This window comes from Schistocerca americana, chromosome X (assembly GCF_021461395.2).
Source record: "Schistocerca americana isolate TAMUIC-IGC-003095 chromosome X, iqSchAmer2.1, whole genome shotgun sequence".
In the NCBI taxonomy this organism is placed as follows: domain Eukaryota; kingdom Metazoa; phylum Arthropoda; class Insecta; order Orthoptera; family Acrididae; genus Schistocerca; species Schistocerca americana.
In genome coordinates this window covers 752,824,967-752,897,055 of record NC_060130.1, presented here as the reverse complement: position 1 = coordinate 752,897,055, position 72,089 = coordinate 752,824,967, and positions in this window count along the sequence as shown.

Here is a 72,089-nt window from a genome sequence, read left to right as displayed (position 1 = left end):
AAGTAGTATCTCCAGATACTGAGTTGAAATGTGTAAGAGTTAGATTTGTTCGAGATACCGGTAGTCACTCTGATGTGTGGCACTGATAATCACGATGTACCAACTATTTTAGTCAGGGAATGGAGTTAATTTCGTTAGTATTCACTTTATTCGATGAGATCCTTTGTGCAACTGAAACTTAGCGTGGACGAGCGGTGCCACCACGTGATGCACAGCTATAGTTAGCTTCGTGTATCATGTACTAATGTGTCGTGTGCTTTGTGGAATACTTGTGTTACATTTTATTTAATTTACCGTCCAGTTTGTCTTTCCTTCCCACGGACTTACTCGCCTGTACTCTGGCACAGCGCGCGTTTCTTTGTAAACCGTGGGGCTTGAATTCGATGTAGACACCTCACTGAATCCTCAGTTTCGGCGTGGAGTAGATGTAGATGTGCTCACGTTTGGTATATTTATTTACAAAATTACTGAGTTGTACGGAATTCAGTAAGTGGGCTTCATTCTCTGAAACTGAACGTTTCAGTCAGTCGCGTTCTGAGTCAGTGAGCTTTCGTGTGGAGTTTGGAAGCTTCCATCTAAATTCTATCTTTTGTTGTGTGAGGGATCAGTGTGAACGTGGTGTGTGTGATCTTGATAAATCGTAACCAGTAATTTAGCAGACTTGCTCTCACACATGTCAGCTCTGTTGTTACGTTGTATAATGTACCACGTGCCGAGATTCAAGCGCCAGCATTCAAGCATTCCAAGTAACTGTGTTTTAACTTAATATCTGTGTGTGTGTGTTACTTTTAAAGAGGAAATAAACGTTAATTATTGCTATATTCGTTGCTATTACATCTCACAGCGCCATTCCGCTTCCTAGTCAGGATCCTTAAAGTCAGTCAATTTGCATCTCCCCTTAATAATGTTTCAACGAAATTTATCATGATGGTTGTATATGCAATATATGGTTTGGTATTTTATTAAATCGTCAAATGATCTATGAGGTGGCGCCTTTTTATCAGTTTAATTAATTAACATTTAAATAAATTTGGCCGACTAACCTGAAATTTTGTGTCTGGTTCTTGTTCCAGGGAAGCGAACGTAAGCCCTACTTGCATAACAATTTTTGGGATTTAGGATATCGGAAAAGAGATATTTCCCAAAGCTGATCCTACCAGTATCTTGCAGCAGTAAGAGACGATAGGTATCATTCACAATTTCAAACGTAACTAACACTCACGATCGTTACAACCTGTATTTGAAGAAAATATAATTTGCTACTAGCGCTACTCTTATGCGACTTGCGGGTAATTTGAACAGACACCATCTTTCAGATGTGGAAACATTCCTACCATCTTTCGTCCATGTAGCACAACTCGTTCTCGGTACTGCGATTTTTTTTCCGTCAGTGTATTTCGTCCTCTTCCACCACGTCCATCTGTCGGCCATTGTCATGCGAAACGATAACAAATCTTCCTATTGGCGCTTCGGATCTACCCTCACATAGATCTCTTACTTCATTTCGTTTATCATCATTTTCCTCAAGCTCCAATTGGTTATCCTTCGAGTCAACTGGTTCTTGTGCGACCAATTCTGTACTTACATGTATAGTGGAACAACTATGTACTTGTGATACTGGTATAAATTTGTAAACATTTTTCAAGTATTATTTTGTGAGAAAGATCGGTATGAGCGAGCCAAGTTAGGTTTGTCTTCGAGTCGAGTATAAGAAGTTTGAATCTTAAATGGTAAAGAGATAGTATTTAGTAAAGTAAACGAGTAGTTTAGGTTATTATTGAATGTAATGACTTATGAGCTACACCAAGCCTTTAAAAATTAATTAGAATTAGAATCAAAACTGTATAGAAGCTGAGTACGAGTTCTGATTGGACGAGAAGAGTGGCGTCCATTGGTGACGCGTGCAACCCTAGCGGAAAGGCAGACGTACTACACGCGCAAACAAAGTTGACACTCGGTGCGATGGCTGATGGGAGCGACCGTAAAGGCATTTCCCATTTACAGCCGCCCCCAGCACGCACCGCGTAGTGTGTCAACTTTGTTTGCGCGAACAATAGCAGGAGCCTTGAAGTGAGGGGACCTGTTGCTCATGGCTGTGCAGGTGAGTGCAATTAGATGTAGAGCAGGGAGTAAGAGATAAGAGTTGGATAGAGGGATTACTGGAATTCCCCTCTAGAAAAGAGAAGAATGTTGAAGATAAGAAAAGGTTGCTTAAAGAAAGAATGAGCAAACAAGCAGAAGCTAGGATAAGGAGACATGATGAAAAGATTAATAACCCAAAATTAAAAATTGGGTCAAAATGCATGAAAAGTTAAGTGAAATTGACCATGAGATTAGCAAGTTCAGATTCATTTATAAGGGATATTTTAAGATAGTGAATATTCCAAGTACCAATACTTACTATTTGAAGTTTCCTGTATGAGGAAAACCTTTAGGGATCAGAAACATTGCAGACATTAGAAAGTATGAGTAAAGAATTCTAAATATGATGAAAAAAGTGGTATGTAGTAACAAGGAAATGAAATGAAAATATTTAATAAGCTTGGTGCATACATTGTAAAAAATGTTCTACTGAACATGGACAAGCAAATAATTCAAAAGTTGGAAGTTTCTTTAAAGTAGTTTCATGCTGAAGTATGTGAAAATTAATTGGTGAAATTGATAACAGTTATAAGTCAAGTGTTGTTATTATGAAAGATACATGAGAAGGGACTAAAAAAGTATCTGAAATGAAAACAAAAAAATAAGAATAGGAAATAAGGTGGATAGTACAATCACAAGCAGTATCTGAGTGAAAATTCTTTTAATTCTTGTGAAACATTGGTTTTTACAAGATTAAAGAATGATAATATGTCTCTTTCAAATATAATTGTTCGCAATATAAATAAAGCATTACAGTGTAATTTATATGAAAATTTAAAGTAAGACATCTTTTTGAATAAGTGAAACAATACACTTTTATTAAACACGGAATATATACAGTAATCGAGATGAAATAGTTGAAAACAATATATTAATAAACATTGTATATATGTGTTCAGACTTTGTTTTCGTTTTTTTTTTGTTTTCGAGACTATGAGTACAATAATACACTTGCATACACTTGTTGTAATGAAACATTTCCTTGTGAGTATCCTTCTTGAAGGATATCTCAAGGAAATGTTGGGCACGTATAACGGAACAACTTTTTACTTGTGATGCTGGTACAAATCTGTAACAATTTTCCGAGTATCACATTGTAAGAATGATCGGTAATAGCGAGCCAGACTGTGTTTCTCTCCACTACTTTCGAGTCTAGTATAAGAAGTTTGAATCTTAAATGATAAACAGATAATATTTTGTAAAATAAAAGGTTAGTTTATGTTATTATTGAATGTAATGACCGATGAGCTATTCCTTGCTTTAAAAAGTTAACAGAATTAGAATCAAAATTGTAGAGAAGTAGAGGGCAACTTCTGATTGGACGAGAAGGGTGGCGTCCATTGGTGACGTGTGCAACCCTAGCCGATGGGAGAAGTAGCTGGAGCCTTGAAGTGAAAGGACCTGTTGCACATGGCTGTGCAGGTGAACAGTAATACTGTGCAATAAGTGCTCTAAGGCGTGTGGTGTCGTTTATGTGCACTGTGGAAAGTCGTCTCGTAAAGTAATTCTATTTTTTTCAAATTTCTATATTAAGAAAAAGTGAAATTTCAGTAAAGTTTCGTAATGTTTTTATAGATGGCTCAATGAAATCGTCGCCATATTTTTTTCAAAATAGCTAGAGAAAATTACTCGTAACAGATAATTCAAAATTAATTGCTACAAAGCACATAATATTTCAATAAAGCAATTAAAGTAATTAGCTCATTTAGAGCTTGGTGACAACAAACAATAGCACATAAAATTTATATCAAACGGGTAATCAAGGTCAGTTTCATCGCAGAACAACCCCTGGTAAATAGTTTGCTGTTTGATGGGTGGATACAGTCCAATGCAGGCAGTGATACTTGTGAAAAGTGAATTGTAAGAGGGAATGTTTGTTAGAGGATCGAACCCCCTAGATCCATTCATTGCTTGGGTAAAGAATAAAATAGGTCATATCCAAAATAACAGGTAATACTGAGAGTTGGCAATACTCTCTTAGGATTTAAAGGTTGGCTACAGCGCGCATACACAAGCTGTGGAATCTAAGATATTGTTGTCGCGCTTCGCAGCGTATGGATTAACTAGTGGCAGTTTTAAAGTCAGAGTAGGAGCCCGCCTGCTGTGGTGCGCGCGTGTGTTGGGCGAGGGGTCGTCGCCGAGCTACCGTACTGCTGTGTCCGCCAGCAGCAACAAAGGATTTGGTATTGAGTTGATATTTTTTATAATTTGCAGCGCGCTTATTAATTTAAAGAAAAGGGTTTGTGTATGTGTGTAGCAGCAGACGGTAATTTTGGTAATGATAGGAGTTGAATTCTTAATGGAAACCATTGTTAGGCGAATAGATTAAGTATTGATTTTTGTTATTGATTTCTTTTGTAATTGTCAGGGAATTGTTTCACTATGTATTTAATTGAGAAGTATTTCAGTCTGTCTCAAGACTTTGATTAATTTGTAATATTGCTTTAATGCCACTGGAGGCAGATCTACATACGAAGCGATTATTCAAAGAGCTTCTAGCGTTTTGTTAATTGAATGAGAAAGATTCGCTTTCAGAATATAGTTTTAAAAAAAATGGAATTAATTGCTTGGGTTATCATTTATCGCGTTTAGATTTGACCAAACCCTTTCTCTTGAATTATATGTAGTTGTAGTAAGCAGCAGCAACTGCAGCAACAGCAGGAGCCGCCATACAGAACATGCATTGCACTCAGCATGAATAATAGGTTTTTTATGTTTTTGTTAAATAATGGAATGCAGCAGATCAAACAGTGGCAGCAGAAAGACCAAGTAAGTTATCTGTTGCGCACAGGACCAATTAAAAAAATTAAATAAAGTTTAGGCGATCTCTGTAATAGTAAAGTTAACAAGAGTACAAACACGAGATTTTCAGTAGAAAACACGAGATAGAGCTCGCGACTTTCAACACACAGATTAAACAAAAGTCAATCACATAACATTTTACAGGTAAGCTTGCTAACTGAGTAGATATGGTACTCCAGAGAGTAAGAAAAGGGAACAGTGATTTTGTCTGTGCTGAGAGACAGTTTTAAACGCAAGCTAGAGAATAGCGAAAGTGGCAGCAGCCGGGGGTTGCTGGGGTTCTGTTGGCGCAGTGTCGCAACTTTTGTGTGTGTGTTGAGTGGTCGAGCTATGGGACGACCCGAGCAGACAGCGCGGCGCGGCGCGGAAACGCTCTTAGCGGAGTTTCGCGCTAAACACGTAATGTAAAGCAAAGTTATTTAACGAAGGAACATGTTCTAAAGTGTTGCAAAGAGAAGTGTCAGCTATTACACAAACGAATAGGGGGGAGGGGGTTTATATAATTGTCCAAATTTAATATGATGACCAGACGGACATTTAGGTCACGGCATTTGCTCAATTAAAGATTAATTTTAAAATCGTGAGGGTTTAGCTGCACGTGCAATGTCTGCTCTCCTATTGTATTCCTGTTATAATTAATTTTCCAACAATAATACTTTAATGTCCTGCCTCTCATATCACCTCGAAAACACATGTTTCCTGACGTTTTTTGGCAACTGCTTTTATCCACAGCCATTAGGTTCTGGACCTGTGTGGAAACTAGTTCTCCTCATCATTCTTCGTTTTGTTATTTTGGAAGTTATCTTGTTCACAGTTGGCAAAACTACCTGCAACGTTTCCTCTCATGTTAATTTGTGATCTCTTCCAGCCGTCCCTTTCAGGTATATTGATCTCCATTCTCTACTTTTTCCAAAAAATTGTCAATCATTTTCCGATCCCTATCATTGTATCTTTTTTATAGAATTTAAACTTGCTTTCGGCTGTTCGAATTTTATTTTCAGATTGCAATTTCACCATTAAGTCATTTTCAAGCATAAGGTTTTGACGTACAGGCAGAGATATTATCTGCAGTGATTGACAACGCATCTGCACACTTTAAAGCACCGCTACATTCTGCCTCCGGCAACTGTTGCAGATGACACCACTGAGCACACCAAGCCAGTCGTCAAATCAATATCCTTGCCTTTTGTTGGAATATTTTTCGTTTTAACTGATTTATTATTTAACCTCTTGGAGTTGTGTAACCATTTATAATTATAAAAACAATCGTTACATAGTTTTGTCTTTTCAAGGTAATATACATATAAAATCTTCATTTTATGAATTATAGAGATATCTACATTTCCACCATACACATATTGATATCAATCTCTCGACAATTGCATCAAAAATTATTTTAAAAAATGTATTATTTAATGTGCTTGGTATAGTTGTTCCATTAGACTGTGCCCGTTTACATTCTGTATTAGAACGACACCAGCAGCGTGGGATGAGGCGTCTGAGAAAACCACTAGTGGGGTACTGGCAGTGGCATGCGCAATGAAAGTAGTTTGCTTGAGGCTTGTCTGGTAGGCTACAAATGCTGCCTGTGGTTCGTCAGTCCAAGTGACAGGTGTGGCAACACGCGCTTTGGGGCCAGGGAGGATGGCAAGTAGTGGCTCCTGGGCTTTAGCAGCTCAGGGTAAAAAACGACCGTAAAAATTTATTATCTCCAAGCAGTGACGCACTTATGCACTGTTTTCAGGATCGGATTACATGCAAGTACGGTGCTGCACTCAGCTGGCGAATAGGTAGTGGTAGTGGAAACCCTAAATCTTAGGAATGTCATTTCATTAGTACCAATGACACATTTAGGCGGAATTATGAGAATTCAGTAGTTTGCAAACTTTTGGAAAACACTTTCAGACAAAGACCACCTTACGACCCCGGCAGAAGTCCAGCAGATCCCCCAGCAGAAGTGCAGGCAGCCAGCTACAGGTTTGAATGACGTCTTAAACGAAAACCTCTGTCGGCTTCCACGCAAACCACTGCTCTTATTTACCAGTGTCCTGAACTGCTGTCTCACACAACCAGCCTTAGCCCCCCCCCCCCCTTGCACTCTGAAAGCAGGCCAAACTGATTGTCATCCCCAAGCTCTCTAAGGATCCTACAGTCCCTAATAACAACAGGCCCATTAGTCTTCTGAATACTGTGGCTAAGGACCTAGAATCTTTGATCCTCCACCACATTTCCTAGCCTCTGGCGGCGGCTGAGACAATCCGTCCGGTACAGTACAGATTTGCTTCCCACGTGACGGCCGAACTCCAAGTTCTTAGGATCACGGGACGTGTTAGCAAGGGCTCTAACTCCACCATGTCGATGCCAGCGGTTTTCCTGGACCTGCAAAACGCGTACGACAAGATTTGGCAGGACAATCTTGCGTACAAATTGCTGACACAGACGACCATACCAGACATCCGTATCAAGATCGTGGATGATTTCCTCCTCAATAGAAACTTCTTGGTTACTCAGCAAGGAAAACGCTTGAGCTTACGTCACATGTCAATGGGTACCCCTCAAAGCTCCTTGTTGTCTCCCATCCTCTTTAACATTTACCTAAATGATACTCCAGTCACGCCACACTGCCACATAGCGCAATACGCCGATGATACGGTGCTCTATACGACCGACCGCAACATGGACCATCTCATTGCACGTACCCAGAGGCCGGTGGTCGTGACAGTCACCTGCTGGTGTTCAAGCAAGATTGCCCTCAATGCCGCCAAAAGTACGGCAGTCTACTTCACCAAACAGCGCCCAATCCTTCACGACAGCCGGCCGGTGTTGCCGAGCGGTTCTAGGCGCTACAGTCTGGAACCGCGAGACCGCTACGGTCGCAGGTTCGAATCCTGCCTCGGGCATGGATGTGTGTGATGTCCTTAGGTTAGTTAGGTTTAAGTAGTTCTAAGTTCTAGGGGACTGATGTCCTCAGAAGTTAAGTCCCATAGTGCTCAGAGCCATTTTGTGAACCTCCACCACAGCATCACTATTGCGGGCGTCCAGGACCCATTGTCCATGAATACCAAATATCTAGGTGCCCAGATGGATAAGAGCTGCTATTCCATCGCCGTGCAGAATACGTCACCCGAAAAGGACAAAATCTGATAAAAGCGTAGTACTCACTTTTCAACAGCAGGGAACTGAACTTAGAAACCAAGCTCCGACTGTACCGTACGGGTGTCCACCCTTCCCTCACCTATGGCTCCTCCGTGTGGGCCATGATTAAAGCCTTCCTGCTGCAGACCCCCCAGCGCCTGCAGAATAAGGTGCTTCGGTGGAGCCTGCATGTCCCTCCCCTTATGACTGTTGTTACCGTCCACGAGCAAACAAACATGGTAACGTCCATTCGAGAGAAGGCAAGGCATCTCTATGACAAAGTGGATTGGTTCCCCTTCGTCGAACTGTGTTCGAATCTGCTCCTCGTGTCACTTTTCGTGGCCATCTCGTCCAAATTCTTCCGTTACTGATCGCACAGTAGCTGCTACTGCTGTTGTATCTGTTGTTACTGGCACCGTAATTGTTGCTGCAGCTGTTCCGTTTCTGCTTGTTGCTATTGCAACAGTTCCATCATACTTTCATTGGGGTCACCACTTTGTAGGTACGTAAGAAACGGTACACTTCACTTCAAGATAACGACATATTATTAGTGTGCTCGACAACAGGATAAACAACTGCTGTTACTTGTATTATTATAATCCTGTTCGCTACTTTATGTAACACACGTCTGGCAACCATACACTCCTCAGCGCCGGTACTGTGGCAGGCTAAGGTGTACTGACTTTTGGAGATCGCAGTCTTCCCAGCATTGGTCGTTCGCGACGTTGCCGACGGATAGATGTGGAGTCACCTGAGAGTTGAGGTGGCTACCGATGTATTTGCAGGTCATATGGAGCTGAACACTTCATAAATAACCTTTTGGGATAAAACTGTTTTAACAATCAGAAACATTCTGTACGTGCTTGAGCATTGTCCTGCAAAATGATGGTCAGGTCCTGCAGAAAGTTTCATCACTTCTGTCTCTATGCTGTTCATTTTTGGAACACAACCTACTATCAGCTTAGAGACAGAATTGATGAAACTTTCTGCAGGACCTGACCATCATTTTGCAGGGCAATGCTCAATCACGTACAGGCAAGCTGTTACTGATTTGTTTTACTGGTGGGCTGCTAAGTGCTATATCACCTACTGCACTCCCCTGACTTAAACCCTCGTGAGTTCAACTCGATTTCTACACTGAATGAAACACTTCACGGTATTCGCGTCAGAACTGGTACAAATTCGTCGGGCAATAGACCGCGCCGCTCGAACTGTCAACACAACTGGCACTGCTAAGAGTATCCTACGACTTCCACATCATTGGCAACGGGTAATACACAATGCTGGTGACTACTTTGAAGGTCAGTAAAACTTTGAAACCCATATCTATTTTGTACGAGCTGTAAATAAATAGTTGACACTATTAAAGTTCCAACCCTCGTATAAAGGGTATTAAAAGACTGAACTGGATGGTAATCACCATGCTTAAGAGCATATAGTTTGGCTCCTGCATTATCTGTTGATATATACGATGCTGAGATAATTCAATCACTGCATTGCTGTGGGGCCAGTGGCGGATACAGAAAATCCTCAAGGAGGGGACGCTGAAGATATCTTGAGCTACCTTTACTTTTACTGTAATAAAAAATAATCAGATCACATGCAAAGTTTAAGAAAGTTTTATTTAAACTGATTATACACATATACAAGACAATGCCATCTTTTGAAATAAAGAAGTTACAATTGTGGTTCTCTTCCTTAAACGATGAATTCTATGCGCCTACTCTTCCTTGCAAATTGATTGGTTACATCGTCAATAGGACAATCAATGTCAGCGTGAGTGTTCAACAGAGCTAAGCTATTAAGTCGATTTCCTTCATTGTCGACCTCAGAGAAATCTTTATACGCCGCAGTGTTGAAAAACTTCTTTCTACTATAGCAATAGATGCAGGTAGACAAGCAAATATTTTGTACAGCGTTGCAAAGTAGGATAGTCAGATCTAGTACAAACAGACAACGCTTGCACAACAGAATCGTGATCGTTAAGGGCGTTTATGCTCGTTTGCTTGTATTAGAGAATCCCTCCCATTAGTCTCTTTTTAATCACAAAGAGTGATTCTTCTTCAAAGAACGGTAGTTTAGCTAAGCACTGACTCAATTTATGTGTCAGATCATTACCGTCATGTTTCAATAGTTGTGAGGGCAAAAGTATGTTGAATTTTAAAAGATAAATATTTTCTTCAGCAAAAAGTACTCTCATGTCAGTCGTAACATGGTCCAGTGTTGGAATAGAAACAGTTCTTTTCCAATATGTCATAGCATCAACATTATGACCGCAGTTTTCCCTGTGTCTTTGTCTGCCTGTAAGACGAGGAACACTCATCTCCACGTCTAACTCTTCCACAATCGCCTTCGCCTCTCCGACAATACGAGCAAAGTGGCTATCAGCATTAGCTCTCATGCCGTCGTACACCTTGAGCGTCGAATCTAATTTTTCTTTTGCCATCACGACGTCCAAGCTAGGGTCTTGCAAGATTTTGCTGACTGGATATGTTATGCTCATAATGTCACTCGGTGTAAACACAGTGATAATAAACTCACAATTAGAGAGAGCTCGAAGGAGAATATTGGCTTTGGCAGCCGTTGTTCTAACCCTCCAACACTGTATTTGTTTAAGAACTTTGCAAACTCTTCCGAGATCAGCTGCGAATTGAATAACAGCGTCATGTCGCTCAACCCGTCTCGTTTGACACTGTGACTCCAGCGAATGTTTAGGTGTCTCTTCCATGTTGCGAACCGCTTGCCAGACGCTGTAAAGAACGATACTACTTCTTTAATAGTACTAAGTAAGTTTCTCACACTTGTAACTTTGCAACTGCGAGAGACAGCGAAGTGGAGCTGATGACTTCGACACGGTGCTACTTGCGCGTTGATAGCTTTCTTTCTTATTGTAGCCACAGCTCTTTTAAATGTTGACATATTAACTGAGCAACCATCACAGCTTGTACCCACACAGTTCTCCAGTCACAGAGAAAGGCTATCTATTCTCCTGAGACTCGTAGTATCGGTACCTAATACTTTTCATCTTGACTCTCTCGAGTTTCATCGTCAATGTTTCCACTACAATCAATGTCTTTATGGATGTCAACGAAACCCAAAAATCTTTCGTGTAATTTGCCGTCACCATCAACTTAGCTTGCAGCTAAACTCAGTTGGACGTAGTGCGCTATGTCCGTAGTCTCATCGAAGATTACGCTGTAATAACGAGAAGGTTTGATTTCCTCCAGTATTCTCGATAACATCAATGTTTGACAGCATGAAATAAGTTCGTTACAAGTTTTTTTACTTATGTAAGTGGCGTTCGCTTTAGTGGTCTCAAGGTGATGTTTTAGTTGCAAGTCTCCAAATCTTAGAAGACTTCTAAAGTTTCCCTTGTTACTCATTATGCTTTCACGACCATTTTCGTTTTCTAATAGACTTCCATCATCTCTATGCCCCCGCAGGGGAATATTTTGCTTTCCGTGAAATATGATTGTTTTTATTATAGGTACAAGACGGTCTCTGTTTCCCCTAATGCTTTCCATTCTCTGTTTTCACAACTGATTTATGACCTCAAGTTTGCGGTTGTCTCGTGTCGCCAAAAATAATTTTGCATTTGCTGACGCTTCAGCGTGGTACTTGAATTGAGAGTGGGTCTCAATGTCACCATCTTTACCAGTAGGTCTGGCAAACTTTGTTAGTGGTTCAGTCACAAGTTTCTTGGCGATAACGGTTTTCTTTCCTCCAACCATTTTATTATTCACAAAAATTGAACAGTTAGTGCAAAGAAGCCCCTTTTAGACTTGTGAGGACACCAGCCATGGATACTGTTCAAAGTGATTATCGTGCACTTGTCTGGGTTCAACTCGTTCCCTCTTGTTGTGCTCGGAAATAGGAAAGATAAAACCTTTTTCAGGTTTCCTTGGAGCTGTGAGAAGCTTGTGTTTTATATCATTTTTAATATTTCCTGACGCTAATATATACAAATAATTGCCAATATCCGTGGGATTAAAGGAATCAATCGATGAGCTTTGTTGTGGAAGTTTCGACGAAGTGCTGGGCTCTGCCTGTACATCTGGTGATGTTTTTGCGGCTGAATGGTGACCGGAATCTTCAGATGTTCCTACTTGTCTTTTTATTATTACATAACGATCCATTTTATTATATTGTTACGACGTAGGTAAATTAGATGCCCATTATTCTCGAATAAACACTTTATTCGCACTGAAAAATGCAACACTAGTACACTTAGCACTAAAACACACACCACGTATTTCTAATATCACTAAGTACAACACTGACTGAAGTTCGTGGTAATAGCCAGACTTCCAAGTTATTGCGACGATTATAGCTTTCAAACTGACTACCTGGCAGCGACTCTGCTTCCCTTATGTATGTGGCTCGGTTGTTTCGAGAACATTCGCTGCAAGAATGTTCGCTTCCAGACTTTTATGGAGTGTGAACAAATACCCACTGTGGAAGCGACAAACCAATACGTACCTTGCGACGTATAATATAAGAGCGAGTTTCCAATGATGACGTCATCGGACAAATTATATGTGTGAACTTTTACTGTCGATTCCGTTCCTTTCTAGTGCATTCGATAGAGGGCCTATATAGTAATAATGCGTTTTCAGGAATCTTCTCGAAAGTCACTATTACCGGAGATACAAGCATCAGTAGTTTCCCATACCTAACTCGTATTACGAGTTAGGAATGGGAAATTATTGTTACGTTATTAGTAAAAATATTGTTATGAGTCTCGTAACAGTATTTTTACTGAGAAATTACAATGAATTACTATTATTAATACTTCAAAATCAACTGATCACTCTCACTCTTGACTAATCTTCACACTTTATTCAGTCGAGTCGACTGAAGAAAGAAACGAACGAATAGCATGCGAGCTGACTGGCGAGGGCGGCGCGGGTGGCAGTGCGGGTCGGCGCCCCCCCCCCCCCCTCCTTATTTATCCGCCACTAAGTAGGCCACAAGGTGACACTTGGTATTGCAACCCAGATATAACAATATAAGTTGGTAAATACTGAGAACAGAATGTCAGCAAGCATGTCTGAGGTCCGGTAACAGGTTGACAGCAGGCTCATCCTGTTGTACACTGAATTTACTTTTTTCAACGTTTATGCTTTCACCGGCTTTCTGGAGATTCGCTGCATATAAATCAAGTGCACATTTAAACGATTTTCTTGCCTTACGATTGCATTTACTTACACTTTAGTTCATACGACTGATTAAAATTCTATGAGCATACTCCTCCTTCCAGTGTTGTAACAATACCTTGGGTGGCCACTTTGAGCCATGAAGTAGTTTCCCGATAATTATTTATTTATTTACACGTCAAGTTTCGTAGGAAAAAATTGAGGAGCAAACCTCCAAGGTCATGGAACGTGTCAGTACATGAAATTGCAACATAAAAGTAATAACAGATAAAAATAAAAATTTTATGAACCCAAAAAAGTCAAGCTATAAGTTTAAGTAAACGCAATCAACAATATAACATAGGAATCAGCTTAATTTTCCAGGGAACTCCTGAACATCATAGAAGTGACCCACGAGGAAACTCTTCACTTTCGACTTGAAAGCGCGTGGATTTCTGCTAAGATTTTTGAATTCTTGTGGTAGCTTATAGAAAATGGATGCAGCAGTAAACTGCTCACCTTCTGCACAAGAGTTAAGGAAGCCGATCCAAATGCAGGTTGGATTTTTGCCCAGTATTAAATGAGTGAAAGCTGCTTATTCTTGGGAATAAGCTTAAACTGTTAACAAGAAACGATAGTAAAGAATGTATGTATTGATAGGCCAATGTCAAAATACCCAGACTAGTGAACAGCGGTCGGCAAGAGGTTCGCGAACTTACACCACTTATTGCCCGAACCGCCCGTTTCTGAGCCAAAAATTTTTTTTTCAGAATGGGAAGGGTTACCGCAAAATATAATATCATACGAAATACGCGAATGAAAATAAACAAAGTAGACTAATTTTCGTGTCGAACGGTCACTTACTTCAGATACTACCCGAATAGTGAAAATGGCAGCAATTGAACAAGATCCTGAAAGTGATCTTTCCACGACAGTTTACTATCTATCTGAACACCTAGAAATGTGAACTGTTCAGTTTCACTAATCACATGCCCATTCTGTGAAATTAAAATATCGGGTTTTGTTGGATTGTGTGTTGGAAACTGCAAAAACTGAGTCTTACTGGGATTTATCGTTAGTTTATTTTCCACAAGCCATGAACTTAGGTCATGTACTGCGCTATTTGAAACCAAGCCAATGTTGGACACAACAGCTTGGAAGCTTGGTAGTAAAGGTACTACCAAGCTAGTGCAATTAGCAAACAGAAATATTTTAGAGTTACCCATAATACTGGAGGGGATGTCATTGCCCGCATCTCGTGGTCGTGCGGTAGCGTTCTCGCTTCCCACGCCCGGGTTCCCGGGTTCGATCCCCGGCGGGGTCAGGGATTTTCTCTGCCTCATGATGGCTGGGTGTTGTGTGCTGTCCTTAGGTTAGTTAGGTTTAAGTAGTTCTACGTTCTAGGGGACTGATGACCATAGATGTTAAGTCCCATAGTGCTCAGAGCCATTTGAACCATTGGGATGTCATTTATATAAATAAGGAACGGGAGTGGCCCCAACACTGACACCTGGGGCACCCCCCATTTGACCGTACCCCACTCAGACCCCACACCACAGGCGTTCTCAACACTGTGAACAATGACTTTTTTGCTGTTTGTTGTTAAAGTAAGAGGTGAACCAGTTGTGAGTTACTACTGCAAGACCGCTACGGTCGCAGGTTCGAATCCTGCCTCGGGCGTGGATGTTTGTGATGTCCTTAGGTTAGTTAGGTTTAACTAGTTCTAAGTTCTAGGGGACTAATGACCTCAGCAGTTGAGTCCCATAGTGCTCAGAGCCATTTGAACCATTTTTTTGTGAGTTACTCACCGTATTCAGTAAAGGACCAACTTCTGGAGCAATATTTTGTGATCAACACAACCAAACGCCTTAGTTAAATCAAAAAATGCGCCTAACGTTCGAAACCTTTTGTTTAACCCATCCAGTACCTCACAAAGTAAAGAGAATATAGCATTTTCAGTTGTTAAACGACTTCTAAAGCCGAAATGTATATTTGATAGCAAATCGTGTGATATAAATGATCAATTATCCTTACATACACAGCCTTTTCAATAACTTTAGCAAACACTGATGGCATAGAAATAAGTCTAAAATTATCTACATAATCCCTTTCTCCCTTTTTATAAAGCGGCTTTACTACTGAATACTTTAATCGCTGAGGAAACTGACTATTCCTAAGGGAAAAATTACAAATATGGCCAAATACAGGACTAACATGTGCAGAAAGTTACTTTAATATTCTGCTAGGCATTCCATCATAACCATGACAGTCCTTGGTCTTCAGTGATTTAATTATTGACTCAATCTCCATCTTTTCTGTATCATAGAGGAGTATTTCAGATACAAATCTCGGAAAGGCATTTGCCAAGAATATTATATGATTCCCTGTAGAAAGTAAATTTTTATTTAATTCACCAGCAATGCTACGAAAGTGATTGTTAAATATTGTACGTATATCTGATTTACCAGTAACAGAAATATTTTTACTGCGAACTGACTTTATATCGACGACCTTGTGCTGCTGACCAGACACTTCCTTCAGAACTGCCCATATGGCTCTAATTTTATTCTCTGAATTAGCCATTCTATTTGCGTACCACATACTCTTTACTTTCCTAATAACGTTTTAAGCACCTTACAGTACTGTTTGTAATGGGCTACTGCAGCTTGATTGTGACTGCTTTTAACGTTTTGATATAATTCCCACTTTGTTCTACAAGATATCATTATCCCACTAGTCAGCCACCCTGGCTGCCTATTACTGCTAGTGCCGCGTTTAGAACGTTCTAATGGAAAGTAACTCTCAAAGAGCATGAGAAATGTGTTAAGCAAAGCATTATATTTATCATCTATGTTATCGGTACTATAAATATCCTGTCACTCTTGTTCCTTGACAAGGTTTAAAAAACTCTCTATTGCTGTTGGATTAACTTTCCTACATAATTTGTAATTAAATGTGACATTTGTTTGAGTACTAAAGCCTTTTAGCGCTAAAAGTTGTGCATCATGATCTGAAAGGCCATTCTTCCTCTTACTAACAGAATGCCCATCTAGTAATGAAGAATGAATAAAAATATTGTCTATGGGTGCGCTACTGTTACCTTGCACCCTAGTTGGAAAAAGCACTGTCTGCATTAGATCATATGAATTTATGAGACCTACTAACATCCTTTTTCTTGCACAATCGCATACAAAATGTATACTGAAGTCACCACATATAACTAATTTCTGGTACTTCCGATAAGGTGAATCAAGAACCCTCTCTAGCTTGAACAGAGATGCTCTGAAGTCAGAGTTAGGGGGTCTATAAACAACAGCGATTAGCATCGGGGTGCACTCAGTACGCTGAACTGCTGCCGGCAGAGCCTCCTCCACATCGCAGACGAGGCCCCACGGTAGGCAAATAGAGTGGATAATGGCCATCTTTCTCGACCTGCCCGTAATTTTCCTGAGTAGCTCTATCACCCGCCTAGGACTTGACCTCCCAATGACAAGCGATATCACCCTCTGCGCTTGTCCAGACCTCTCAAGAAGAATGGCCATAGTCCAACAGACGAGGCGTCCCGTGCTGCCTCAGTTGTACTTTCAACAATAGGCAATACTTCCAGCGCCCTTTTAAGACGTAAGGCGACTGCCGTGTAGCCGGTACCCACTTTCGCATTCCGCCCAGAGATTCACGTTCCCGCCACTGTTCGCCAATCTCCATAGGATTAGTGTCGACCGGCCGGGACGTGCAAATCGGAAGGCGCAGCAGCATCAGGGACCTCAGGCAACGCTAAGGGCTCCAGATGTGGCAAAGCAATTGACTCAGGTGCTCCGACTCAATTGCAGCCTGTCAACCGTGGCCAACACAGTTTCCAGCTGTTTACAGACAGCGGCCAATCCTCCATACAACCGTAAACAACAGACGCAGTCCCTATCCTTCTTTAATCAGTTCTTGTCTGTACCACAGGTAATGTAACACCAGCCCAAGAAATTGAACTCATTTAACACTAACGACGAAAAAACTTGGCAACTCTTGCAAAAAAATAAACAGCACTACTAAATACATCTAAATAAACAGCTACTGTTCACTTCCATTCTCAAGCACGTGAGAATACCACTAAACTAAACGATGTATACAATCTGTGTGCAAACGATGCGCTGCTGCTGCCGAACTCCAATCTGTTCTGAGACTGGAGCTCTAAAACGTTTTGAAACCTGGTATCATAAAAAACAGGCTGTTACGGGAAGCACATAAGGAGGAAAATGAATCACTTATTATAGTACGCATTTTTTTTCAAACCAAAGTTGATCCCTACAACAAAGAGCATTTCTTAAACTAATTTTCTACGTAATTGCCACCATTGTTCAGAAATTTGTCATAGCGGGAAACCAACTTTTCTATGCCGCCTTCATAGAAAGATAACGCCAGTGAAGGTAGCCACTGATGACCACTATTTTTTGCGTCGTCATCGCTGTCAAAGCACCTTCCTCCAAAATTATACTTCAGGTTCAAGTACAAGTGGTAGCCAGAAGATGCCAGGTGGGTGATCGAATTGCTCCCAACCGAATTGGTGAATGAGGTTTTGAGTGACAGCAGAAGAATGCAGACGAGCGGTGTCATGAAGCAACACAGAGCATTCCACGCCTATGTTTCGAATCGTGCGTCGAAATTTTCTCAGTGTTTCACAACGTCGTAACACATTGACGGTTTCACCTCTGGGAAGGAACTCAACAGGCAGAATACCCTGTCTGTCGTAGAACAGAGTGCACATGATTTTTTGTGCTGACACTGTTGTTTTGAGTTTTTGTCTTTTGAGGAATCGTGAGTGTATACATTCCATCGACAGTTGTTTCGATTCTGGATTGACATGACAAACCGAAGTTTCACCACAAGTCACAGTTCAGTTCAAGAATTCATCTTCCACATCACTGTATCGGGTAAGAAATGTCAAATCACGGCCAAGTCACATCGTTTTGTGGACATTCGTAAGTATTTTCGAAGTCCAATGAGAACACAATTTGCGAAAATTTAAGCGATTTGTGACAATCTGATCCAAAACCGTTTTTGAAATTTGGGGAAACTCATCACAAAGCATTCTTATTGTAAACCGTCGGTTTTCACGAATTCTGTCATTCGCTTTCTCAACGAAACCGTAAGCGACAACAGAAGGCCACTCCGTGCTTCATTATGAATAGCGCTCCATCCATCATTGAACTGTCTCAACTACTTTCTCACCATTACATTAGTCATTATTTCACCATAAATATCTACAAGTTGACCATGAATTTCAGCTGTATTAGTATTCTTTACGTTCAAAAACCTTTTTAAGAACGCACCTCAATCGGCAGGCTCAGAGTGTCTTAGATGTTTTTAACGATCACTAACAAATGTAAACACAACACAATCTGGCTTTAATAGCGTCAGTGGGAAAACAATGAACCAGAGAGACAAGTGCAAATGCGCGGAACTGAGACACAATGCTGCGATGGCGGTAGAACAAATCGGTACTTACTTTCCGGACACACCCGTATGTAGAAGAGTAAGAAGTTCTATGGCTGGTTTGTTGGTTGATTTGGGGAAAGGGACCAAGCAGCGAGGTCTTCAGTCCCATCGGAACAGGGAAGTAAGTCGGCCGTGCTCTTTCAAAGGAACGATCCCGGCCTTTGCCTGAAGCGATTTGGGGAATCATGGAAAACCTAAATCAGGATGACCGGACGCGGGTTTGAACCGTCGTCTTCCCGAAACGTCTATGGGTATGATAAAATATCAAGTTGGCGTGTGAGGACCAGTGCGCCGATCTCAGTCATCTGTGAAATTTCTTTTTCAGTTGCAGATAGCTTCCAGTTACATCTGAATACTTATCAGTACAGAAATAGAGAAACACTTGGTGTAGGCAATGACATGTGAGTTTTCTTTCTACCAGCTTTCGAAAGTGTTTGAAAAAGCAATGTGTATCATTGCAAATAATTATTATCAGACACGTAGTATAGATTCAGAAAGCGAACATCAACAAAAACTACCGCGTCTTTAACACTGCGCCACCTTGATAGATAAATGTACGGAATGCTCATTTAAGTCGACTATCAAAATATCTCGGGAACTATGGATCCAACAAGTAAAGAGCACATTCGAAAGAGTTGTAGGACTTATAAGATTACACTCGCTGATAAACTCGCCGTTTAGCGCCTTTCAAATGAAAAACGAAAGAGATTACACTATTCACTTTACACTAGATGAGGTTATTTCGAGTATTTTCGGCGAAACAAAGGGCATATCAAATTTTAAAATAAAAACCCTTATTTTAAGTGGATATTCGTGTTCTACCAGTAAAACTTAAAACTTTGTACTGAAATTTTTTTTTCGAATGATGCACGGAGCTGAATTTATAGGAAAACTGGCGCACCCAGCAAGGCTTCGCAATTGCTAAACATGTTAGAGAAATTGGATATATGTCCTAATCCCATTATGGCCTCTCTCTGAGCATCTCGTACCCCCTTCCCCTTTCCATCTCCCTCTCCCTATCTCTCTCTCTACCCATCTCCTCCTTGCCCCCTCTGTGTCTGTTTCCTCCCTTCCTTTCTCTCTGTCCATCTCATTTGCCCCCTCTCTCTGAGCATCTCCTGCCCCCTCTTTCCATCTCCCCTTCCCCTTTCTCTACCCATCTCCTCATTCCCCCCTCTGTGTCTGTTTCCACCCTTCTTTTCTCTCCATCCAGCTCATTTGCCTCCTCACTCTGAGCATCTCATCCGCTCCCCCCCCCCCTCTTCCCATCTTCCCATCCCCCTCTCTCCACTCATCTCCTCCTTCCCCTCTCTGTGTTTGTTGCCTCGCTTCCTTTCTCTTTGCCCATATCATTTGCCCCTCTCTCTGACCATGTGCCTATTAGAAACGAAACCTTGACTGGTGAAATCGCTTAAGATCAATGGCAAAATTGGTTGGGATTATTTGTGTATGATGTGCCAGAGAGACCTGTCCAGCTGCTGGACCTATGAGGATTGCAGCTTAAGTTACAGAATTTCGCATAGTTTTACTCTGCTAACAGGCAGAATGACAAAGTTTTGGGAGAGTCAGATTCCGTAACAGTACCCTAATCATAAGGCGATAAGCCATAAATACCATTTTCCAGTTTTCTGTTGAAACCCACTGCCAGGAAGAAAATAAACCAGCACATTGTTGTGTATACAATTTTTGTTTAAAATTATTTGCAAGGAGAAAGAATATATAATAGGAGAAACAATTTGTGTAATGGTTTTAGTGGCCTGCTACGGCAGTTAAAAAGACTGCAATAAAGAAAAAAAACAACATATTTTCACAGCACAGCATCTTTTTTTCTCACAGTAGGTTTTAACAGAAAATCTGTACATTATCATATAAAAAAATGTATAGCGTAAGTCCATCAAAATGTTTATTGGAGTACAGTGTACAAATTTGAATTAAATCAGTCAATAATCTTCCGAAATTTTTGGAAACAACGCTAAACAGCTTCTTGTCTTAATATAGTAGTATGGATAGACACATACAGAATTTAAGTGAAAGGTTACGCCAGTCGTACCACCACTACTCAAGGGGGGAGAGTGAGGGGTGTATTTATATACGTCATTACTGAAATCAAACAGAAGACTAGTGGGTGTTAATTCTTCTGAGTCTCCATTCAGGCAGTCTTTTGGAAAACTACCACGGTGTTGTTAGAATTTCAGTATGGGCTTTCATGTTGTAAAAAGGAAAGGGTGTTGCTCTGTAATTGTATTCAACCTGTGTTGTAGAACACCACCATGCAATAGACTTTTATTACTCTTTTCTGTAGTTCTTTTTGTACTGGAATTTTCTTACATGTGTCGGTAGTTTGAGTAATGAGTAAAGTTGACAGCCGGTTGAACGAACTAAAGTATTTCTAATTAATAAATAACTCGGTAGAAACATCACGAATTCCATCACCCTTTTTGGTAAAATTTTACGGGCAGGAATACCTGCTCTCGGTCTGTTTTATCGCTTTGTGAAAGAGTATAAATTCTGAGAAACAGTACAAATTCTTTGAAAGTGTACAATCGAATGAAGGAACACGTATGAAGAAATATATCAATGAAAGTAATGAGGTAACCGTTGCTGTAAACGGTAATGATGCTAATGAGACGAAGCGCACCCATCCCAGAGGCAAGGGGGCGGCCGCCCCCCCCCCCCCCCAACCCCACGAAAAGATATAGCGTGGAGAGATGTTTCTCTATCAAGAAAATGACTGAAAATTCGTAATTGCTCACGTATTTAATAGGATAGGAAAAATGGTTCAAATGGCTCTGAGCACTATGGGACTTAACTTCTGAGGCCATCAGTCCTGTAGAACTTAGAACTACTTAAACCTAGCTAACCTAAGGACATCACACACATCCATGCCCGAGGCAGGATTCGAACCTGCGACCGTAGCGGTCGCGCGGTTCCAGACTGTAGCGTCTAGAACCGCTCGGTCACTCCGGCCGGCAATAGGATAGGAACTGGATAATTTTAATGGCTACTTACAAGTCGCCATTTGACTTCCAAAATATTGTCTTGCATCCCGCCCCCCCCTCCCCCCTCCTCACCACTATAAACTATGGGCGCCCTTGAATAAGACTTATACGAGTAAACAGTTCCTAAAACTTAAATTCATATTCGATGTCAAGAAGTTTCTCTACTGTTTTTTACTGCTTCCAGTGTTCCTTTTTTTTCTACTTCAGCCATCGTCACGTATTTTGCTGTCAAAATTATTGAAGTCAACTTAATTTTTTGTGTCTCATTTACTCTCGTGATGACTGGGTGTTGTGTGATGTCCTTAGGTTAGTTAGGTTTAAGTATTTCTAAGTTCTAGGGGACTGATGACCATAGATGTTAAGTCCCATAGTGCTCAGAGCCATTTGAGCCATTGTCTCATTTACTAGTCTAATTTCCTAAGTATCGTCTGATTTATTTCAGTTCCATTCCTTTACCTTTGTTTCTTTAATAACCGTAGTAATTTAAGAAATTAATCACTCTGTTTAGTGCATAACATGAGAATGATGCATTTAATTAATCTGAAGAAGACTGCTTTTTCATGACCCTTTTTCGGTATGCAGACTCGAAAATGTCTTACGAGCACGAGTGGCTCATCTGAAGACTTTGTTGACCTCAAATACACAATAATCTTGAACGTTACGAAATCACTGTATGTCATTGTCATACTACTGTTGGAGTGATGTACTGTGTCGGCCATTACTAGCTAATAGAGCGTGTGCTGAAGCGTAGGACGCCAAGATAGCTCCGCGGCGCGTCAAGTCTTGGATCGAAGCGCCGAGGGCCGCAGTGGCTCTGGGCTGTCCCAGAATGAGCTTTGGTGTTAAACAGCGACCGTGTTGCGCCGTGTACCTGTTTGTCGGCCTCGCCAAGCCTGACGCAATTCTGGCGACCGGCCAATTATCGATTACATCTCGGTGATGTTAACAGTGGCCACATTACGTTTCAGTGGTCGCTGGGGACGCTGCGGCTGTTGGAAATAATCCGGCACCCCGCGTTCCGCGGTCGCTGCCAGCGGCTACCTTCTCAAAAATATACGAGTCTCGTCTCAACGCTAACATTTTACGGTTGACATGTGCCCATTTTTCTACCTATTCTATTTCTTTTTTCCACGATATACGCCAATAGCCCTTTTGTAATACATAGGGTTGTTACTTACTTGTTTCATTGACCTAATAGCTCCGCCCCGCTGCTGGATGTGTGTGGTGTCCTTAGGTTAGTTAGGTTTAAGTAGTTCTAAGTTCTAGGGGACTGATGACCTCAGAAGTTAAGTCCCATAGTGCTCAGAGCCATTTGAACCATTCTTTCTTTGTTCACCTTCTCCAACACTCCACTTACTGTCGTTCTCCACCTCGCTCCACTCTTTGTTCAGCTCCTCCTCCACACTCTCTCCATCCAACTCCTCCTCCCCCTGCCTCTGTCCACCTTTTCTTCCCCCCCCCCCTCTCTCTCTGCCAACCTCATTTTTCCCCATCTCGCTGTCCACCTCCTTGTCCCTCCTCTATCTGTCCATCTCAGCCACTTTTCTTTGTCTGCCATCTCCTCCGCTCCTCTCTAATTCTCCATCCCATCCTCTTCCCTTTCTCTGCCCATTTATTCTTCCCTCTTTCTCTGTCCATCATCTCCTGCCCACCTCTCTACGTATCTCCACCTCCTGCTATCTATTACTGTCTCCTCCTTCTCGGTCTGTCCATTTCCTCCTCTCCCCCTCCACCCCAACTCTCTCCACGTTATCACCCACACACCAACGTGAGACTGGTGATTCTTACACTCACAGTATTTCTTTCCAGATCATATCTAATTTTTTTTCCTTTATTGGATTTCGATTCCCCCCGAAGGGGGCGGGCTGCCAGCAGCTTAGTATGCTGCTCTTCAGCATACAGATTTTTTAAACACAAGAATATAAGAAACAATAAAAGCTGGAGATAAAACAGTGACATAAATTGTAAAACGGCGGAAAAGTGTGGAAAGTTAAAACATAAAACAAATGGTGGGTGATGATGATAAAATACACACGAAGCAGACAGGGAAAATAGTAGACAGACAATTAAAAAACACGGCAACAGTCTGGTTTCTATTCGCAAGAGATATAAAAATCACACCCTGCGACAGTAGGCAACACTTCGGAATAGACGCATAATACTTAACAATCACTGGAAACACTGCACTAAAAAGGCGGCACGAAGATGACACACCACAGCCAAGGGCAGATGGGGGGGATCTGGACAGATGGACAGATGAGGGGGGGAAAAGAGGGAGGAGAGGACAAACTAAAGGTGGAGGGGAACCGACGAAGTGAGAGGACTCAGAAGGTGGGGGGGTGGGGGGGTGGGGAGAAGGAAACGCAAAAGGACTTGGGGGAGAGAAGGGAGGCAGAGAGAGGGTAGGCAGGGAAAAACAGGATGGAAGGGGGGGAAGAAGGAACTCAGGGAAAGAACAGAAGAAAGAAGGGGGAAGTGAGGATCAGAGTTGATTGGGGGGATAAATGGAGGGAGAGAGGGGATCATCCAGGAGGGGGAGTTGACGCAAGTAATCTTGAGAAAGGAGATGAAGGGTATAGAGGATCATAACTAATATGTGAATCAAACTTGGTTGAAATTTTTCTAGGGTTTTAGGTGAGTGTTCTACCCCAGCTTAGCCCACGTATGCACATGTCAGATACAGGGAGTACATAAAGTCTGGGAACACTTTCAATTATTTATTTCACAAGAACCAAACATTGTACAGATATCATACCTATGTCATTTTGAAGAGAAACCGTGAAAGTTTTTTTTCATGTATACCGCCACAGCGTAGTTTCGTAATTTGCCGATAGTCAGTGTTAATCGCAAACATGGCGAGTTCAGGTGTGGAGCGAGCTTTCTGTGTGTTGGAGTTCGAAAAAACGAGTGTGCTACAGCTGTTCAACGGATGTTTAGAACCAAGTACGGTAAGGGAGGCCATTTACCACTGGCACAGCAAATTCGTGACGATGGGTTGAATTTTATTTAAATAATTTGTGATAAAGTCTTATGGGAGCAAACTGCTGAGGTCATCAGTCCCTAAGCTTACCCACTACTTAATCTAACTTAGACTAACTGATGCTAAGGACAACACACACACTCACGCCCGAGGGAGGACGTGAACCTCTGACGGGGGGCGGGGGGGGGGGGGGGGGGGGGGGAGCCGCGCGGACTGTGACAAGGCGCCTTAGACAGCGCGGCTACCCCGCGCAGCAGACGGGTTGCTCGATACGGTCGCAGGTTCGAATCCTGCCTCGGGCATGGATGTGCGTGATGTCCTTAGGTTAGTTAGGTTTAAGTAGTTCTAAGTTCTAGGGGACTGATGACCTCAGATGTTAAGTCGCATAGTGCTCAGAGCCATTTGAACCATTTTTTGAAGACGGGTTGCTTGTGCCCGGGAAAGAGAAGCGGTCGTCCCAATGTGAGTGAAGTGAATTTGGAGCGCGTATGAGAGACACTCATAAGGAGTCCAAAGAAACCAGTGGGTCGTGCATCCCGAGAACTCGAAATAGCTCCAATGACAGTGTGGAAAGTCCTGCGATAGAACCTGTCTATGAAACCATTGAAATCGGAGCTAGTGCAGAAGCTCAATGATGACGACAAAGACAAGCGGTTTGAGTTTTGTTCGCAGTTACTGCAACTGAATGAGGATGGGGATGGCATTGTTGATCGCTTAATTTTTAGCGACGAAGCCACTGTTCACGCTAATGGGAAGGGAAGAGGCATAATTGTCGAATCTGACGCACAAAACATCCACACGAATGCATTGAATTTGAGCGTGATTCACCAAAGGTAAATGTTTTTTTGTGCCTTGTCACGTCGAAAACTGCACGGGCCATTCTTTTTCACCGAGAGCACTGTCACTGGATATTCTTACTTGGACATGCAGCAATGGCTGATGCCTCAAATGCATTCGGACTCTCCGTTAATCTTTCAGCAGGATGGGGCTCCACCCCACTTTCATCTTGAAGTTCGTGGATAACTGAACAGGGAGCTGCTGCGCCGATGGATCGGCAATGCTACAGAAGGGGACAGCTGTTCCATGAAATGGCCTCCCCGATCACCAGACCTCACTCTGTGTGACTATTTTCTGTGGGGATACATTAAAGATCTGGTGTTGGTGCCGCCCCTACCACGTGATGTAGCAGAGTTCCGGAAGAGAATACGGGAAGCGATCCCGCAGTCGACGATTCCATGCTGGGACGGGTATGGCAAGAATTCGATTACCGTATTGACGTCTGCCGGATCACTCATGTTTCGCATATCGAATGTTTGTAAAAAAAAAATTTCAGAGTTTCTCTTCAAAATGCAATATGTATGACACCTGTGCAATGTTTAGTTCTTGAGCAATGAATAATTAAAAGTGTACCCAGACTTTATGTATACCGTGTATACTTCACAAGTATGTAACATATTTCACACGTTTTGGATACATATTTCACCGATATTTCTAGCGAATTTCGCCCTTCAGTTTCATTTTCACACAACACAACGTTTATGTAATCGTATCTCCTGAACAATGGTATAATGTTTCAGGTACATACACTGGTATATGTGGCTTCTGTCTGCGAAATGTGTCGTAAATGGAGTTAGTAGCAAAGCAGTAATAAATTAGAACGTCGTGCACGATGCTGCAGTTTTTCACGAATTTCAGTATTCGACGTCACATCTCCTGAACTCTGTGTCGTACAACGATATAATTTTGTTGGTACATTCAGAGATATATATGAAAACTGTGTGCGAAAAGTGTTGCGTATAGAGTTAGTAGCAAAGAAGTAATAAATTTAAACATCATATATGATGCGGCAGTTTTTCACGGACCTCAGTGTTTACGACGTCATATCTCCTGAACAATGTGTCGTAGAGTGATATAATTTTGCTGGCAGATTCAGTGGCGTATGTGAATACTGTCTGCAAAATTTGTCACGAATACAATTAGTACTAAAGTAGTAATAATTTAAAATGTCATTCTTAGTGTATCGATTTTACTGCATGAACATCGAAAATGTGCAAGTGATAAACTTATAAACTTTTTTTCCTTTCCCTTTATTGGGGTTGTCAGCGAGAGGAAGTTTGAGAAAGGTTTGATATTATCTGTGAAGTTTGTTGCAATTCAGAAAGTGCTCTCATTCACAAATTCACAAAAGTATGGGTATTTGCGCGTAGTGGGTTCGCGCTTAGTGGGCTAAAATTCTTTTGACATGCACCCCCACTCCTTTCATAGGTAGTTATATGCAAGGTAAGCTATTTGTAAATTCAGGGTACAAGCCATTTACAGTCCAAATTTCATCCAAACACGTCTAGCCTTTTCAGCGTGAAGCAACCTATACAGATTTGACATACTAAGTCTCTCTCTGTCTCTGTCTCTCTCTCTCTTACACGCACACACACACACACACACACACACACACACACACACATACACACACGACGTTTGCATCTATAATACACGTAAGTTTCCAAACTGGCTACTAATTTTATAGCAGAACCAGAAAACTTTACAGGAACGATGGTTTTCAAGACTCTTTTGCGAGGCTGTCCTCAGCTGCTTTCGGTCAACATACTCAGTTTTTGTAGAGTTTTAACCCGACTCAATAACTATGGGGCTTGCGATAACACTGCTGGCCATTAAAATTGCAACACCACGAACGATAGCAAACAACGATGTATTAGTTGTTGTGGATATATTGTTTAGTAGGAAGAATAAATGATTAAATTTGTAGGTGATCTAGGGTATACAGGGAGAGAAATTCTCTACACAGAGCTGCCCACCACTGGCAACAACAATGGATCTAAGCCGGCTGGGTTGGGTTTGAACGAGCTTGGATGACATACTGAATGCCGGAATTCATCCGACCGTAGTGGCTGGCAAGTGATGGCGTGCCAGTCTTTCAGAAAACCGAGACCAGATATTTTCAACGGGTGAGAGATCTAGAGGACATGCTGGTGAGGGCAACAGTCAAGTACACACATCAAAAAAAGTTTTGCATCACCCCATTTCCCAGAATTCCTGAAGACAGACGTTGATTGTGGATATTGTATCACAGACACAGTCCCTTTCACTGTTCAGAGATGTCATTAAACCCGCCCAAAGATGTAAGCAACCATGCATGAGCAACGCCTATTACACGGAGGGGGTCCGACAGCCGAGCAGTTCCAATCATTCCACCAGGAAGGAGGTACAGAGCTCGTGTTGTCTGTAGCCCAACCATGCCTAGACGGTCAATACCACGGTTCGATCGCGTCCGCATTTTTACTTTGTGCCAGGAAGGGCTCTCAACAAGGGAAGTGCCCAGGCATCTCGGAGTGAACCAAAGCGATGTTGTTCGGACATGGACGAGACACAGAGAGACAGGAACAGTTGATGACATGCCTCCCTTAGGCCGCCTAGGGCTACCAGTGGAGTGGATGGCCGCTACCTACGGATTACGGCTTGGAGGAACTTTAACAGGAACGCCATCATGTTGAATAACGCATTTCGTGCAATCACAGGACGTAGTGTTACGACTCAAACTGTGCGCAATACGCAGCATGATGCTTGCCTTCACTCCCAATGTTCATGGCTAGGCCCATCTTTGGAACCACGACACCATGAAACGCGGTACAGATGGGCCCAACAACATGCCGAATGAACCACTCGGGATTGCCACCACGTTCTCTTCACCGATGAGTGTCGCATATGCCTTGAACCAGACAATCGTTGGAGACCTGTTTGGTGGCAACTCGGTCAAACTGAACGCGTTAGACACACTGTCCAACAAGTGCAGCGAGGTGGAGATTCCCTGCTGTTTTTGGGGCCGACGTACGCCGCTGGTGGTCATGAAGGCGCCGTAAGGGCTGTACGATACGAATACCATCCTTCGACCGATATTGCAGCCATATCGGCTGCATATTGGGGAGGCATTCGTCTTCAATGACGACAGTTCGCGCCCCCATCGTGCACATCTTGTAAATGACTTCCTTCAGGATAACGACATCGCTCGAGTAGAGTGGCCAGCATGTTCTCCAGACATGAACCCTATCGAACATTACTGGGAAATATTGAAAAGGGCTGTTTATGGACGACGTGACCCACCAACCACTCTGAGGGATCTACGCCGAATCGCCGTTGACGAGTGGAACAACCTGGACCAACAGTGCCTTCATGAACTTGTGGATAGTATGCCACGAGGAATACAGGCATGCATCAATGCAAGAGAACGTGTTACTGGCTATTAGAGGTACCGGTGTGTATAGCAATATGGACCAGCACCTCTGAAGGTCTCGCTGTATGGTGGTACAACATGCAATGTGTGCTTTTCATGAGCAGTAAAAAGGGCATAAATAATGTTTATGTTGATCTCTATTCCAATTTTCTGTACAGGTTCCGGAACTCTCGGAACCGAGGTGATGCAAAACTTTATTTTGAAGTGTGTAGTATATGCATAGAGACAGATCAGGACAGCACGGGAAATATGCGATTTTGTGTTATCTTGTCGAATATAGGACACAGGCACCGGCCTTAACATGTCTGAAACGTAACGCCTGCTGTCCAAGTTACCTGATATGCGTACCACACGTGATAACGAATGCTGTTTGGAAACGTCCGTTCTTCTCGGAGTCACTATGCACACATATGTCAATGGTGATGCTGTGATGCAGAAACGGGACCCCCGCCAAAGACGACATGGTCCGACAGTGTCGTCGTTGGGTATATCTTTGTCGGCGCAGCTTTCTCTGCTGCCGCATCAAAGGAAGCTGCAACAATGATCAGCATGCTGATAGTAGTGCTACAGACATAGGCTTCAGCAATGGATAATGGCGGTGGGAGGGGGGGGGGAGGGGCGGCAAGAGGGAATTTCTGCCGTTCTGTAATCTGAAGATATAGACCTTGCATTTATTACAATATCCTCACGCATCTCGTCTACGAGTCTACTGACCTGCAGAGCTGCAGGGTTTGGACAAAAATATGTGCGAGTGCGACATTCAGTTCTGCCGTGACTTTTGAACCTGTTGTGCTCTTATTTTTCACCAAAATCTTCTTGAATGGACATCTGACACGCTCACTCAACACACACTTTCGTCTGCGTTGTGAATTTGCTGACGATGTTTTTTTTCCGTTTTCCCTCTATGTGGAATAAATCTTCAATAGTGTGCCTCTCGAAACACAAACACTTCGACACTGTCCGACAGTGTGGTCGTTGGGTACATCATTGTCGGCGCAGCTTTCTCTGCTGCCGCATCAAAGGAAGCTGCAACAATGATCAGCATGCTGATAGTAGTGCTACAGACATAGGCTTCAGCAGTGGGTAATGGTGGTGGGAGGGGGGGGGGGGGGGAGGGGTGGCAAGAGGGAATTTCTGCCGTCCTGTAATCTGAAGATATAGACCTTCCATTTATTACAATATCCTCACGCATTTCGTCTGCGAGTCTACTGACCTGCAGAGCTGCAGGGTTTGGACAAAAATATGGAAACACTACAAACACAACACATTACCATGCCTAATACGATGTAGGAAAACCGTTAACATTCAAAACAGCTTTTAGTCTTCTTGGAAGGGATGCCATTCTACCTGGAAAATAGTGTAAAACTCAGGTAACGATGATGGAGGTGGATAGTGTTCACACATCTTTCTGTCCAAATCAGACCACAAATGCTAAATAATATGGAGATCTGGTGACTGAGGTGGCCATAAAAGTTCCGACAATTCATGTTCGTGCCCACGAAAGCAGTCCTCGACGATACGAGCTGTATGAACAGGGGCCCTGCCATCTTGGAACAAAGCATCACCAGTGAGGAACGAACATTGCACCATGGAATGGACTTGTGCAGCCAAAATGGCCACATAATCCTTGCGAGTAATGCGATCTTGCAGAGTACCAATGGGGCCCATGGAATACCACTGTGTGGCTTCTCAGACATCACCGAACCCCTGCCATCTTTCACTACTGACGGTTAAACTCCGCCACTAGTTAGAAACAGAGTAAAAAAATACTCACTTAACCAAATGTCTTCCATTGCTCCAATTCATGTTCGTGCCCACGAAAGCAGTCCTCGACGATACGAGCTGTATGAACAGGGGCCCTGCCATCTTGGAACACAGCTTTATGGCTTCGAGTCACTTTTTTCTGTTACGGGCATTTGCGTGGATTTGGAATTCCAGCTGTCCCTGCAATTCCTTGCTTCTGGAGCTCCGTTCGTATTGTTCTGGTGCTGACAGGGTTCGCGAGTGCGACATTCAGTTCTGCCGTGACTTTTCAACCTGTTGTGCTCTTATTTTTCACCAAAATCTTCTTGAATGGACATCTGTCACGCTCACTCAACACACACTTTCGTCTGCGTTGTGAATTTGCTGACGATGTTTTTTCCGTTTTCCCTCTATGTGGAATAAATCTTCAATAGTGTGCCTCTCGAAACACAAACACTTCGACTGTCTTGGTTACTGAAGCATCCACCATACATGCTCCAACAATTAGCCCACGTTCCAATTCAGTTAGTTCCGACATAATGCACTCACAACTACACAGAACACTGTTCAGACGACGACTGATACTTGAAATGTACTGAGGACACTACACAAGCGCTGTTTCTGATCAAATACAACAGTGTAACCTGCATGCTTGGCTAACACCTGCTGCATTTATGTTCAAGCATGCACTTCTCGCAGAACCTTTACAGATTTGTCCAATCCTTGTAAGGCCAAATGTACACAGAAGTGACGTAGAGCGTACATGTGGCGGATACGTGGCGCTTTTTCGTCTCCCTGTATTAAAAAATGGAACAACGCACACAGAGATGGTGACACGTCCTTTTGCACCCACGAGTGGTGCCCGGAAGCGACGCGTTGCAGAGACGTCCAAGTGGTGCGTTGTTGGTCTCATTCTCGGGTCAAATGCTGTGCGCACTGTTTGGTGGATAATGAGACCCAACTTAATAGCCGGCCGGAGTGGCCGAGCGGTTCTAGTCGCTTCAGTCTAGAACCGCGCGACCGCTACGGTCGCAGGTTCGAATCCTGCCTCTGGCATGGATGTGTGTGATGTCCTTAGGTTAGTTAGGTTTAAGTAGTTCTAAGTTCTAGGGGACTGATGACCTCAGATGTTAAGTCCCATAGTGTTCAGAACCATTTGAACCATTTGAACCACCCAACTTAATAACAGATATCACTTCAGAGAGTTTGTAAGTTTCAGACCTATCCGAAAGCATAAAAGAGGTTCATCTGATATAAACTATTCTTATCAGAAACATTTTTCTTCAGCGATTGACTTGAGTAAGGCACCTAAATTGTCATCTGGAACATTGTTGCAAATAAAATTTTATACGTATGAGTGTTTATCGAATGCAATAGCTTTTCTGTAGTGAAACAGAGGAGCTTTATTAAACCTTTGAGATGGCTGTTGTAGCTGTAATTAATTGTTTGTTTGATTTCCTGTTATGGTTTGGTTTGGTGCTTACAGGCGAGCTATTATGGTAATGCCGCATTGAGGTTTTGAGAATGTGCCGTCACAAATCGGAATAATGTTGTGTAACATGTAAATGGTTCAAATGGCTCTGAGCACTATGAGAATTAACATCTGAGGTCATCAGTCCCCTAGAACTTAGAACTACTTAAACATAACTAACCTAAGAACATCACATACATCCATGCCCGAGGCAGGATTCGAACCTGCGACCGTAGCGGTTGCGCGGTTCCAGACTGAAGCGCCTAGAACCACTCGGTCACACCGGCCGACTAACATGTAAATACTCGAACGATAACATCAAGTTTTGAATGTTGCAGCACAACTGTGTATTAAAAAGTTCCTAAATTTTTTATGTTAACACACCAACACAGATTGTGCTGATTTTGTGCTCTTAAAAACATACCATCGATAATTTTTCGCTCGTTTGTGAAACAGATCCAATGAGACTGATCTCATTATATTTTCGCCAAGAGGGAACACGTTATCTGTAACAGACAAGAAAGGAACCTTACACTTTCATCTGATAATGTAACTGGTTATTGCAAATCGAGTGTTCTTGCTGCAAAGTTAGGCCAAAAATTGCTGCTGTGAAATGCTCGCCTATAGATAATGTTTCCATATTCACCTATATAAACTACTACAAATGTACTATTGTGACAATATGTCTTTTGCCGTTGTTAATGAGTGTATAACAACTCGCTCTTTGCCACGTAGACGTTAAGAAGCAAAGGTGTAACAAAATTCTTTCTTCGAATATCTGCAATTGCAACTGGTTAGTAGATAATAAATGTTCAGTTTTATAGGAAAGAGATACTTTTCCCAATGTTTTTGTGCCTGAGCTGCGCTCTATCAGTGGTTCAAATGGCTCTGAGCACTATGGGACTTAACTTCTGAGGTCATCAGTCCCCTAGAACTTAGAACTACTTAATACTAACTAACCTAAGGACATCACACACATCCATGCCCGAGGCAGGATTCGAACCTGCGACCGTAGCGATCGCGCGGTTCTAGACTGTAGCGCCTAGAACCGCTCGGCCACTCTGGCCGGCTGCGCTCTATCAAACCTATGGTTTGGTACATAAATGACGTACTAAATGGTAGGATTATCGGTAGTACTGGTACTACTGATAGGGAAAGAAACATAAGTAAATTTACAACCGGAATTAGGTATTATTTGATAGGCTGTACATGTGTATATGAATATTCGAAGAAGACTGACATTGCCACGTACGCCTTGTATATAGTTGTTAACGCTTATTGCATGAAAGGTGATGGAGTGTGTTTATTATCAAAACGGCATAATGAATGATTGCCTATACTAGTAGAGGTTGGAACGCCAGTGGAAATGAAACGGCAGGCGTAACTAGGCCCTGGATGGGGAAAAGCCCGCACAGGTGTGTTGGTCCTGCATAATGGACGAAGTAGCCGTAGCCGGACAGACAGGGTACCTGAGCACTGAAGCACAAGAGAATGGCGGCTGGCCGGTATTGTAGTTAGGCCGGAAGGATAACCGGAAACTCTACAAATCTTGGACGCAGCAGAGAGCAACAAGGAAGCGTCACTTCTGAAATCACGCAGGCTGGTTTGTTTCCGAGGATTTTTACTCTGAGAAGCGTACCATTGTATGAGTATAGATATTTCCTCGCAAACTTTCCGCGCTGGACGACTAAAATATGGTTGGTCAGCGTTCGGAAGAATCTGTAGAGAGGGAGAATATTCCGTGGTTTCGAGAATATGAATCGCCATCTGCAGCCGGCCGCTGTGGCCGAGCGGTTCTAGGCGCTTCAGTCCGGAACCGCGCGACTGCTAAGGTCGCAGGTTCGAATCCTGCCTAGGGCATGGATGTGTGTGATGTCCTTAGGTTAGTTAGGTTTAAGTAGTTCTAAGTCTAGGGGACTGATGACTTCAGATGTTAAGTCCCATAGTGGTCAGAGCCATTTGAACCATTTTGAGCCTTGTGTAGTTACGAGGGAGGGGAGCCGAGCTTTGCTGGGAAGCCAGCGGTGGAGAGAAAGAGGTCTTCCGTTTTGAGCGCCCGTGTTTGATGGTCACTTAGTTTCAGCTTTTGTTGGTACAGACTGACTTGCTGTCTCTGCTCTAAGGAGATTTTATAGTTAGAACGGTTAGGCACTATTTTATTGCAAACTTATACGATTCTGGACTTCGCCTCCGGTTAGGGAGTACGCAGTGTTCAGTGATTCAGAGCACTTCTTCTGTCTATACTCACGCAGAGACGTTATCTGAATTCTGTCCTTGTGGCTGGGAGTTCGCGTTTCTTGTCTGTAGAACCCAGAGAGGAGAGGACAGTATTAGATTATACTAGTCAGAGGACCGCCTTCTGTCGTCCTAGTGTTTGAAAGAGTTTATTTTGTGGCTGGAGTTCTTCCATCGTCGCAGTCGTGTCCGAGAACCATCACTCCAACACATCGGACGCAGTACATACGGTGATATTGCTAATTGCTTCGGCTTATTAGGGCTATAGAGCTAAACAGCTGTGGTCACATAACGTTTATTTCCACTGAGGTTGCAACTGATCACTAATATTTATTAGAAAATTCATTTGAGTCTTTTTATGTCCATTGGACATTGATATATAAACATTTGTAATATATAAAGGGGTTTTAATCTACAATAAATGTATAAGCAGAAACAGCATTTATCATTTTGTAGTTACTAGTTCCCTTAATCATTCATTTATGTTTATATTGTAATTTATATGTTAAAGAGCAAGAAGGAGGAAATAATATCACCATTAAGAGATCCTAAGATCTGCTTTAGGTGGTAGTCAGACAGGGCCAAACCTTCATTTTTGCATTCAGTATTTTCCGTTGCACACATTCATTTTATACCCGCCTGGAGTAGCATCTTGGATATGGCTTACCCTACCAGTATCCTACTTAGAGTCTTCTGATAGCAGTCATAAAGTGCTTTGAAACCTCGGAAATTAAAAAAAATTCCATTTATAATGTTTAGGTGTTATTGATAGTGATCACCAGCTTGCGTGCATACTTTGCAGTGGTAAAGTCACGTGATAACATTAAAAATAATATTTGTGTATATTGTTGTATTTTAAACATAGCTGCACAACAGCAACGGTTCAACGCACTAAAATTATAAACAGCCGACCAGTTGCAATGGATAAAGAATTCTTTACCTAGGTTTCAAGAAATTTAAATTTGTCTTCTTCAGACGGTGGCCTAAGGACAATGAACATCATAGCTTACATTAGAATGGTATGAAACTGAAGTCAAGAATAGATTTTAACATAAATTTGAGAGCTCTTCCATTACAGAAATATGAGAACGACGACTGGTACTTACAATTTTACATTAGTAAGGACTAATGTACCGCCGCCGTTTTTACAAATGTCGGCATAGATCCATTTGTCTAAATTAAAATATAGCCCTAGAAATAGGGTTTGTCACGTAAATATAAATTAGTACATGGATCTTGCAGAGCTCACAACCGACTGAGTGTAATCGGCCAGCGTAGTTACTCAGCGACCAGGGCAGGTGGCGCTCATGGCGCGAACCATGTGCCAATTGGCGTACAAAAGCACCGTGTAAATTATCAGTATTAATAACGTCCTTAGATAAAGTAACAATAAAAAGAAGGAAAGCGTTTAACACTCCCGTTATAACAGTATGGGAGCCTTGATACAATTAATGTAGTTATACATCAAAAAGGCAGGTGGCGCTTACGCCGAGAGAGTTACGCACAGTGGCATATACTGCCAAAATATAAAAATTACGTTACTATATTAGTGAAGCCCACAAACGGTATATATGACAGAACTTTAAAATTGACAATAATGGCTCTTAAGACAGAATTGCGAACCCTGGTCCACAGTCCAGTTAATACATATTCGCAGGGAACCAACGTTTTAGAGCCAGACAAAATCACAGAAGGGCCGATGTAGTGGCAGCCATACATCGTGAGAAAACCACATTACATAAAGGGTAGTGAGCGTAAAGCATTGAAAGTGCATCATAGCTTCCTGAGAAAATGGACCACTAAGGTTATCAGCATTAATGTTATACCATTAACAGTACAGGTTTAAAGCCTTCGAAAAATTGTCTACAAGCAAGGTTTAACTGGTCTTTCAGTATGTTACCGTCCTTGAGCTCCAGATGTTTAAAAATTTGTAACTCTTCCCACAGATCTAGTCTACGCCCTTTGACTTCTCTGTGTAGGATAACAGTGTCTTCTAGCTGTTTAGGCGTATGGCCGGCTATCAAGAGGTGTTCGGCAAAAGTAGAGCTGTGTATATTAGCTCCTTTTTTACCTAATAGGTGTTCTTTATATCTTGTTTTCACAGCTCTGCCTGTTTGACCAATATAATATGAAGGACAGTTATTACAGGTTAGTTTGTAAACACCTGAATTGGAAAGCCAATCGCTGGCAATCTCTACTAAACGTACAAGATTTCTTGTAGTCATGATCAGTACCATCAAAAGCAATGATAATGTCGTCAACATAACGTGCATAATAGCGGATTTGGTGGCGTAATTCTGAACTTGAATTGAACTGCTAAAATACCGGCGAGGGGACTACCCATTGCTAAACCATCTGGTTGCACATACATTTTCCCATTGAACGTGAAGTAATTGTATTTTAAAACGACCTTAAGCAAACCAATAAGTTCCACAATTTGAATTTCACTTAGTTTTTTATGTTTTAGAAGATAATATAGTAAAAAGCATTAATCATAAGCTTAGAGAACACAACGCCTTAGTCACTAAGAGTGACAAAGGGAACACCCCTGTCGTGGCTTATAAAAACGAATATATAGAAAAGACTGTAAAGTTTTTTGAGGAAAATGACATCACTGAGGTTACCGTAGATCCAACCGCGGAATTGCAAAATGAAATCCGGCGTACTTTAGCTAGTTCTGTCACCCTGTTCAATAACTTCCAAAAGAAAGGGCTTATAAATATGAACCCGAAACCACCCGTGCTCAGAAGTCAGTTTAAACTGCACAAACAAAATCACCCCATTCGCCCTGTAGTGAATGGAATAGGTAGTCCACATCACTCTCTTGCTAGGCGCCTCCATTTTAAAATTAAAGATGCTTTCACATTTGAAAATAATTTTTCTGTTAAAAATAGTAAGGAATTAATTAACAATACTCAAACTGTAAGATGTACACCTGACATTAGACTGGTTTCCTTCGACATCGTCAGTCTTTATACAAATGTCCCGGTCGATGAAACCATAGCCCTTGTAAAAAATGAATCTTCTAAAACATAAAAAACTAAGTGAAATTCAGATTGCGGAACTGATTGGTTTGCATAAGGTCGTTTTAAAATTCAATTATTTCACGTTCAATGGGAAAATGTATGTGCAACCAGATGGTTTATCAATGGGTAGCCCCCTCGCCGGTATTTTAGCAGATGTTTTTATCAACGCCCTGGAAATAACGTTCTTCAATTCAAGTTCAGAATTGTGCCACCAAATCCGCTATTATGCACGTTATGTTGACGACATTATCATTGCTTTTGATGGTACTGATCATGAGTTAGAGCTTCTCTTCAATACTTTCAATGGTTTACATGAAAAGATTTCCTTCACAAAAGAACTTCAGAATGAAAAAGGTGAACTTAACTTCCTCGATTCAACAATTTCTATACAGAATAGTTCCTTCAATTTCAATATCTTCTGTAAGGAAACGTATTCAGATAATGTCATCCCTGCTGACTCAGCTTATCCAAAAGCTCATAAATTGGCGTTTCTTCATTCTGCCATTCACCGTATGGTAACTACTCCTTTATCACCTGCCGATCAACAAAAGGAATTGAATGTCATCAAAGCGATTGCGGCTAATAATGGGTACAATCAGAATATGATTGATTACTTGTTCAGTAAGAAAACTTTCCAAAACTGTTCGACTTTGAGCAACAACCTCCCCACTGATAGCAAAGAAGCTAAAAAATTTATTTCCATTCCTTTCTTGGGTAATATATCGTATAGGATTAAACGTCTTCTAAGGAAAAAATATAACTGTAACGTCTCCTTCTCTACAGATAACAGTTTAAAAAGAAATCTTGTACGTTCAGTAGAGATTGCCAGCGATTGGCTTTCCAATTCAGGTGTTTACAAACTAACCTGTAATAACTGTCCTTCATATTATATTGGTCAAACAGGCAGAGCTGTGAAAACAAGATATAAAGAACACCTATTAGGTAAAAAAGGAGCGAATATACACAGCTCTACTTTTGCCGAACACCTCTTGATAGCCGGCCATACGCCTAAACAGCTAGAAGACACTGTTATCCTACACAGAGAAGTCAAAGGGCGTAGACTAGATCTGTGGGAAGAGTTACAAATTTTTAAACATCTAGAGCTCAAGGACGGTAATATACTGAAAGACCAGTTAAACCTTGCTTGTAGACAATTTTTCGAAGGCTTTAAACCTGTACTATTAATGGTATAACATTAATGCTGATAACCTTAGTGGTCCATTTTCTCAGGAAGCTATGATGCACTTTCAATGCTTTAAGCTCACTACCCTTTATGTAATGTGGTTTTCTCACGATGTATGGCTGCCACTACATCGGCCCTTATGTGATTTTGTCTGGCTCTAAAACGTTGGTTCCCTGCGGATGTGTATTAACTGGACTGTGGACCAGGGTTCGCAATTCTGTCTTAAGAGCCATTATTGTCAATTTTAAAGTTCTGTCATATATACCGTTTGTGGGCTTCACTAATATAGTAATGTAATTTTTATATTTTGGCTGTATATGCCACTGTGCGTAACTCTCTCGGCGTAAGCGCCACCTGCCTTTTTGATGTATAACTACATTAATTGTATCAAGGCTCCCATACTGTTATAACGGGAGTGTTAAACGCTTTCCTTCTTTTTTTTGTTACTTTATCTAAGGACGTTATTAATACTGATAATTTACACGGTGCTTTTGTACGCCAATTGGCACATGGTTCGCGCCATGAGCGCCACCTGCCCTGGTCGCTGAGTAACTACGCTGGCCGATTATACTCAGTCGGTTGTGAGCTCTGCAAGATCCATGTACTAATTTATATTTACGTGACAAACCCTATTTCTAGGGCTATATTTTAATTTAGACAAATGGATCTATGCCGACATTTGTAAAAACGGCGGCGGTACATTAGTCCTTACTAATGTAAAATTGTAAGTACCAGTCGTCGTTCTCATATTTCTGTAATGGAAGAGCTCTCAAATTTATGTTAAAATCTATTCTTGACTTCAGTTTCATACCATTCTAATGTAAGCTATGATGTTCATTGTCCTTAGGCCACCTTCTGAAGAAGACAAATTTAAATTTGTTGAAACCTAGGTAAAGAATTCTTTATCCATTGCAACTGGTCGGCTGTTTATAAGTATATTGTAGTATTTCTTTTCAGAGGCGTTGCGCCTCAGCCCGCTGGCGGCAATTTATTGATATTTATGTTACGTCATTTGTCGTTGTAGTTTGTTTGCATTCCAACGACACTGCTCGTTCACGACGTTGCCATTAATTTAGCTTGTTGGTTGTAGACATTTTATGTTACATGCCTGTTATGTAATAAATGTGGGTAATGTAAATTGTGTGTACTTTTAAGAGAGAACTGTTATCAGGGATGACTCCATGATAACTAGCGCGAAAGCGCGGTTGGTTCTGAGCACTATGGGACTTAACATCTGAGGTCATCAGTCCCCTAGAACTTAGAACTACTTAAACCTAACTAACCTAAGGACATCACACACATCCACGCCCGAGGCAGGATTCGAACCTGCGACCGTAGCGGTCGCGCGGTTCCAGACTGAAGCGCCTAGAACCGCTCGGCCACACTGGCCGGCCGCGAAAGCGCGCTTAGTAGGACAACAGATCACTAGTTGTAACAATATAGAAATGGCAGATACACGAGTTAGTCAAGAAAGCCTATGGGATGAGACAGTGTTAGCTTTGTTTGCAGCACAAGGCACAGGCGTGGAGAATACCTATCTAAGGGAACTTTTTGAGGATGATAGACACAGTCAAGCCCGTGGTGGGCAATCTGATAGCGTAGATGAGGAACAGGGATGCACTGAGGCAATCGTAAAGATACGGGACTATAATGTAGGGAGTGCAAGTGAGCGCGGAACAACTAAGAATCGTGGGAAATCGCCGTCAGTGACATCGTCACGACGCAGCACATCAGGGGCGCGCGGTGATGACTTTCTTGAATACCAAGAAATGGAAAGGGAAAAGGGCAGAAGATCACCTAAGAGTAGAGGAAAATAAAGTCACAACAGGAGAGAAGATTTAGATAACACAGTGTGTTGGACAATGGGAAATAAAATTCAAAAAGTTTGTGCTGAAATGGGAAGTAAAGTCAAAAACGTTAGTGCTGAAATGGGAAGTAAAATTCTCAACGTTAGTGCTGAAATGGGAAGTAAAATGTGGTGAGTATCGTGTAGGACTGTGATGTTATCCTAACGCATTACGTTCCTCCATGGCAGACCGTCATTGCATAGTATTACTGTTCGTTTTTGGAGCATCATCTGCGACCAGCTTAGCGAAAGAAGCGGCGACACTTTCTGCACAACCCACCCATCATTTTGCACGACAATGCGCGGGCGCATACAGCGCAAGCTGAGTCTGCTCTGTTAGGTCGATGGGACTGGGAAGTACTGTACCATCCACCATACTCCCCGGTCTTAAGGCCTTGTGACTTTGATTTGATTCCGAAGATGAAGGAACCACTTCGTGGCATTCGCTTCAGAACTATTCCAGAGATTCGACAGGCAGCAGACCGCTCCATTCGCACCATCAACAGAACAGGCTCCAGAAACGGTATACAACGCCTTCCACATTTCTGGCACGGATTCTACACAAAGCTGGTGATTACTTTGAAGGACAGTAACAGGTGCAAACATGTAGCTCTTTTGTATCGGTTGTGAATAAATAGTTGCCACTATTTAAGTTCCAACTCTTGTAGATAATGGAAGCGAACGCTCAGCTATTTCCGATACGCTGTTCGCTAAATACAAGGATTCAGTTAATCCACCGATGCTCACAGTACAAAAACCAAAGGTACGAGGTGCGTTAGTTGGAAAAGGTATGGAGAGGGGAGTTAATGTTATGGAAAGAGAATAAAACAAAAATCAGATTTGATGAGAAGGCAATAAAAGTTCAAATTCCGGAGAGCTGCTTGAAACTACAATTCACGGACTACCATGCAGTTCAGAGGGAAGAGTGTAGAAAAAAAATAATGAGAGTAGAGCAGAGTTCAAGTCAGAACGTGAGCAGATTAATGAAATTAACAGTAACATTGATTCGAAACTCGAGAATCTGGAAAACATAGATAATATGGACAGGCAAGGGTTGGAGCTAGCACTCAAAAATAAGGCAGAGATCTTCTTACCTAAAACCGGATGCATTAAGGATTATCAATATAAATTTGAGGTAAAGAAACATAAACCATTTCGGGTACCTCCTTATGTCATCATACCGTGAAAGGGTTGTAGGTGAACTACGAAGAATGGAGGACGAAGGTGTAATTGAGGCCGCGAGATCTGAGTGTAATAGTCCACTACGCATAGTAGACAAGACGGACGGTGGAATTCGACTGGTGTTAGAATCACACGAAATAAATACTATTATTTTGCCAGAGACGGATCGTCCTGAAAGGCTTGAGGAGCTCCTTCAAAGATTTAATGGGTTCGGTGTTTTCCTCACTTTATTGGCGATAGAGCTTTTGGCAGAGAGAACTCGATTCTGACTGCCGAAAATACACGGCCTTTATTGCCTTCAGAAGGTGTTTTCAACTCAAAAGGCTCCCTTTTGGACTGAATACATCTTCAGCTGCATTTATCAGGGGTTTTAGCAAAATATTGAGTGAAGAGTTAAAGGAGAAGATCACGTGTTATGTAGAAGATATATCGACAGCAGAAAATACCTGGGAGGGACGTAACAAACTCTTAGAGGAAGTGTTAGGCAGTTTGAAAAGGTATGGGGTGACAGCAAATATTGACAATTCTTGTTTTGGGAGCAATAGCGTTAGCTTTCTGGGACACGTGATAAAAGGAGAAGGGATTAGTCCCGACCCAGAGAGGATGGCACCAACTGAAAAGTTTGGCGCTACTGCAACCAGAAAACAACTGAGAGGGTTTCTAGGGATAACAAATTTTTATATAATGTTTATATATGTGGAAACATTAGCTAGTCCCCGACTGTGCTAATTTACGGGAAAAGGAACACCCTGGGTGTGAGCTGAGTGTGTAGACCGAGAATTCAATAATTTGAAGGCGACACTCGTCAATGCTCCTATTTTATCACATCCTGACCTATCACAGGATTTGTGTGTGGCCAATGACAGCGCGAAGACCGGTTTAGGAGTTATGTTGTTTCAGGAGTTTGAACAAGACGGCAAATTAATACACTGAACAACCACCTTTGGTAGCAGAGTACTATCCAAAAGAGAAAGGAATTACTCTGCTACCGAACTTGAAGCCCTTGCAATAGTATGGGGATTTAAAAAGTTTAGATACTTTCTGTTCAGTAGAAGAACAAAAGTCTACAAGGACCATAGAGTCCTAGAATTTCTCCTAACAGCCAAATTTCCACATGGAAGACTAGCGAAATGGGTAGCTGGGCTTCAAGAATACCAGTTTTCTACAGTCTACGTGCCTGGTCCGACAAACGTTACTGATGACGACCTGTCCCGCATACCTATTGGTATAACAGAAGAGACGGCTGAAGCATTAGATTACGAGCACTTTTCGTTGTTCTACCTCAAAAGGGTTGCATTCGAAAACTTTGTCATGTAACGATGGGGAATATCCAGAATGAGCAGGACAAGGATCCAGATAAAGTCAAAATAAAGGAAAAATGGAAAGATCGGATGCAGGCCCGCATAAGACAGCAAATATAAGCAGCGCACAGAAAAGGGATTCTGTTTTACTAGTTCCCTTAATCATTCATTTATGTTGATGATGTAATTTATATGTTAAAGAACAAGAAGGAGGAGATAATATCACCACTAAGAAAACCTAAGATCTGCTTCAGAGGGGTAGTCAGACAGGGCCAAATCTTCATTTTTGCATTCAGTATTTTTCGTTGCGCACATTCATTTTACACCCACCTGGAATATCATCTTGGAAGTTTGTTTGTTTGTTTTGTACATAATTAGAACCGCACATCGTTCATTGTTAGTCCATTGTGCATTTTATATCCTTACAGAATATAAATTGCATTTTATAAGGAATAAAAATTAACTGATCACGTAACTTCTGAGCTTTTATGTAACCAAAGCAATTACTGTTGATGCAAGTACAGTTTACATGCACAAACACAAAAAAATCTGTATAATAGTTATTATTTTGTACTTAATAGTGAAAGGATACAGTACCGCCCGACACTGAAAATAGGTACAACATTCTTCGTTATTCCTGTCATAACAACATATTTTTTGTAATAATAACTCAACTTCACTTAATACACAGAGGCCGGATACCAGTGTAGGAAAGAATGACAATTTATTTATTTAATTGATCACATGTGCACTCCCACAAAATAAATCCCTACATCCAATTTGGTGAGATCTGCGAAATGAATGAATGTATGGTCGTCTGCTAACTGCAGATAGCACATGTGAATATATGATCATTTTTGAGACGGTCCTTTGGTCACCTTTGGTGGAACCAAAGAGATGAAATTTACCGGAGCTTTGAGCGCCTGAAATGTGGCTGACCAATACGGTAGTAAGGAGCTCCCCCACCTCGACAGAGGTGCGAGCTGACCTGAAGAACGGCCATGTTTTTCAGCATTCTGGCGCTGGATCTTGTGTTGGTAAGACCTGTCTTAGATGTGCTCCGTAAAGACAAAAGAGTGGATAGAATGGTATGCATGTGGAATACTTAAGAGTAGTTTGGAATAATAATTTCTCTATTTCAGGAACTTTTGTGGGGAGAATTAAATGTCAGGCAGGTAATATTAAGGGGATCGTAGTAATCTTCGGAAGTGACCAACGGTCATAATGAAACCACGTGTAGCAATAAGTTGAAATACTTCCGAGTGCATAAGTTAAGCTGAATTACTGGCGTGTGTACTATAAGCTGGAAATATTTAAGAAATGGTGTGTGCAGGACTTGAAATTAGAGACGAGTACTTCCACATGGTGAGTACTGTGTGAGTTTCAGTCTGTGTATGAGACAAAGGATAAGCAGAAGTACTCGTCCATTGTATCAGTTGAGGACTCGCGTGTGTGATGAATATGTTCTTAATATTACTTTGCGTGTTATGTTTCCATGTGACGCTTGATTCAAACTATAATACTCTGAGAGTGAAGCAAGGTGAGTCAGCCATCTATCGAGCAATGCCCCTTGGCTTGCATTGCACAGGAAGACATGCATATATCCTCCAGAGTCCATAGTAGGAAAGAAAAGTTACGAAGCGGGGCAGTGTCGTGTGAAACTGGGATGAATACTAATTGAAGTGAGAAAGCTGAAAGTGATGTGATTATAACGTTGTGACTATTCTTTGTATTGTATGTTGCCAGTGTGATGTATTTTATGAAATTTAAGTATGTGTGGTTGGCATGGGAGAGTAACAAGATAGAGTGGGTTATGCATGTTCCTTTTTGTACCACTCGGTCTGGGGGAAATTTTCGTGATGATGGGTGTGAGAGTCGAAGTGTGAGATATAGCAAAAGATCCACCATCGTATCCATAAAGTGCACTGTAATATTAGATAATTACGAGACCATAAGATAGAGAATCACTAATGTAAAGCCATGTCCACTGGGCGGAGTTTCTGATGTGCAATTGTTGTAGAAAATGTACTGGTGTGTTTAGGTTATAGAATTTATCGGAATAAAAAAGATAGTGAAAAGAAAAAGATTGATGGCCTTTTCCTTCGAATAGTATGTTGTCATGTTATCCAGAATTTCTAATGTGTGCGCCATTCATATTCAGTGAGATGGCCACGTGTTGATCAAAGCCGTTAAATAAGAAAGAAAATGTGGTATTGCCAGTGCGTAGAGAACAGTCAGAGTTGTGTAAATTACTAATAGTCAGGTTTGCGTTTCCGTTGCGTAAAATTCAAATAGGAGAATAACCTGTAACTTAATTGTGAGTAGTAGAGTTCATGTTACTCGATAAATAAGAAAGAGTCCACTCGCTTGGCAGACCACTCATCTTGCAGGCCTGACTGCTTGATGCCACAGTATGAGCAAGGTATGTGGATGCCTCTCATAATTCGACCCTGCCAGGATTCTGCTGTTAGGGTTTGCTGTTAAGATTTTTTTTAATGCAATTTGTCAAGATTTTTATGTATATTGTGATAGCACTAAGAAGTAAAATTTTTTGTTTGCAATTTCTTTCTGGATTGGTGAGGATCTTTTATTTTTTTCTATGAAATTGATTGCTACGTCGTCCAAGGCTGGAAGATCGTCGTATAATTTATTTATTTATTTATTTATTTTTATTTTGCGTATGTCCGTAGTAGCTAGGTCGCAGTCGAAAAGTGTAGTCACCACGGAGAAGAGTGATTCTGGGGTGAACGTAGCAGGCGGCATAGTGGAGCAAGGAGTAGGTGTCGACCCTGGGTTAATGAGCGAGAACGGCCAACATTCAGAAGGGGCTGAATTGGTCAGCGGACCGCAGCTAGGTGATCTGTTATGCGGCGGGCTTTGCCCACAACCGGGGGTTTTTCCCGACGACGCGGGCGAGCCGGGACTAGGTCCGGTATGCAGTGAAAGTGTAGCTACCCTTAGTGAAGCTACGGTTTCTCAGGCAAACGAGGTGAGTGCACCGAAAGTAGCAAATGACAATGTGCTACTGCAGTTTTTACAGAGGATGGATAGAGATAATAAGGAAAGATTGGAAGCGATGGATAAAAACAATAAGGAAGGATTGGAAGCGAATAAGGAAAGATTTGAAGCGATGGATAAAGATAATAAGGAAAGATTGGAAGCGATGGATAAAGATAGTAAGGAAAGATTGGAAGCGATGGATAAAGATAGTAAGGAAAGATTGGAGGTAATGGATAAGGGAAATAAAGAGGCAACGAGGAAGCTACACTCAGTTATCAATGAGCGTCTGCCCGCAGTTAATAATCGGTTAGATGAGGGGGAGAAGAATCTGGGTGCGTTGAAGCAAGTATGTGACGCCGTGAAAGAAAAAGCCAATAATTTGGAGGTACGAATATTTGGAATAGAGAGTGATACTACAGAACGTAGGGACATGTTGCCGGATGAGCGAATCAAGGAGGTAGTGGTCAGAATGAATATGATTGGTGCAGATGTAGAAAAGATCAGTATAAGAGGCGAGACAGGCTCTGACAGTACGCAGCGAGAGGTTTATGCCGACCAGGAGGAGATACAATCACTATTACAGCTTAAAGAAGCGCAATTAGAAATAAGTAGGAAACATAGGGAAGAACTAGCACAGCTGCAATTAGCGTGCAGTAGCGAAGGTGACACACCACCAGATAGATTGCACAAGGAGAGTGAGATAAATTAAAAAAAGGAAAATAGGCAGAAAGAGGAAGACGAATTCAGAGAGTCAGAAGAACGGTTGTGTCGGATAAAACAGGTGGCAAACCCAACTGGGTATACTCCAAGGCTGTCTCAATTTCAAGACTCATTACCTTCATCGTGGGGACCGCTCCTCAAAATGAAGTTTGTGTGTAATCATTTGAGGGACGAGGCTAGAGCGAAAATGCAGGAAGTTATTAAAGACTGTAGTACTACAAGATATTTTGTGACAAGTTTTTAAATGAATTCTGGTCGAAAAGTAAGCAGGACCAGGTTACGCAAAGCATACTGATGCCAAATTGTAACGAAGGTGGTATAAGAGATCCAGTGGCGTGCTATCAGGAAATGCTGAGACGAAATAAGTATTTGGATGTGCCATACGATCCTGGGGAGCTCATTAGGACCTGTATAACGAAGTTGCCAGTGACATTGCGCACAGATATAGCGATAGCAGGTAGAGGCTTAGACGATTCTGCGTCATTTCAGCACTTGTTACAAGAATTGGGTAATGAGAGCAACATCGTGAACGGAGACACGACTCATAGGTCAGACAGAGTCGAGGATAGGAACGGCAGAAACTATCAGAATGGCAGGAGAGCATGGAATCCTGCCATTTCTTCCTTGTCGTAATAGGTTGATGGATAGGAGAAACTAATCCAACATATCAGCCCTTAGCATGTTGCCTTAAAGCACTTGCCGCTGGCACTGAAAATTGTCTATGCAGCAGACATACTCTACTGATATGTAGGAATGCAAATACCATACTTCTGATCACAGAATAAAACACCAGTAATGGAATCTGTTAGGCTGGTCTCTCAGAACAAAAATTTGCAAATTTTTATTTGGAACACTAAAGTAAAAGGACTTTCCTCAAAAAAAAAAAACAATTGCTAAAAATGTTATGTAATAATGCCAATGAGTCAAGTTTAATTAGTGCGATTTGACTATTGCAGGTACTTAACACATAATGTAAAAAAGTCAGCATTGTGACCTGTATGGCATGGGGTACATTTATACTGCTGTTGCAGGTAACATCAGCAATGTGATCGAAATTTTTAGATTAGATGCCATCTGATCTATAGTATGACATTGTCATGGCGACAGTTATAATGAAGTGCTGCGTATGGTTGTTCGGAATCTGGTGTTAGGGAAAGAGGCCACTAGCACCAAAGTTTCTAACACTTGTGCTGTACCTTTCTCCCAGGTTGTATATTCTCTGCACACATTTAATTTTCACGTAAGCACAGATTCCTAACTAGCAAATTCTTTACTGTGTACAGTGGACCATTCAGAGTGAGGCGGATTGTCCATGAAAATGCTGTACTGATTGAGGCGATCAAGGGAAAACAATCACGTGGGTTTCATCACATTTCTAACATCAAATTATGGAAAAGTTAAGGATAGATAGAAAGTAGGCAAGTTATGGTAGATAGTCAGTGTATTTATTTGTGGTGTGTAACGTTGTGCAGGATCAAATCGAACATAAGAATTTTCAGGCGGGATGTCAGCATATATGACGGAATAGACTGGTCGAATGAGTCATGAACAGGAGTCGACAGAGTGGTGTATGTACGTATTTTTTTGTCATATGAATAAGGATCAAGCAGAAACGACGTGATGAGTAAGGAGTGGATAAAGATGGTAGATAGTGAGACAAGCGACGTAATAAATAGTAGTTGATAAAGGTGATATTTAAAGAGAGAAGCGACGTGATAAATAGTAGTGGATAAAGGTGATATTCAAGGAGAGAAGCGATGCAAAGCAGTGTGATTAATAAAGAGGGATTCGACGTGATGAAACAGTGGTAAATAAAGGTGAGTTGAAGAATGTGGAGATGTCTCAGATGTATGTTACAGAGAGGCCTGTGTATGCTGCAATCGAGATTGATGCCAATGGCGAGGGAAGACCAGGAAATGGAGTAATGGACGGACGGAGAGCCGAGATACGAATGAAGAGAGGAGGACAACTGCACAACGTGAAGGGACATAAAGGGAGTATGAGATCCAGATGTTGAACGTTGTGGAATACTGACGTAAGATGTAATATAAGTGTAAATCTAATTCTTACCATAACATTTGCAATATGACAAAAATAATTTTTGTTGCTGTTGTTGTTGAATCCTGGTACCAGTATAACTAATCAAAACGGTACCAAGAATGTGTACAGTTATTTTGCAGGATGAATAATTTGTGTATTTTTTGTTCTTAGATGAAATGTCGCAATTCTAAGTTGATATTTGGCAGGATGAATAATCGGTAAAGAGAATGCAGAGGGAAGCCGATGGAGAGAGGTGCTGGAGTGAAAGGACGAAATCGGAGACTGGAATGCTATTTCCGAAACAACTCCATGTGTTATGTGGTTGAGTGTAAGGGAGCAAAGGTATGGTATGTTGATGAGAGCGTGGTGGTGTTAAGGTTAGCTGACTTCTAGATCTATTCTGTTGGTGTATTAATGGATTGAATGAGAAGGAAAATGTGGTGTCAGTTGAGTGAGAGTCGTAGAGTAGTGTGATCAAGGTGCACACTCCTGTAAAGGGGATGCTACCGCTCCGTAACTAAAACATTATTGTGCTTTGTTGTTTGATTTGGATGAACCTCGGTGGCAGGTCAGGATATGACGTCATGTGGATGGTACATACATGTCCTAAAAATGTTGTTATATACAATAAAAGGTAAAATGTGTAAAGAGATACTAATTTCTGTCTGTCACAAGCACAAAGGTGCATTGTATGTTGTAGATTCAGAGTCATCAGTTTCTAAAATGTTTATTGCGTTAGGACGTTGAAGTAGTTTACTATTTAACATTATGTGGTCGGTAATTGTGAGCTGTGTAGCATGTTTCTTATTTTTTTGTTAGAACACTTTCAAGGGGTATTAATTTCAGTCTGTCACAAGCACAAAGGTGCGTTGTATATTCTAGCTTTAGAATCAACAGTTTCTAATATGTTCACTGTGATAGGATGTTAAAGTAGTCTACTATTTGATACTGTAATTATAAGCTGTATAGATTGTTTCTTATTCCTTTTTTTAACACTGCCATGTTTCGTATGAGGGACGACAGGTGCAATCAATAGCACAAGTGTGGGCTGTATACAGAAAAGGGATAAATGTTGCGAAACGTCCCCTTTGAACAATTATACATGACTGTGCTTAAACTGACACCCAATATTTTTAGCGCAACGCAATCTGACTTTCAATAATCCCTACAAAAGAATGGCCCTGACTAACATTAACCTATACCTTTCACAAATCACTTACCTCACCAAAATCTTCGTTACTCGAACTACTGCAATACAGCGAGCGCCACTACTTCCAGCTAAATAAAATATTCAAACTACGGAAGGCACTAACTACTGATAGGCATAGTTAGCAAATGAAAGATTTTAATAGAGAACAAACAATATATTTACCTTAATAGTGTTGAAAAATCATAATATACATAGCAGTTCATGACATCCAGTCTTACAAATTTCAAAACTCCGCCATTTCTCTCCCCACATCCACCACTGCTGGCGGCTCACCTCCAACTGCGCAACGCTACGCGCTGTTCACATCCAGCTGCCGCTGCCCAACACTACAATGGCAGACAACAATGCAAACTAGCCACGGACTGCACACAGCACAGCCAGTGATTTTCCTACAGAGCGCTATGTGACGTTGCCAATAAGAAAACATAAACAGCCTACTTACATAGCCCCCATGCACCCCACAAAAAATTTTACAAACTGTTTTCGGTACTGGTCAATACAGATTTGAAAAAAAATTTCATATTTACAGTAAGAAAGATATCAAATGCACACACTTATTAATACAATGTTGGTCAAAAGCTAAAATTTTCTCACAGACCATAAAGACAGTCCTGATCATTCATCACAGTAAAACTGCCATTTCTTTTCTCAAAGTCTGAACAGTAGAAGACAATGCACACGGAGTTAGTGGATTTCCATGCAGTCTTGAAGAAGTAGTGTTGTCCTTCCAACGGAAAGACAGTGCTGACTCTTGACATGCTGACAGGTAATGAGCCACAACAGAGCAAACCCACTGCAGAGTGAGTCGAAGTTTTGAAGAATGTTGGTAGGTAGGTCATCAAAGAGCAGACCCACTGTAGTTCTGGTAGAGAGTATGGTATTGGTGAGTCATCAAAGGTGCAGACCCACTGTAGTCCTGGTAGAGATTGTGGTATTGGTGGGCCACCAGAGGTGCAGACCCACTGCAGTTCTTGTAGAAATAATGGTACTGGTGAGTCAGCAAAGGTGTAGACCCACTGTAGTCCTGATAGTTGCCAGCTTTCTCAAAAATTTTCGAAAAAGTAATGTACAGTCGTCTTTATAACCATCTTATCTCAAATAACATACTGTCAAAGTCACAGTTTGGATTTCTAAAAGGTTCTGATATTGAGAAGGCTATCTACACTTACAGTGAAAATGTACTTAATTCATTAGACAAAAAATTGCAGGCAACTGGTATATTTTGTGATCTGTCAAAGGCATTTGACTGTGTAAATCACAATATCCTTTTAAGTAAACTAGAATATTATAGTGTAACAGGAAATGCTGCAAAATGGTTCAAATCTTATATCTCTGGCAGGAAACAAAGGGTGTTATTAGGAAAGAGACATGTATCAAGCTATCAGGCATCATCCAACTGGGAACTAATTACATGTGGGGTCCCACAAGGTTCCATTTTGGGGCCCTTACTTTTTCTTGTGTATATCAATGACCTTTCATCAGTAACATTACCAGATGCCAAGTTTGTTTTGTTTGCTGATGATACAAACATTGCAATAAATAGCAAATCAAGTGTAGTCTTAGAAAGATCAGCCAATAAAATATTTGTAGACATTAATCACTGGTTCCTAGCCAATTCTTTGTCACTAAACTTTGAAAAAACACACTACATGCAGTTCAGAACTTGTAAGGGGTGTCCCAAGAGTATATGTCTAACATATGATGGCAAGAAGATAGAAGAAGTGGACGGTGTTAAATTCTTGGGATTACAGCTTGATAATAAATTCATCTGGGAGGAGCACACCACAGAACTGCTGAAGCGTCTTAACAAATCTCTGTTTGCAATGCGAATTTTGTCAGACATAGGGGATATAAAAATGAAAAAGCTGGCATACTATGCTTACTTTCATTCCATAATGTCATATGGGATTATTTTCTGGGGTAATTCATCAAGCCAAGCTAAAGTTTTCCGGGCACAAAAACGTGCAGTAAGAATTATATGTGGTGTGAACTCAAGAACATCCTGCAGAAGCCTGTTTAGGGAACTAGGGATACTAACTACAGCTTCCCAATATATTTATTCCTTAATGAAATTTGTCATTAAAAATATATCACTTTTTCAAACCAACAGCTCAATTCATGGAATCAATACTAGAAATAAGAATAATCTTCACAAGGATTTAAAGTCACTTAGTCTTGTACAAAAAGGTGTGCATTATTCAGGAACACACATTTTCAATAACTTGCCAGCAGCCATAAAAAGCTTAACAACCAATGAAATTCAGTTTAAGAGAAGCCTAAAGGATTTATTGGTGGCCAACTCCTTCTACTCCATTGATGAATTTCTGAGGAAAACCAACTGATTTGTATATAAGTACAACATAACTTCTGCACAATTTCAGTGCAGTAATGTGTTCACTGAAAATTTGTGTGTGTGTGTGTGTGTGTGTGTGTGTGTGTGTGTGTGTGTGTGTGTAAGTATAATCTAACTTCTGCACCATTTCAGTGCAGTAATGTGTTCATTGTAAATAAGTATTACAGTAGTTGTATTACATGTTTCTTACCTTATAAATAAATATAAAACTTTTTTATTTTAAATTCAGTGCAATAGTATTTGTAAAATGACTCTTAGTGTTCATTAAAAAATGACGATCATTCCACTTGGGACCTGTGGAATGGTACATTAGCTTATTTGTTTTAGTTTAAATATTTGTCATGTATTGTTGTTTTTCTGACATGTTCCACATCCTGGAGGACCTCCTCACTACGGATCAATTGGAATGAAAGTAAATCTAATCTAATCTAATCTATAGAAATAATGGTATTGGTGGGTCATCGAAGATGCAGACCCACTGTAGTCCTTGTAGAGATGGCCAGCAGCCATCTGTTGTGACTGTGCAGGTGCACAATCACCATTGAAGAGTCTTGCGGAGAATATAGCAAGTCCATAAACCACCACTTGTGCACGCACCAAGTTTTTGGAATTGTCCTTAGAACCAGCAATGCTGTTAATAAGTTCCTTGCTGAATTATTAACCCACGTGCCAACACTATCAGTCCCTACTTCTCACATATTGTCCATATACTATGACCAGTGAAATGTAACTTACAAGTTACTTAATTTGATGAACTGGAGTCAATTACAATTTTATAACATGAGAATACAATCACAAAGATACAGAAAACATCATTAAAAAAAAACATAATAGTGCAGATAACATTTTTAGTAATACAGGCTTTACAAAAGAATCGAAATAACATATACATCAGTGTCACAGGAATTATACGTACCTACATAAAAGATCAGAATAACTTTTGAAACATCAACTTCACACATGAGCAACAAAACAGAACAGATTTACAAAGTAAATAACATAGTATTAGAAAAATTCTACAACATAACTCTCATCAGCTAAACACATAAGGACAGGAAAAACACAAATAAACAAGGGTACACAAACACATAGCAGAATAACACAAGGAAAGGACAGGGTTTGTTTTACTGCAGTATTTTGCAAACAAAACTTTCTTTACTTCTCGGAGATCTCCCATCGTTCTTCATTATTTCCAAAAAGTCCTATCTATACCTGCTTTCTGTACTTTTCTCGTATAACCTCTTACTGCATTTCTTCTAATTCATCACAACTCATTCTCTTATAGGCTACCCCCTCTTAAGCTAACTTAAATCTACTGAGCTCAGATGCATAAACTAAGGGACGAGGCAATGCAGCAGTACAAAACAATTAACACAAACAGCAATGACAAAAAAAGTGGAAATTGTCAAAGCAAGCTGCAGTAAATCTAAATTACCAAGCAATGCAACATTACAACTAATATGAGCCAATGTGCAGCAACAAGAAAAATAAATCAGTAGTAAAACTAGATCAACAGAGTGAAATTTAATAACACTATGCCTGGCAAACAGCAGCAGCAAATGCAATAACTTATATCTAATCATGAAAAAGCTTAAGCAGAAAAAATATTACAGTAAAGATGGCCATGTCTAATACCTATGTCACATCATAACACTAGAGTGATTCATCACTGCAACTTGCTCTAGCAGACAAGTTACCAAGTCACTGGCAAAAATTATGTATGCAATTCCTGTGAAGTGGAAATGTCTTTTTGTGCTCCCTCATTTTTTTTTAGTACATCCATCATAAAGTTATTTTTTACTGGATCTGTAGGCATAAAATATTTATATTAGTACATCTATAAAATTTTATTTTAACCAATGCTGCAGTGCAGCTAGGAACTAGATATTAAACAAAATGAGCAAATATATATATCCTATATAGAGCAATGCAAGAAACGTATTCACTAGGCAAATGACGTCTCCAAAGGCAAAATAATCTCTCAACTAGGAAGACAATAAATGTAAAATGTTTCTCATCATTTCATTAGGCATTTCAGTAAATATCATAAATTAAGAGCTCCACAATGTAATCATATGTTTTCAAGTTTGAGTGTGTCGTATTTGCGATGCTTTCTACAAAGGAATGTTAATAGCGAAGATAATGGCCTCTTTTTTTTTTTTTTTTCTTTTTTTTTTTAACCTGTGCCTCTGAAAAGGCACACACTAATGGCTTTTCTCCAGGCGTCTGACACAGCTGGCTGCTCAAGACGCATTACGTCAAGGTCACTTGGCTTTCTTACCGAAATATTTACGACACCAGTTTGCACTACTGTGACAGTCTCATATAAAAATTTTACAGTTTCAGAATTTGTGTTGCAAATCTGTAGACACAAAATCCTATAAATGTAACAGTGTCCAAAAAATATTCGTCGGCATTGTGATACATTCATGCATTTAGACACATTTTATAACTCTTAAAGTACGATTCTTGGTTTCCAACATACTTTTTCACAAGTCAGAGTCCCTAACCACGACTCATTATTCCTTACCTTATTACACATATACATATTCATCGACACTTCATCAATATTTCATCATAATAAATACGTAGCATAATCAAATCCCTCATATAGCATCAGCTTATTGATCATAAACATAACACAACAGCGTAATACACATCGTCATCATAACATCATAAAACCTCAGCCAAATCTCAAAAAAGGCGTAGCTTTCTGCAATAATGTCAAAACCTAAAAAAAATTCTCTGCTCATTTCAATAGTGTCATCTACCTCCAACGTAATTGAAAAATCATGCTCCCTTACCAAATACATCATTCAAAGCTCTCATAGTATCACAATGGTTCCAAAAAATATGAACAGTTCACAAAGTACAGACAAAATACAATTTCATAAGTGTGAAGTTACCCAACTGTGTAATTGTGTAAACATGTGTCACTGATGTAGTAAAAAAAAATGTTTATCTCTCAGTTAAATGATCAGATAGCAGTGTAATTTGTGTGTTAGAGAAATATGGTACCGATGTGTAAAGTTGTATAAGCAAATACCATATTAGCTAGGGCTCCTTGTGCTTGCCAAACACATGGTACACAAAGTAAATGTGTACCCCCCTGAGGATTAATGTAATTATACCCTCAGGTGTTACAGATTACAGGAATGGAATGAAATGTATCACGGAAAACCTTTGTATCATTGTACTTCAAATATCTTTAAAAATAAATGATTTAAGTACAAAATTAATCACTCAAATACGTGTCCTGTAGCGCTAAATGTGCGTCTTGCTGTAAGATAATCTCTGTGGAAGTGTCGTAGTTATTGTCCTCGGAAAGCTAAGTTCTGCAGAAGCCAATGTACTTACCTCATGATAAACAAAAGTGAAATGCTTTGCGTATAGATATCGTAGTTATTACGTACAGTACCGTAATCAAGAAAGTACTACACCGTAACGTATTGTTGTGCTACAAAACAAAAAAAAGGCAGTCTTATTGTAGCTATACCACAAAGTTACTATTAAACATGTTTTACTTTCCAGTAAGTATGTGAGCCTTATAGTCGTTACGTGATCGTGCAACTAACAAGCAAGAATGTACAAATAACAACACTGTGTCGTCTGTTCACTATAACAATGCGTTCGTAATTTCTGTTTAAAAATGTTCCCTAGGTTCTAGGCTGGATAGTTAACTTCAAAACATTGTTGCATGTTAACAGTTTCTCAGTGTGACAAATTGTACTAGTAGCGTGAAGTGAAAAGTTTTATGGCAAAGACAAAGTTTAAAAGCAGATTCTCTCTCAATAAACGGTTTTACATGTGAAATGTGGTGTAAACCTTTACTCTTCCTAGTACGCAGAGGTTCAACTTGAACGGAATTATCATGCGGTATACGTCGGTAAGGAATACTGGAATTTTTCTCAAGGTTAGCGTCTATGTTATTTTTCTCTGAGCCAGCTGGCGCATGTGGCTGCCTGCGGTGCGAGTCATTGTCTGTTCCTTTGTTGGCGCGCGTCGTTATTGGGATTAGGAGACCTAACTTCTACAAATTCACCTTGTCGAGAGTGCCCTGCTCTGTTTGAATCCCGCCAGTTCTGATGGAATTCAGGTCTGTCGTTTTGTCGGTAGTTTACATAGTTTCTTTCTTGTCGGTCACGTGGTGGAGAATTTCTCCCTGAATAGTAACTGCGCGCTGGACCGTTGCGTCTAAAGTTATTGTGTCGCCCTTGATAATAATTATTTTGGTTCCCAAATTGTCTGTTTCTCTGATTGTCTCTGTGATAGTCACTACCGCGGAGAGGTGATCTTTCCCTGTAATTATTACTACTCTGCCAACGGTTGTCATACGGGTGGTGTCTGTTTTGGTCACAATTTGTGTTGTGAGAATAGCCTTGTCGTGTCCAGTTATTACTTCTTTCATCGCGGAATTGCGACGGATGTGACCTATAATTGTTGTGTTCCTGTTTTCGCATTCCGCGATTGTCAGTGTCAATTTCTAATTCTTGTAAGAGTCCCTGAAAAGCTTCAATGTCGTCTTTGCGACGTCCTGCCAAAATAATATGTCGTAAATCTTCAGGTAATTTGATTAAGCAAATGCGGATGAGTTCTGAAGGGCTGTATGGGTTTGACAGGTACTGATTCCTGTGCAACATGTCTTCAAAATATTTCACAAGACTGGAAAATTCAGATTGTTCGAAATGTTTCATCATTATGATGCTATGTTTTACTCAGTCTTGTGTAGCTTGAGACCAATATGCTGAGAGGAAGGCATGGTAAAATTCTCCTTCACTGAGACAATCGTGAATGACCGATCGCATTCTTACAGCTGGTTCATTCTCTAAATAGCCACACATAAATTCTAATCTGTGCTCTAATGACCAGTTGGGAGGAAAACAATGAGAGAATTGATGGAGCCACGCTTGTGGATGAATGTCGTTGCCAGAATTCTTAAATGTTTTAAATTTATGTGTAGTAATGAATGGCTTATAGTCAAAATCATCATGTCGGCGAGTCGCATATCGGACATTGTTACGTCGTTTCGGCGGTTCCATTTCAAAATTCGGTGTACCTTGCCAATTTCTTTCATAATTTCCGAAGTGCCCTGAGTTATTATTTTGTGGCTGTTCCGTATTTCTATGTCCCTCTTCCCGTATTGGAGCGCGAGTGGCCTCTGAAATACGTAATTCTTGTATTACCTGCATCAGCTGATCTTGTACTTCCCAGATTTCTCTTTGGTGTTGCGTATTAATTTGATTCTGATTTTGTTTGAATTTCCTAATTTGTTTGCACTCTTCTGTGTCATTAAAGACTACCGGTTTTGTGTCATTCAGATTATCATCTACCTTCGTAGATAACTTATTTAGCTGATCCGAAAGCTCAACTACTTTCTCTGATAATGAACTAATTTCCTCCATGTGTCTTTCTAAACCTATTTTCAGAGTATCTACTGTGTCCTTTAAGTTTTCCTGAGTTTTTGCAAGTTGCATAACCGAATCGGTAGATGCAACTGAGTCAATTTTAGCTTTCAAGGTCTCATGATTTCATGAACAATAGTTTGCAGTTCTTTTGTGGCTGCTTCGTGATTCTGTAATGCATTTTCATGACGCGAAAAAATAGGTTGGAAATGCTCACAAATTTGTGTTTTTACGTCATTACAGACTTTTTGCCATTTCGATTCTATTTTATGTAACTCAGTAGTTAAATCTTCACGTGTTTGTTCAAGCGTGGTGTGAAGATTTTGTTCCATTGCGTCTAACTGTTGCTGTGTTTGTCTCTGGTGTTGTTCCATTGTGTCTAACTTTTGAAGATTTTGTTCCATTGTGTCTAACTTATGAAGCTTTTGCTGTGTTTGTCCCATTTGTTGCATTAATTGTAATAACAATGCACTGGTGTCTGAAACAGGTTCCTCAGTGCTTTTCGGAAGTGAATTTGCACCGGCAACATTCACATTTTGACAAGCAGAAAATGTGTCTTGACTTGTTTGAGAAAACAGTGAGGACCCAAAACCTGAATCTACAGTATTTGCAAGATTGTGTCCTGTCATTTCGGATTCCTGAGGCAAGCTGTTGCTGACCGATCGATCGATAATGCTTCCCTGTTCACTAATTGTTTCACTGCCTACACCATTGTTTGCAGCCCGCTCCATTTACCTATGCACAATTACCAAATTACTACTTTGAACATTAGTTAATTCATTACTCGGTGGCGCTAACACACTGCTTTCGTCTTCACTGTCATTTCTCAGTTTACTTTGGAGACTAGTATTACGGTTTTCACACGCCATTATTGTCACAATATTTCACACGATAACACAGAAAAGCACAATTTGAAGAGCAAAATAAGAAAACACATTAGCATAGCACTGAAAATAATATCTAGTTAATTGCAAGCGCAGCTGCGAAATACTTGGTGTAAATCTACATGCATGCCACAACTGTTTTACTGTACAAGAATGAAAAACTACAACTACAAAGGAAATTCTCTATACAATTACGCACTAGCAATAAACAAAAGCTACACTAATTACACAAACTACAAGAAAAAATCAGAAGATTCCAGTGTGGTATCCTCGGCTAAGGGTCGACATATGAAACGTCCCCTTTGAACAGTTATACATGACTGTGCTTAAACTGACACCCAATATTTTTAGCGCAACGCAATCTGACTTTCAATAATCCCTACAAAAGAATGGCCCTGACTAACATTAACCTATACCTTTCACAAATCACTTACCTCACCAAAATCTTCGTTACTCGAACTACTGCAATACAGCGAGCGCCACTACTGCCAGCTAAATAAAATATTCAAACTACGGAAGGCACTAACTACTGATAGGCATATTTAGCAAATGAAAGATTTCCATAGAGAATAAACAATGTGTTTACCTTAATAGTGTTAAAAAATCATAATATACATAGCAGTTCATGACATCCAGTCTTACAAATTTCAAAACTCCGCCATTTCTCTCCCCACATCCACCACTGCTTGCGGCTCACCTCCAACTGCGCAACGCTACACGCTGTTCACATGCAGCTGCCGCTGCCCAACACTACAATGGCAGACAACAATACAAACTAGCCACAGACTGCACACAGCACAGCCAGTGATTTTCCTACAGAGCGCTATGTAACGTTGCCAATAAGAAAACATAAACAGCCTACTTACAGTTGATGTTGTATGTGTAGAAGACTAGTGTGCATGATTTTATGTTTTTTATAACAAAGATTCTTTTATTACCAATGTATCTAATAGATCATACATGTAATCAATGAGTATTTAAATACTGTAAGAATATCCTTTTGTCTGTAATGTTGCGAGATGCACAGAAGGGTCTGACTGGTTGGGTGTCGTAGCGCTGAGGTGCTACGCAGAAGTGCCCGTCTGCATAAGAATGAAGGAGGCCAAGCTAACGTCGCCATGGGAGAGGCGACAGAGCCGCAGCGCTCCCCACTCCACTGTCGGTCGGGGTACACTCCACGCACCCGCTACAACAGGTCAACGGCCTGGGGCGACACGCACCTAACACTGGCTGCCATTCATAAGTTGCGCCACCCTTAAGACTGGAGTCAGTATCCGGCGGAGGCAACAGCGGGTAGTTTTTTCTGCTCAACGGCTCGCGTGGCGGCGGCGCGACGGCAGAATGAACGACGCGCGGCAGAGTTCGGCGGGCATTTTTTAACAGCAACTATTAACTAGTCCTGGACTGTGGTGCTGTGAAATAAGATGACTGCTCGTGTCGCTCAATAAGTTGGAAAGTGAAAGACTGGTGTTTCCACGGTGTGAGTGGTGGAAAAGATTTTGCCTTTAGCAGACAGGACGATTGTTTTGTTTTGTCTTGACCACTGAACAGAGGGATCCATAAAGTTTCGGCAGTGACTTGTTAAGTGTGCTTTGTAAATTGCGTGTGGGATGCTTGTTATACTTAAAGAGGACAGTTGTCGTTTGGTGACTAATTATTGTCTGAACGCAAGAAACTAAAGTGGGACATCGACATTTGCATTTGTAGTAGGAGACATTTCGAAACTTCCTGGCAGATTAAAACTGTGTGCCCGACCGAGACTCGAACTCGGGACCTTTGCCTTTCGCGGGCAAGTGCTCTACCAACTGAGCTACCGAAGCACGACTCACGCCCGGTACTCACAGCTTTGCTTCTGCCAGTACCTCGTCTCCTACCTTCCAAACTTTACAGTGGTAGAGCACTTGCCCGCGAAAGGCAAAGGTCCCGAGTTCGAGTCTCGGTTGGGCACACAGTTTTAATCTGCCAGGAAGTTTCATATCAGCGCACACTCCGCTGCAGAGTGAAAATCCCATTCAGGAGACATTTCTTTAATTGGTGTGGGAATAAGTGCTGTTCGTTGGAACTTACGACTTTTAATTACAACATGAACTAAAAGGACAAAACCGTGGATAATAGTAGTTGCAGGGCCATTTCTGGACGACCAGATTCGTGTGGATGGGCTATGTGGAATGACTATGACATTTGTGTTTAATGTGAGATACACTTTACTGTTCAGTGCGTGTTCAAAATGCCGATTTCAGTGTCCTAAAGACTTTCGTCCGGGTAACCATGGGAGAGCTTTGACACCGAGACAGTGTTTCCAGGAAAAATATCAGCAACTTTTTGACCTCAAGAAAATCTGAGAACGAAATGATTCCGTGTGACTCGCAAGACAGGGAATAATGTATTTGTATTTGTAACTGTGTACATTTTTTTATATATTTTATTCCTGAAGGGACAGTAAGTGTAACTGTATCTCATTAACATAAATGTTTTGAAGAGTTAGTGTTTTTTTTGTTTGTTCTGCGTTATCAAGTTCACATAGCATGTTTATTAGAATATTTGGTACAAGGATGCTTTAATTATTAGCCAGTGGCGTAATACTAACGTAGCGGCTCTTCTTGTATTGGTCAGTAAGGTTGTCACAGGGGACAAGAGTTTGCATTGCACAACAAATATCGGAATAAACTGATGCATTTTGATGTCGTGGATAGTAATAATCTTGTTGGTGTGTTGACTGAAGCCACTTATTTTCATTATCATAGTGGTGATATTTCACATTGAAGTGTAACAGACGCTCGTTGAAATGTTAGTTCTTGTCGTCTAAATATGTAACAACAGAGAAGTGAGCAGTAAGTAAAATACGAGAGCTAGTGGTGGATTCGAGCACTTATTGCTAAACTATTTACTGCGTGTATAGATCAAAGTTGATGGACTGACTAGCTCAGCAGCAGGTATTTGTACTGGTGGACAAGGATAGGGTTAAACTGACAGTCGAGTAGTGGTGGCAGTTGCTTAAGTGATGATAATTAATGAGGTATGACATGATGTCTTAGATTGACTATATTACGTAACCAGCATGTAACTTGTGGTATATTTCATTGTTTTTTTTTTCCTCAGTGTAATTTCTCTGTAGGTTTGATGTACATTTTAGAGTACATTCTACATGTATTTTTTTTTTCTTTTGTTCATCTTGTTTTGTATTTAGACATTGCTGTGTATAGATTATTACCCTGCAATTTATGAATGTCGGGTAACTTGCTCTGGGTTTGGACGGTGAGCAATTTAAATTTTCATGAGTACAATTATTTTTTATTTGTTATAGAATTAGTAAGTTTGGATTACTCTTAAAAATAACAAAGATCCCGGTAACTAAGCAAATTTTTATCTCAACATTATTTTTTATTTGTATGATGTAATGTGTTTCTTGTCATGTGGATTGTTGTAAATTTGTATATGTACGTTACTCCAGATTGTGTAGAGTACAATAATGCAATAATTGTGTCAATAATTTGGTAAAGTAACAGTATTTAATCGTCTATTTGAGGTCACCAGGGGCTAAGGTCTCCTCCTGGTTATTATGATGACTTGCTACGTTTGTTCGAATACAGTATTCTTAAAAAAAATTTCGGAACTACCCTCGCATTGCAAGGATAGTACCATGCCATTTTTTTCTGCATGGGAAGCTGGTGGTGAAAGGGTACAGTACCGCCAGACATTGAAAATAGGTACAACATTCCTCGTTATTCCTGTCATAACAACATAATTTTTGTAATAATAGCTCAACTTCACTCAATACACCGAAGCTGGATAACAGTGTAGGAAAGAATGACAATTTATTTATTTATTTGATCACATGTGCACTCCCACAAAATAAATCCCTACATCCAATTTGGTGAGATCTGCGAAATGAATGCATGTATGGTCGTCTGCTAACCGCAGATAGTGAATGTGAATATATGATCATCTTTGAGACGGTCCTTTGGTCACCTTTGGTGGAACCAAAGATATGAAATTTACCGGAGCTTTGAGCGCCTGAAATGTGGCTGACCAATACGGTAGTAAGGAGCACCCCCACCTCGACAGAGGTGCGAGCTGACCTGAAGAACGGCCATGTTTTTCAGCATTCTGGCGCTGGATCTTGTGTTGGTGAGACCTGTCTTAGGTGTGCTCTGTAAAGACAAAAGAGTGGATAGAATGGTATGCATGTGGAATACTTAAGAGTAGTTTGGAATAATAATTTCTCTATTTCAGGAACTTTTGTGGGGAGAATTAAATGTCAGGCAGGTAATATTAAGGGGATCGTAGTAATCTTCGGAAGTGACCAACGGTCATAATGAAACCACGTGTAGCAATAAGTTGAAATACTTCCGAGTGCATAAGTTAAGCTGAATTACTGGCGTGTGTACTATGAGCTGGAAATATTTAAGAAATGGTGTGTGCAGGACTTGAAATTAGAGACGAGTACTTCCACGTGGTGAGCACTGTGTGAGTCTCAATCTGTGTATGAGGCAAAGGATAAGCAGAAGTACTCGTGCATGGTATCAGTTGAGGACTCGCGTGTGTGATGAATATGTTCTTAATATTACTTTGCGTGTTATGTTTCCGTGTGACGCTTGATTCAAACTATAATACTCTGAGAGTGAAGCAAGGTGAGTCAGCCATCTATCGAGCAATGCCCCTTGGCTTGCATTGCACAGGAAGACATGCATATATCCTCCAGAGTCCATAGTAGGAAAGAAAAGTTACGAAGCGGGGCAGTGTCGTGTGAAACTGGGATGAATTCTAATTGAAGTGAGAAAGCTGAAAGTGATGTGATTATAACGTTGTGACTATTCTTTGTATTGTATGTTGCCAGTGTGATGTATTTTATGAAATTTAAGTATGTGTGGTTGCCATGGGAGAGTAACAAGATAGAGTGGGTTATGCATGTTCCTTTTTGTACCACTCGGTCTGGAGGAAATTTTCGTGATGATTGGTGTGAGAGTCGAAGTGTGAGATATAGCAAAAGATCCACCATCGTATCCAGAAAGTGCACTGTAATATTAGATAATTACGAGACCATAAGATAGAGAATCACTAATGTAAAGCCATGTCCACTGGGCGGAGTTTCTCACGTGCAATTGTTGTAGATAATATACTGGTGTGTTTAGGTTATAGAATTTATCGGAAGAAAAAAGATAGTGAAAAGAAAAAGATTGGTGGCCTTTTCCTTCGAATAGTATGTTGTCATGTTATCCAGAATTTCTAATGTGTGCGCCATTCATATTCAGTGCGATGGCCACGTGTTGATCAAAGCCATTAAATAAGAAAGAAAATGTGGTATTGCCAGTGCGTAGTGAACAGTCACAGTTGTGTAAATTACTAATAGTCAGATTTGCGTTTCCGTTTCCGATGCGTAATGTTCAAACAGGAGAATAACTTGTAACTTAATTGTGAGTAGTAGAGTTCATGTTACTCGATAAATAAGAATGAGTCCACTCGCTTGGCAGACCACTCATCTTGCAGGCCTGACTGCTTGATGCCACAGTATGAGCAAGGCATGTGGGTGCCTCTCAATAGAACGCTCTCTATCATGATCAAAAGCAAGAGTGCCTTGTTATTACTGATAAATGTGAAAGTTGTTTATGAATAATAGAAACGTGTTTCATATAATCTCATAGAAGTATTGCAGCAATGTTTGATATATTTTGTTTCGCTTCCTTTTTGATTTTATCTGTTTTTAGGAAATTGCGTTTTGTAGCGCTGTTTTATAAATCACTATTTTTTTTTAATTTTTACTGCAATAGTCTTCTGTTTTACTTTACAAATCGACGGTTTTCAAATAAAATCTGAATTAAATATTGACAATTTCAGTTTTGCTATTAATAATGTTTACTTTTAACTAACAAGCAGGAGGATAACTACGTCGAACAAAACAGTTCTGCAGGTTACATGACCCTTTGTATATCTTCGTTCAATTTTTAGACGGTTTGCCGCTTCTGGTAATGTGGGTACCATCTTAACTGACCAAAGATACTCGGGAAACTACACAGTCTTATAGTCTTCGCTTACTTGGCATTTTCTACAGTAGCCAACGGTAGTTTTTCAACTCTAGTTTGTGATGATCAAAATAAAACGAATTCACTCTCCAGATAAATCTCTTAGACAAAACAAACTAATACTCCATTGCACCCATCAATATTTTCACATTTTACCTTACCCCACATGCAATGGAAGTGCATAAATTTCAAATGTGCTGCTTCTAGCCAAAATTAACATCCAGAACCACAGAACAAAACACTGGACTCGCATTCAGGAGGACGACGATTCAATCCCGCGTCCGGCGATCCTGATTTAGGTTTTCGGTGATTTCCCTAAATCGCTTCAGGCAAATGTCGGGATGGTTCCTTCGAAAGGGCACAACCGACTCGCTTCCCGAATCCGATGAGACCGATGACCACGCAGTTTGGTCTCTTCCCCCAAATCAACCCAACCCAACCCACAGAACAAGAACGCATTTCACAATTTTATAACCTTAGAGTTTACAGTATACCACAAGTCATAGATGTTACGTCAAGAGCGTAAAAGCTAACTTTACATCAGATAGCTGATTTGACTAAAAATTTACTTCCCATTGTTAATAAAATAAAGAAAAATAACTACCAACACACCGTAGGAAACAAGGCTTCGTACATTTCGCTGTCTTTGTCTGCTAATGCTAACAACTCATAAAATATATATTTCGCTAAGGCATCCCGAACATGTGCGTCATTATTTTTTTGTGTTTATTGTCCAGATTCTGACGCAGTAGGGCAGCTTTGACAGTGTGTAGAAATGGTTAGATATTTTATATCATTGGGCCGAATTTTTTTTTCTGAACGATGTCCATCAGTTTATTTAATACAATACAGAAACGTTTCTCGGACCCCTGGAAATGGTCGGAATATATGTTTAATGTGCTATATTTCTGGTCCTTTTTCAACGACAGTGGAAACATTCAGTATCTTCTTAGCTGTTGCCGAACATCTATGAGTTGCAAAACTCTGAGTGCATCACTGCCTCGGTTTTGTCTAGACAGCTAATTTGCCATTATTCTGTAGCACGGCGGTCTGTAGTCTCCCGTGAGCTTTGTGCGCGTCCTAAGCGCACTGCACCTAAGGAGCTCGACTGTGACTTTATCATTCACACTGTTTTTAACAGAACTGAAACACCAAGGAAACTGGTATAGGCATACGTATCGAATTACAGAGATATGTAACCAGGCAGAAAACGGCGCTGCTACGGTCGCAGGTTCGAATCCCGCATCGGGCATGGATGTGTGTGATGTCATTAGGTTAATTAGGTTTAAGTAGTTCTAAGTCTAGGAGACTGATGACCTCAGATGTTAAGTCCCATAGTGCTTAGAGCCATTAGAACCATTTGAACCAGAAAACGGCGCTGCGGTCGGCAACGCCTATACAAGGGAACAAGTGCCTGGCGCAGTTGTTAGATCGGTTACTGCTGCTACAAAGGCCGGTTATAAGGATTTAAGTGATACTGAACGTGATTTTATAGTCGGCGCAAGAGCGATGTGACACAGCATCTCCGAGGTAATGATGAAGTGAGTATTTTTCGTATAACTATTTCACGAGTCTACCGTGAATATTAGGAACTCGGAAATACATCAAACCTCCGACAGCGCTGTGACCGGAAAAAGATTCTGCAAGAATGAGACGACTGAAGAGAATCGTTCAACGTGACAGAAATGCAACCCTTTCCCAAATTTCTGTAGATTTCAACAGGTATCAGCGTGGAAACCATTCAATGAAACGTCATCGATATGGACTGTCGGAGCCGAAGGCCCCTTGATGACTGCATGACACAAAGCTATACGCCTCGCCTGGGGCCGTCAAAACCGATATTGGACTGTTGAAGACTGGAAACATGTTGCCTGGTCGGACGAGTCTCGTTTAAAATTGTATCGAGCGGATGGACGTGTACGAGTATGGAGACAACGCCATGAATCCATGGACCCTACATGTCAGCAGGGAACTGTTAAAACTGGTGGAGGCTTTTTAATGGTGTGGGGTAGGTGCTGTTGGAGTGATATGGGACCCCTGATACGTCTACACAACTCTGACAGGTTACACGTAGGTAAGTATCCTGTCTGATCACCTGCATCCATTCATGTCCATTGTGTATTCCGTCGGACTTGGGAAATTCCAGCAGGACAATGCTACTCTCCACATGTCTAGAATTGCTACAGAGTGGTTCCAGGAACACTCTTCTGAGTTTAAACACTTCTGCTGGCCACCAAACTCTCCAGACATGAACATTATGGAGCATATATGGGATGCCTTGGAACGTGCTATTCAGAAGAGATCTACACCCCCTCGTACTCTTACGGATTTATGGACAGCACTGTAGGATTCATGCTGTCAATTCCCTCCAGCACTACTTCAGACATTAGTCGAGTCCGTCACGTCGTGTTGCGGCACTTTCGCGTGCTCGCGGGGGACCTATACGATATTAGGCAGATGGCTGTTCAGTGTAATAGACAATGAGTACCAACATGCCAACGGTATAAGGAAAGTACAATTTGCTGTGCTGGAAGAGATAAAGTTTTAATATCGAAAAAGATTTCATCTTCAGCAAATGGGAAATTCTCATACTCAGTGTAGTTTGTAGATTCCCAAGACTCAGAACAGAGGCTGGAGCAGAGGAGGAACTCTACAAAGGCCGTCGCCCTGCCGAGTAAGCTGATACATCAGATCGCTCGCACGGACAGCCGGAACAGCTACTGCGAGTGACTTACTGCCAGCTACTAAACCCGGTCGCCGTCGGGAAGACACCAATATACTATCAGATACGATCACGACGAGAGGCTTCGGCGTGACACAATAACGAGGTCACCACCGCGCAATCAGCAGGCTGCATCACATTAAAGTCCGATCCCGCCGTCATTAGTCAGTCGTTGTGCACCGTGATGCATGATCGGTCTACGATTCTCCGCCCCATGCAGATGATGCAGCTGCCTCTGCCCCCGCCGGGGCCCGAACCCCTGCCCGTCACCCAAGTGCCTACTCAGGGAGCAGCGATCCGCCCCGCCACCAGCCTAGAGGACAAAGTGAGGGGTTCCGGTCAGCCCTGTACTCGCCGGGGATACAACGCGGGCTCCTGTGCTCCGGGGCTCGGAGCGTAATGCAGCCAGAGTCTTCGTCGCCGCTGCCTGCCGTTGTGCGAGCCAGCACTACGGCCCTTTCCGCGGCGAAGCAGTAGCAGCCGCCGCAAGCTCCGGGTCAGCAGCCGGGGGCCAACTCACTCGGCCCAGTAGAATCAACGGCTGTGTACGCTGTAAATAAAGCAACACTGCAGTTCATCAACGCGCTCCTCAACTGTAGGCTCTCCAGCCCCACCGGGAGCAACCCACAGATCCCAGCCTGCCATCCTCCTCGCTTCCTAAAGTGCAATGCATAATAACATACAGTCATAGGGCAACTAATTCCGCAGTCCAGCTGTGGTGGCACTACTGCACAATAATGCGATAAACCGAAAAGTCGTAGAATGGTTAACTTCAGTCAAAGAGTGTTAAAAGTCAACTGTACCCGCAAATTTTAGGAAGAATTTTCAAATTCCTCTAGTAATATACTAGCACTGCGCTACATATTATGTAACTTTCCAAACACATTTTGTCGGACATAAGTTGTTCTAGTCAACATTAAAAATAGAAAGCATGAAAGTAATGTAATAAATCCATTAGCATGGTCAGATTATATATATCAAAAAATGTTTTGTATCGCTTAGGTTCCGAGAGTGGTTGGTGGGTCACGTCGACCATAAACAGCCCTTTTCAATCTACCCCAGGCATATTCGATAGGGTTCATGCCTGGAGAACATGCTGGCCACTCTACTCGAGCGATGTCGTTACCCTAAAGGAAGTCACTCACAAGATGTACACGATGCGGGCGGGAATTGTCGTCAATGAAGATAAATGCCTCGCCAATATGCTGCCGATATGGTTGCACTATCGGTCGGAGGATGGTATTCACGTATCGTACGGCCGTTACGGCGCCTTCCATGAGCACCAGTGGCGTACGTCGCCCCACCCCGATACAGCATGGAACCTCCACTTCGCTGCACTCGATGGACAGTGTGTCTAAGGCGTTCAGCCAGACTGGGTTGCCTCCCAGCACATCTCCAACGATTGTCTGGTTCAAGGCATATGCGACACTCATCGGCAAAGAGAACGTGATGGCAATCCTGAGTGGTCCATTCGGCATGTTGTTGGGCCCATCTGCACCGCCCTGCATGGTGTCGTGGTTGCAAAGATGGGCCACGCCATGAACGTCGGGAGTGAAGTTAAGCATTATGCAGCCTATTGCGCACAGTTTGAGTCGTAACACGACGTCCTATGGCTGCACGAAAAGCATTATTCAACATGGTGGCGTTGCTGTAAGGGTTCAAATGGTTCAAATGGCTCTGAGCACTATGGGACTTAACTTCTAAGGTCATCAGTCCCCTAGAACTTAGAACTACTTAAACCTAACTAACCTAAGGACATCACACACATCCATGCCCGAGGCAGGATTCGAACCTGCGACCGTAGCGGTCACGCGGTTCCAGACTGTAGCGCCTAGAACCGCACGGCCACCCCGGTCGGCTGTGAGGGTTCCTCCGAGCCATAATCCATGGGTAGCTGTCATCCACTGCAGTAATAGCCCTTGGGCAGCCTGAGCGAGGCATGTCATCGACAGTTCCTGTCTCTCTGTATCTCCTCCATATCCGAACAACATCGCTTTGGTCCACTCCGAGACGCCTGGACACTTCCCTTGTTGGGAGCCCTTCCTGGCACAAAGTAACAATGCGGACGCGATCGGACCGCGGTATTGACCGTCTAGGCATGGTTGAACTACAGACAAAGCTAGCCGTGTACCTCCTACCTGGTGGAATGACTGGAGCTGATCGGCTGTCGGACGCCCTCCGTGTAGTAGGCGCTGCTCATGCATGGTTGTTTACATCTTTGGACAGGTTTAGTGACATCTCTGAATAGTGAAAGGGACTGGGTCTGTGATACAATATCCACAGTCAACGTCTATCTTCAGGAGTTCTGGTAACCATGGTGATGCAAAACTTTTTTGATTTGTGTAGTTTATCAGGCAAACAATGTGTTCACACCAAAGCTGAATAGACGTTTTTCACAGTTTACGCCCTATTTCTTCACTTCCAGGTGTACTAATGTGGCACATTTTTTTTTGGAGTATATTGATACCCAACAAGATTGTCTCTGCTAACTGACGCTTTTTTCTGTTCCATAGTTCTAATTTTCGGTTTCGACCTAACATTACTCGTATATGAATATATTTCGTTTGTGAATATCCTGTAACTTTATTTCATATTTCGTTGGATATTCTGAGTTTGATCATAAAAGAAGAACTAGCGAGGTGGCGCAGTGGTTAGCACACTGCACTCGCATTCGGTAGGACGGCGATTCAAACCCGCGTCCGGCCATCCTTATTTAGGTTTTTCGTGATTTCCCTCGATCGCTTCAGGCAAATGCCATGATGATTCAATTTAAAGGACACGGCCGATTTCCTTCCCCATCCTTTTCTCATCTGATGGGACTGATGACCTCGTTTTTTGGTCCCCTCCTCCAAATCAACCAACCCACCATAAATGATGTTTTCAAGTCATTGAATTAAAAAGATAGCATCCATATTCATATTAATAATATATTCTATACTATTTCCCTAATTTACTTGCTTTAGTGTACCAGAGTAATCTACTTGATAAAAATCGAAGTCGATACTGTCATTTGTTTGACATACAAACTTTTAGCGAACTTCTTATCAAATTTAGCTCTTAAACTTGCCGAATAAGTAATATAAAAAATGACAAGTTTAGAATCTTGTCCCCTCTTGGATAAATCTCAGCGTACATCCGTGGCTCCAGATGTCATTTGTTTTGCTGCAAACAAGTCAATTTTCTGACAAAATGCATTTTCGAGTGAACAATATGTCTGCCCTCTCGGACGCTAGCCGCGTGGGGTCGTTGTGTTATGTGTTCCATGCTGAACCAATGGATTCCGTATTCATACAACATTCGTGGGGTCCAGACCAATGCTAACACCAATATGGTGGAATGATAAACCACAGTCTCGATAGAACACGATCATGCCTCTGTCGAATTCGGACAAATTCTGTTATACATTTCTCTTCTTACACGAGGAAAAACACAAGTCTAGCGCGATTTCTGAATGATAAACCTGCTATGTAACCTTTCCTTATATAAAGAATGTAGACGGAGTTACTCCTACCTACTTTATGCGGTTCCACTAAAATCCAGACCAAAATTTTTTGTCCAGGCGACTGTCACCGGCATGACACCTCCAATGGCACTGGATGCAGTCTTTGTGAACGTATATGTGAGATACATGATTTAAATTAAAACGAAACAAGTGCCTTTATACGCACAGAACCTTTGTTCGTCTTTTGTTTGCAGATATGATTCATGCAGCAAAAAGTGATTGACCGAAAGTGCTTACTCCGAAATAGTTGATCCACGTGAAATCTACACATTCTTTGAGTCTCACGAAGTTTGTGCGACGCCTGTGTAGCCAATTTAAACTCTCGGTTGGCACTGCCCACACGGCACTGCACAAACGTTTAAAGATGCATCTGTATAGAATTCGTGATATTCTTAAGTCGTAGCCTGCAGATAACGGAAAATATGTAGCTTTACGTCAGTTGCTCATGTCGTTTGTGACTGGTGACTGTTTTCGGTCTGACGAGTCACTGTTCGACTTCGATCGATATGTAAATGCAAGAATTCCCACAATGAGATGTGGAAAATTCATATTAACCGTCTGCGCAAATTGAGACGCACATAGCACGTGTGACGTGACACGACACTACAGCGCGACGCGCACGTTCCGCAAGTGAGCCGCTGTCCTGTGCATATTGAGACGTGTATACATACTTCGCACGCGCCGGTTGGCGACGCTCTGCGCTGACAGAATCGAAGTGCGGGCACCCAATCATCTTTCTCAAACGATTTTACAGAAACTGTTCAGTAAAAATATTTGATTTTTGCCTTACTTGTAGCGTTATATGTCAACTTGGTGGCGAAGTGCCCATCATCTTGCTAATGGTCATACAGTGATATACACGTTTTAGTAAGGCACTGCGATAGGGGTCGCTATAGTTGGTGCGTATTAAAACCATATGTTGCTGCGTATGAAATTTAGCTAACATCCTGAATTTTTCTTTATACTAGGGAGGATCTCGAGAAAATGGATCTTATGTAGGGCGTTCACTCTCGATCTCACGCCCGCGAGAATGAAATATTCGCAACATCCCTCATATGTCCCAAACCGCTGGAGACATCGAAACGAGATTTTGGCGAATAATAGCACACAAGGAGGAGTTGCCAGTTGCCAGTTGCCAGTTCGTAAACACGCGGAACTTTCTTATCTATGGAGATACATCAAAAGTTATACCTTCTATTTTATTTTTTTCACTTCAGCGACAGTAATTTTTTAAGAGTTATCGACAGCTAATGAAACAGGAATTTACAAGTATGAAAATATACATGAAATATCTTCTCTTCTGTTACTGCAAACTGATACAAT